The sequence below is a fragment of the Hesperophylax consimilis genome, chromosome 25, assembly GCF_061612785.1.
Source record: "Hesperophylax consimilis isolate HC1 chromosome 25, BYU_Hcon_1.0, whole genome shotgun sequence".
In the NCBI taxonomy this organism is placed as follows: Eukaryota; Metazoa; Arthropoda; class Insecta; order Trichoptera; family Limnephilidae; genus Hesperophylax; species Hesperophylax consimilis.
In genome coordinates, this window is record NC_142860.1 from 12,916,121 (window position 1) to 12,988,209 (window position 72,089).

Here is a 72,089-nt window from a genome sequence, read left to right on the forward strand (position 1 = left end):
CATTTATGGAGGATAGTCTGTGCTGTCGTTGTTTATTTTTTTAATAAATTTCCAGAGATTGTTCGAGTTTAAGGCTGTGTTCTCGATAGAATTTATATATGTTTTATAACAGATTTTAGAGAGATCTTTGCATTTTTTCCTACTTTCACTGAAATTTGTATAGTCGATTTTCTTCAGGGTTTTTTTGAATTTTTTATGAAGTATTTTTTTTTTCTTGTAGTGAGGCTATTAGTTCTGATGAGAAGTAAGTTGGATATGTATGTTTTTAAGGAGTAAATAGTGGTACATATGATTTGATAGTGGTGGAGAATATTGAATATAGATTTTCTAAGGAATCGTCGGTATTAACGTCAGTGATGAAGGACTTAGTCTAGGAATTTAACACACGACGCCTGACTGGGACCCAAAAACTTGAATATTTTACTGGAACCCTTTAAATGTTTATACAGGTTGTCCGGAAACTCGTAGTACAAGCGGGAAACTGGTGAATCTACATCACATTTGGAGTCGATTTTGTAGTATATATTTTTTTTATTTGAGCTTTCGTTATCGAGTAAATCGAGTTTCAAGTTGATTTTTTTTTTTTTTTTTTATCAAATTCTTATAAATTATTACTGAAGATCAAAGTACCCAACTAATTAAAACTATTTGAAAGTAAAACTAATGAAGAAACTCGGATTTGAAGCATTATTTTGAAATCACCCTTCATTTAACCCGGTGTAATCATAAAATATTTCTGCTCTGCAGGGTTAAAACATCTGTTATTGAACCCTAAACACCAGAAAAAACTTTAACCCTAAAATAGCCGAAAAATATTTTTTTTTGTTTTTTTTTTTTTTTGAAAATGCTCAAATCAAAAAACTTTATGTTTTTTTGGGTTCCCCAAATGTGGTGTAGATTCTCCAGTTTCCCGCTTGTACTACGAGTTTCCGGACACCGTGTATATGTTGTTTTTGAGAATAATATCCATATATTTGAGCCGAAACGGTAATTATAGGAAATCACCTCTTAAGCATTAAGCATTTCCATACGATACGGGCGGGCAGCGTTTACTTGATCTAATCATATTTTTAAAAAACCGCTCTCCTCACCGAATAGTTTAATCACAAGGAATCGAAATAAAATATGCAAAGATATAAATTAGCTCTGGTCACTAGGAAATTCAAATGTAACATCATTTTTCTTTTAAATCCTATGAACCATACTTCCAGGGGTTATACGGTCAGTGGATAGTCATCAAAAAAGTTAATAAGGAAATTAGAGTATATCCGTGAAAAATCTTACTGATAGACCGATAGTCTTAATGAAGTCGTCGATGACAGTAGACGAATTCACGATCTTATATCCTTTTAAGTGAACTTAGCTAAAAACTTTGTTACATTTAGATATTCTTTATATGATAAAATTTAACACTTTAACATGATTTATTGATATCTAGGGAATCAAAGGTTCAGGCCATCTCTCAAGGAACCATCAAAATGATAACACTTTATACAGTTATTCTGAAAAACCATTTATTTGGAAACAATGATGCATAATATTACTAAATTAGATTAAAAAAATTGTATGGAAAAATTGTATGCTGGAAGTTACTGGCTCTGTTTCATTACGTTTGTTGGAGATGCCGTTATTTAAAAGCGCTTACTGCTGTAAACCGTTGTGGGACGTTTGGGTTTCTTTTCTCGTATCCATCGCGTCGTTCAACCCTGCAGAGTAAATCTGCATTCAGCCTTACCGCTATGGGTGGGTGATAACCACCTAAACAGAAGACTGCGGCTCGTCTGCTCTTTCACCCGAAGTTCACGGCTCTCCACGCTGAAGTGAGGAGTTTTCCATCTCCACAATTCTCCAGTGCCCGTCTCGCTGTTCCCGTTACAACTCCTGTTTCGACCCTTCAAATCTTCTGTAGTTAATCATTCATTTTATGGGCATGATTTTTGCGTTGGCGCTTGCTCCTGTCCGTCGATCACCATATAAGGTAATCCTTCTGATTGCACGTGACCCAGTTATAAATTACACTACATTACTGCGTGATCAATGTGATGGTGTATCCTCTATGCTTTGTAGTCGTAGGGATGCTTGATTAATGGCGGATATGGGCAACACATAACAACGTATGGTATCTCGTGATGTCATACCAGAGATGATTCATTACAATTTAGTACAAATTAGTACGATTGCAGTACTGCCGCGTTTGAACCGTGATGTCAAAAGCCGTTCGGCAGACTATAAAAAATACCAACATTTTGATGAATTATCAATACATCTTTGATACTATTCGATATTTAAAAAAAAACAAAAAAGTTATGTTCTCAGCGTGCTCTAATCTTAAAAGAAAACATGACATTTCGTTATATGTAAAGACCCCATTCTCAACAATTACAATTTTGAAAATGGCCACTAATTTGATTTTCTGTTAAAAATTTTATGTAATACATATCGATTTATCATTTCATCCGTTCTTATTTTGAAAATGACACAATTCGAGTTCTAAAGTTCATCGAACCAGAGTTAGAGACAGACACACATCCGTTAAATTAGTGTTTATGATGACAAAATAAATATAATATAAAGTTAGGTAACCATTTGACTAGAATTCTTTATAAATTGAAAAATCCTTTACCTGTACCTAGTTCGTCTTGCGCCCAGGTAAGTGCTTTCTTGGGACACGGCGGAAATTCTCACAGACACTGTTTACTGAGGCGTGACTTGGGCGGGCGGGGATGGGCGGGGACGGGCGGGGGCGGACGACGTCGACTTTACTTTAATAGCGGGTAGCAAAAAACTATGCTTCATTTCATAACTGCTGTTATACGATCACTAAACTGTCACGGATTCAACCAAGCTTAATATAATATGCTATATTATATTTGAGCAAGTAAAATTTTCAAAATTAAAAAAATAATACGCAATTAGTTTCAACCAGTTTAAAAGAATTCTTTCCTCAGAGCCTAGTAATATTTAGGGATGCTGCATGAAGAATCCTTTTTAAGGAAAAGGTAGGAGAGGAAGTTCTTTGGATCAAGAGAGCGTGTCTAGGAGTGACGAACATATGAATATATCCCTCTCACTGCGGCGCAAGGCGATGGGTCGAGACTAGTTGGAGAGGTCAATGGGTCTCCCTAAACCAGAATCTGCTGATCTGGCACCCCGAGCAGCTGGTGGACAGTCGCATCTTGACTACAACCATCACCATCACCAAAGGTTGCAAACCACTAGAGATGACCTATGGCAAAGGTATTGGTCATCTAATAAATGGTTCCCGTGGCGGTAGTACCAAAATTCGCCTCCCGAATTGCTCATTTCATTAGGGTTATTTTAAAACTACGCCGACTGATTAATGGGGAATCAATTCTACTAACTCCATTTAGCAGGTCCCATTTAAATAGCTTTAGAACAAACTCAGCATACCTACATTACGACTGTGTATTCGATATGACAATTGGTCTGTTAACAATGGATTTCAGACGAAAATCAGATGGACCACTCTCCTTTGCACAGAATCAAGCAGGTTTGTTCAGACTATTTTCCATTCCATGAGATCTTATTAGAAACTGTTAAACCTATTCTCTTCTACGCGGTTGCTTGCACTGATTTCAAGTTACAGAGAGAGTTCATCTTTAAATTGAACTAAGCTAATTTGGACACTTAACGGGCTGGCATCATCAAAATTTTCAGATTTTACCGCAAGCTCATTTTTCTAACATTTGTTTTTAAACAGCATTTCATAATTAAAAACTTCTGTTCTTTGAGGTTATTTAATTAGGGCACATAATTTATTTAACGGTAATTCAATGGAAAATTCTAGAAAGCCTAACATTTGTACACAGTTGGCAATTGTTTTTATGAGAAGGGATCTTTTTTATGACCATGCAATTTTCCGGCCTCTGTGTTGTCTTCTTCCTAATTCTATGTTCACTTCTTCCTACACACAACATCCTCACAGATGACAAAAGCCTACTGGGCGGAAGTAATGTTGAATAAAACAAAGCACTATAATAATATTAATAATAACTTTTTCTAGTTTATGCCGCCAAAATTCAAGGGATGATTATTCGGATGACATTTGTCATGTTTTTTTTTACAAAAAAATGAGTGACTGAAATTTTTAAAGCAGCTCATTTATTAACTTACCAATGTTACACTCATAACTTGATTGCATAATATTTAAAGGTTACGTAAATCATTTACAAAATATGGGATACATTAGTATGTTTTGTGTGCTGTTTACTGATAAAAAACGATTTAATTTATAAGACATTTACTATAGATTTCTCACATTTTCACAGGCTAAATACGACGCGCTAGTTAAGCCAACATTGTCAACATCTTACAACTGGCGTTGGTACCAACATAACGCATACATACGAAGCACGAAACAAACTCTTCGTTCAACTGTAAATAGGTACATAAAATGTAGAACTTATATCAGGAAAAACTTAACCATAACAAAGAAGGGGAAGGCTTTTGACCAGCAATACTAAAGTCGCAGGTTCATATCCCGGTATGCGCAAGTAAAATTTTTTTGATAAATATGATTCACAATTTATTCATTAAAAATAATATATACCTAGTATACTTGCGACACGTTTCAGAGTGGAAGATACTAACAGTAAAATCACCATTCAGAATTAAAATGTTACCGGAAATGGCATTAACCGCGATTGTTGACCATATCTGAATATCCATGTACTCTCTACCTTCCTCCTTTCCTATTTCATTCTCTTCTCTTCTACCTTTAGCTTCACAAAATACCCCAATTGGAGATGCCTTAGTCTCACTGGCTGCAGACGGTTGGGAGCAGTTGAGACTCCTGTGCGGTGTTCACATAAAAAAATATTTTTCTGTTCAATAAGAAAACGGATTTTGAAAAATATTGTTGAAACTTGAGTGAAACCTGGTTGTAACAGTTGTCGTAAGTAAGGATTAAAACCATTTCAGAATTCACCTACCCGTCGCATCCTTATAGGCTCTTTCATTAAAAAGCCTTTTCCGGTGAAATAGGCTCGGAGGTCCCTGGGCTCTAACGCAGTTACCTTTCCTCTCTCATTCCCGTCCCCATTCTTCCCCAGCTTCCACCCCATAAAAAAACATTACGACATCTCCCGGATTTACGACCCGAATGATCTGAGAGCATAAAATGAAAGATTAATGGCTCAACCCTTCAGTGATGCAATTTAGTTATGAGATTTCATTGAAATTGTAAATAATCTTTACGTTTTCATTGTAATATTTCTCATAGATGTTTCACTGAATTTTTGAACTATGAAACAGAAAATTTATTTGCTAAAGCAGCGGAATCCTTTGAATGGATGCTATGGTGTGACGAAATTTGCAGTTTTTTCAACTAGAGTTTGTAGTTCAACGCCATCCATAGAAAATGGGTGTTGCTGATTTATTGAAATCCTGTTAAATACGGACAGCACGCCGTTTCATAATAAAATGTGAGTACTTTTGAATGTATAGCAATACGTGTTAATGCACGTACGTTTGCTTTATTAATATGTAATGACGAAATGCGAAAATATAATGATTTTTATGAGCAAGTGTTCTGACGTCGTGTTAATACTTTCCTTTTATAATAAGAGTTAAACGTGAAACCAATCGATTCAATCGCTTAGGGCCTGCAATCCCGTTTTTTACAGATTTACTAATAATTTGAAGATATTTTTAGTTGTTAAGCAATATTTTATATCAGTGAGTATTCTCCGTGCACTATTTACAGCTCTATCACTATTGCTCGCAGTTAGTAAAATCAGTTTTGCAAAACGAACAAAAAAAAAATACCTCAAAACGTCTAAGCGATAGATTGTGCCATCGTAGGGACATTTTTTCCAGACATTGATGACTTATATATACAGGGTTTTCCAATAAGAGGTGTTATTTTGATATTCAATCGTAAAAGATCAATGGATTCGTTGCTTGTGTGGCACGTAGCGTCGTCTTGTTAAAAGTAAACGTTGTTCAAATTAATACCATCCAATTCCGGTCATCCGGTCAAATCATTAATCATCTCTCGATAGCGATCCATTCACCGTAACTGTTGCTCCAGCCTCATTTTCGAAAAAGTAAAGTCCAATGACTCTGCCGGACCATAAACCGCACCAAACAGTCACGTTGAGAAAAGAGAGGCTTTTCAACAATAATTATTGGGTTTTCCGAGCCCCAGATGCGACAATTTTGCTTGTTGATGAAGCCACCGAGGTGGAAATGGGCCTCATCACTCTAGATGATTTGCGTTTGATTTACTCAAGTGAATGTTAATAATTTAAATGCGTTGTTGAAGCGTGTATCGTTCCATTTTTATTAATAACGTTGTTTCTACTTGTCATATGTCAAAAAATAATAGCTTCAAAAGTAACACCTACCGTAATAGAGGGGTATTCAAAATGACACCTCTTATTGGAAACCCTTTATTATAAACCCCTGCATACCCATGTTCTACCGATTAATAACAAGTTTTTAAAAACATGTTTTGTTCTGTTATTTAATACGTTATAGGCATGAAAAAATCAGAGTGTATCTTTAAACGCAACTAAAGCATTTGTCGAGAGATTCTTGCTCTATTTCAAACGAATCATGTTTTATTAAATATTTTCACCTTTTTCACTTAATTAGTATCGTTTTTTTTTAATATTAGCGCGCTCCCTCTAACATTCTTATTTACACATTTTCCTTTCAAACCACCTTTGAACGTTTGCTACGGGCCCGTAAGCAGGTATTATTGTAAAAAAAATATTGACAGCCAATTTGTTGCAAAGATTCTGCTTAATTATCGACGTGTTAATTAAGGCGATATAAGACTCTAATAATGGGGATTTGCTCGACGCTCGAACATAATTTTTTACTGATCAACGTATTACTAAAATCTCAAATGTTTCTAGAGGGATCTCTACGGATGCAAGTTATTTATATTTAAGACTAATAAAAAAAGAAACATGAAAATGTTTAATGCAAAACGGTTTTGAAATTTTATAAAACGTTATTTAATTATAGTTTTAGCAGTAATCACCAGATTTTACACGATGAATGAGTACCTTCCCGAGGGATTCCTCGAGAAACATTTGATATTTTTGTAATACGTTCATCAGAAAAAAATAATATAAACCCCAAGGTCGATCACAAAATTTTTGACTTCATCACTTATGTCGTTAAGATTGCCACTTTATTTCAGAGATTTGATAGGGAAATTCAACCATAGGTCTGTCTAATACACCATGGCCTTGCGTTAAATATTTTTGTGAACGGCTGTTTCACTTAAGGCGTTGAGATTTATTTTAGGGTATTTTCTCGCCTTAAAGATTTTTTGATTGGCTAGTGCGGCCGAGTGGGTGGCCTCAGAGAGCGGGGGTGGTTTTTATTTGTCTGTTAGATTGGGAAGTTTGGTTGTCACGATGTCGTAGAACGTCGTACCTTTGATCTCCAGACAAATAATCTTCAAGAGTTACATTAGTCCAAAAAAACAGTATGGTATGCAATTGGGGAGGAGGACAATATTAGCTCGTACTTTTTTTAACGAAAACCATATTTTTGTTGCTGTTAATTCCGAGCGCTACAGTAAGATGCTCCAAATCTTCTTCATCCCAGAACTTCAACGTCACAGATGGGTAATGAGGAGAGTATGGTTTCAACAAGAAGGTGCAACTGCACAGACAGCTCGTAAATTAATGGCTGTCTTACGGGATCAGTTTTTATCTCCGGATATGGCGATATTCACTAGCCTCCTCACTCCCCTGATCTAAGCTTATATGATTTATTTTGAGGGGATATCTCAAGTCCCGAGTTGACAAAAATGAGTGCCTTGAAGATTTCAAGACGTAAATCCACAAAAAAATTATTCGGAGTACACGACAGATGTCTTCTTCTTTCGTATGGTGGGGGGTCAGAGGGGGACATCTAGATCTGCGAGCCATATTAGGGCCTCAGGCGTCGCCATGTGAACCTCATCAATCCCGCCGGGGAATGAATGGAGCGGGCATTCGTTGACCACATGTTCGGTAGTCTGCACCGCACCACATTCACACATCGCCGACTCTTTAAGGCCCCATCTGTGCATCATGTGGGCACAGCGGCTATGGGAGCACCTTAACCTATTGATGGCGGACCAGGTTTTGCGAGGCAGTGAGAACCCAGGCTGTCTCTCGGTGGGGTCCTGTATGAGATGGGCATTTCCCACGTTGGCCGTTTGCCACTCAAGTTTCCACCTATCTTCTGGGGTGAGAGGTAATCGGAGGAGCCTCTCTCCTTCCGCCCAGAAGGGCTTTCGGGACTTCAAGCGGCATGCCGGGTGGGAGACGACATCTTTGTGTACAGGTATTGCGCTTTTTTGCAGCGCCTTCTTGTATTCCCTCAGTGTTGCAATTTCTCGCCTGATGTTTGGCGGGGTTATGTTTGCAAGTACGGGGAGCCAAGGGAGAGGAGTAGATTTTAAAGTCCCGCTGATGGTTCGCATTGTGGCATTAAGCTGAACGTCTACCATGGAAGTGTGGGCGCTTCTAGCCCATACTGGAGCACAGTATTCAGCCGTTGAGAAAACCAGGGCAATGGATGCTGTTCTGAGCGTGTTGGCGTCGCATCCCCAGCTAGTTCCAGCTAGCTTATTAACTAAGTTAAGCCTTGTCCTGGTTTTTTTACCCACTGTTTCCATGTGTTGCCGGTAGTTCAAGCTCCTGTCCAAAGTAACTCCGAGATAGCGGGGGTGGGGGTCATGGTAAATATTTTTTCCATCAAACTGAACACAGAGTTTGGCATCCGCTTGTGAATTGCTAAGATGAAAAGCTGTCGCAACTGTTTTCGACCCATTTGGCTTTAGTCGCCAATTGAGGAAATATTCTTCCAAAGCCTTTAGGTCAGAATTGAGGATATCTTCTGCTGCTTTAAGGGTTTTGGCTTGAGCTGTGACGGCGATGTCATCTGCGTAAGCAAATTTTCTGCCTTCAGTGTGAGGGAGGTCTCGAGTGTAGATGTTAAATAGCGATGGGGCCAGCACTGAGCCCTGGGCAAGGCCATTATTGAGGGGTATTTTTTTGCTTTTTCGCCCTCCTAGAAAAACCCTGAAGGTACGGCCAGTTAGCAGTTGCTCAATGAGTCGTACTGTGTTGCCATCCTCTATGGTGTCGTACAGTTTAACAAGGAGGCCTTTGTGCCACACCGTGTCGTAGGCCGCAGAGAGATCAATGAACGCTGCCGCAGTCTTCAGCCGTTTCTGGAAACCAGATTCAATGTGTGTTGTCAGTGCTAACACCTGATCGCAGCAGTTACGGCCTGGTCTGAAGCCAGCTTGCTCTTGTGGGACCACTTTCTCCAAAATTGGAGTAAGTCTGCGGAGCACAACTCGCTCAAGAAGTTTGTACATGGTACTTAAAAGTGAAATTGGCCGGTAGCTGTTCGGATCCTCTGCTGGCTTGTTGGGTTTGAGGATCGCAATAACTTTAGACTTTCTCCAGGTATTTGGTAATTGACGCTACCCAAAGTTCCAGTACCGGCAATAACCAAGAATAAATGTAAATGGCAAGAGATAAAAAGTAACAGAAACTGCCAACAAAAAATCCCAACTTACACTATTTTATTTTATTTTATTTATATTTATTTAATTAAAGCCCAGAGGGCTTTTACATGTGGGTGGTACAAATTTAATGACAGTTTTGAAACATAAGAAAGAAAAGAAAGAAATAATAAAAATAAAATTACATAAGTATATGCGAGAAACAAAATTAAAAATATCAAGAACATAAATTAAAAAATACAGCGATTTGACTGGTTTACAAAAATATAACTTCCATTTAGGAATAGTATTGAAATAGGTCTTTTACATAATCCACAAAATTCGCAAAGTTAATGTTAAATATATCGACATCACCTAAGTATTGGTTTCCCATAGTGTGAAACCGTTGTATTGGGGAGTTCGCAATGTAATTTCGCTTATGTGTGTTGCAGTGGAATAGTGTATTTTGTCGTGTTGTTATTGTAGGTATTCGTAAGTTTATGAGTTGCAGAAGTTCGCAACAGTCGAATTTAGAGTTTAGAATCTTGAATAAAAAAGTTAAATCGTTTATTTTACGCCTGTCTTCCAATGTGTGTATTTTTAGAGTGTTTAATAAGAAATGATATTGTAAGTCTTCTAGTGGGATATTTAATTTAAAATTTATAAAACGCAGAAATTTTTTTTGTATTCGCTCAATGTTATTAATGTGAATTTTGTAAGAGTGAGACCAAACTACTGAGTTGTATTCAATTATGCTTCTAACTAGAGATATGTATAACAGTTTAATGGCTTGTATGGAGTTAAAGTTTTTAGTTTTTTCTTAATACGAAGCCTAGTGTTTTCATGCCTTTGTTTACAATTTGGTGGACATGATTGGCAAAACTTAGTTTTTCATCCAAAATAATTCCGAGATCTCTCATTTCCGTGACTCTTTCTAAAGCTGTATTGTTAATGGAATATTCAAATAAAACAGGATTTTTATTTCTGCAGAAAGTCAGGGTTTTGCATTTGTCTACATTTAAAAACAGATTATTTTGTACGCACCAATCTTTAAACTTATTAATATTTGATTGTAGTATTTGGCAATGATTTACATCAGTTATTTTTTTTGTATAGCTTGATGTCATCAGCAAAGAGCAATACCTCGACATCGTCGAAGCAATTTGTTATATCGTTAATGAAAATGAGAAACAAAACGGGACCAAGGTGACTACCTTGCGGTAGGCCACTGGTCGCACAGAAAGCTTTCGATAGCAAAGATTTTATTTTAACAAATAGTTTACGATTAGTTAAATAGCTAGTGAACCATTTTAGCATGTTGTCTCTTACTCCTAGGGCAAATAGTTTTCGGGTTAGTAGTTTATGGGATACTTTGTCGAATGCTTTTGAAAAGTCTGTATATATGCAGTCGACTTGTTTATTTTTTGCAAAAGATTCTAATATAAAGTTTTGAAATATTGTTACGTTAGTTGCGGTTGATCTACCTTTGATAAAACCGTGTTGTTTTTGGTCGATTAGTTTTATTAATTTGGGATAGATTTCACCAAGGACCATTGATTCAAAAAGCTTAGAAAGTACTGACTGTATACAAATGGGGCGATAATTGGTTATGTCAGTGTCGTCTCCTTTTTTGAGGATAGGTGTAATGAAGCTCGATTTCCAGCGGCTTGAAAATATCCAAGGAACAAGAGGCGGTTGAATAGTACTGTAAGCGGTTTAGATAATGCATTGGAGCATTTTTAAGGAATATTGGTGGAATGTTGTCTGGGCCAGCAGATTTTTCAGTGTCTAAGGAAAGTAATTTCTGTTCGCAAGATTTTTGTGTGATATGGCAATTTGTTAAGTGTGTAGTATTACTAAATTTGTATTCGGGTATTTTATCATCGGGGGTTTCGTCATCGTATACGTTTTTGAAGAAATCTGAAAAAAGGTTTACAATGTCTTGTGTATTGTTTGCACTGATTCCATTCATTTGCATTATTGGTGGGTAATCCGTGTTTTCATTGTATATTTTTTTTAGAAATTTCCAGAGATTTTTGGATTTAAAAACATTATTCTCGATGATAGTTATGTACATTTTGTAGCAATGTTTAGAAAGATCTTTACATTTTTTCCTAGTTTCCCTAAAGTTTATATAATCAGCTATGGATTTGCTTTGTTTGAATTTTTTGTATTGTCTTTTTTTTGCTGAAGAGAGGCAGTTAGCTCCGATGAGAACCAAACTGGGTAAGTATACTTTTTCGGCGTGTAAAAAGGTACATAGGATTTAATAGTGTTAGAAAATGTAAAATAAAGTATGTCTAAAGATTTATCAATATTTTCATCACACAAAAAAGACCAGTCTATATTTGAGAGATGGCAGTTAATTGAGTCAAAGTCTGCTCGTTTAAAGTTCAGAGTTTTTTGTTCAGGTTTGGCATCGTTATCACGGGGTATGTTTAATTTCGTGTATAGGGGAGGATGGTGATTGTCGGCAGGTAGGAGCGGATCATTAGACAGTTCTACAGATATTTTAGGGATGTTTGATAGTACCAAGTCTAGTAAGCGATCGTTATTATTATAGATGAAATTGTGCTGGTACAGGTTTAAAAAAATTTGCTGTTTCCAAGATTTCTCGTGCCCTGTCATTTTCTCTTTCGTTTGTGATGTAGCCGCTGTCGTTGGATTCCCATTTTAGATTTGAAAGGTTGTAGTCTCCAAGAATAACAAGTTTTGAGTTTGGATATTTTGACAAGAGATGTTCAACGTCTTCACAATGGTTTCTGTATGTTTGAATATCGGAGTGGTGGTAGGTAGGTGGTTCCAATAATAATTTTTTCCATTCCAGTAGAGATTTGCACAAATAAATGTTCAATGTTGTTGTTTTTCGTCGGTAACTTCCTAGATGAGTACTTTCGTTTAATTGCTATTAAAACACCTCCATCTCTTGACTTTGAACTTGATCTGGCATTTCTGTCACAACGAAAAATTTTGTAGTTAGCAAGTCCAAGTTCAGATGATTTTATTGCAGAGTCAAGCCAGGTTTCCGTAAGTGCATATACGTCATGATGATGGGACGGAAGAGCTGCGTGTAGATCGTCTGGTTTTGTTCGTAGTCCACGGATGTTTTGGTAGTATATTTTCAGTTTAGTTATACTCGGTTTTTAGTTATACTATGTTTGGTAATAAATAAATCTTTTTGAAAATCTTCTTCTCCTGGAAGGAGATTATAAATAATTGGTTCTTTGTGGTAAATCAGGGATGTATTAATACTTCGCGTGTTACAATGGTGACTCGATAGTCGACAAAGATAGTCGAGAACAGTAAGTTTGCCTGGGAGCATTCATACTGGCTCTGGCGACTACTGGCCACTAACTGCCATCTTACGGACTTTCACGCAAGCTCTATGCACTGCCCTCTATGAGTGCATCTGTGAAGCTCTTACTTCCCAACAAGAAAAAACTGACTGAGTACATCTTAATTGAAAACCTCATGATTCCCGCGACGGACCCTGTATAAACGAATATTGTTTGAAGGGTTGAAATACATTAAAAGCGATCGTAAAACATACTGTTATATAAAAACCTCATAAACATAAAATTATACTTTGTTGTTTCAAGATAATATTTTGACAAAACATATTTCTCGCACAACGCATAATACTTTATAAGCGTAATTTAATGCCTACAAGATGCTATAAAATTCGCAAATTTACAAGATTATTGAAATGATTTAATATATACTTGGAGTGAACGAGAATATATCGAGTTGAATTTTTACACACATTTTTAACAAATTATTAAGGCTTAAAAATGGAAATTTCTTGTGTAAGGTTTTTTTAAATTTTGACATTGAATAACATTATGCTGTCATAAATCGACGAGAACAATTTATCTATTACTTTACACGCTTTGCACTAATGCCCCGTAGTAAACGTTCAAAGATGGTTTGAAAGGGAAATAAGTAAATACGAATGTTAGAGGGAGCGCGCTAATATAAAAAAAACCGATTATAATTAAACGAAAATTGTTTAATTATTAAAAAAAACACGACTAGTTTGAAATAGAGCGAAAATCTCTCGACAACTACTTTAATTTACATTTAAAAATACATTGATTTTTTACATGCCTATAAAATATTAAATAACCGAACAAAACCTTTTTGTAATAATTTTCGGAGCTTACTTTGCAATTTTTTTCTACTGTGGGAATTTCATAAAATTAATGTTTCGGCATTATAAATGTATAGTTACTATCTTAAATTTTTTTTTTTGGAACTTACAAACTTGAAAAGTTGAAGAGAAACTGCTAATAAATCGGTTGAAATCGGGTATGCGGGGCTTAAGGGATTAAAGTAAAAATATATATGATATTTTCAATAGAGGTAAATAAAATCAACATCAAAATTTAACAAAATTTTGAAAATATTTTAAGTGTGAGATTTTAACTATCCCGCAGCCAAGAGAGGGAGTAGATAGTACCCAAAATTACCATCCTCCTTATATTAGCTTAAATACTTATTATATCATTTTAGTATTTTACATATTTCTGCGCAAATATATAAGTTACCATTAATAATTGACTGAATAATTGCGATTTCTATAGTTTAAAAGCCCGTAAGACAGAAAATGCATTGGGTCGTCGGAAGACCCACATGGTTACAGACATTTTTCTGGCATCATGGCTTGGCCTGTCAAGAGTTAAGGATGCCTACTCTCATTATGATAAAATTATTAAGTCAAATGTAACGAAAATTGCCTTAGGTCCCTAACCAAGTATTAAATAATGAAGCCTGACGATCGACTAGCATTTGTACGGATCGTGTTAGAACTTTTCCACAAATTTGTTAACTAACCATCCGGATGTCGCAGGTTCTAATTCCGGCGTGAGGAAGCAAATTTTATTTCATCATTGTTTTTTCATAATTCATTCCTTTAATGTACATAGTTTAATTGCTGTACATTCTAGGGTGAAAGATACCGGATACTGATAGATAAATATCGCGCTAGTGTAAAACAAAAATTTAAGGCGTTGGATTCATAATTGAAACGTTGTTTTAAATGGCTACCGCTGTCTTTGGTAACTAGATCTAAACATTCATACATATAATTTATTTTCCCTCCCCATTGCCTTCCGATTCACAATATAGGTACTGCATTTAGAGATGGCATAATTTTACTGGCTCCAGACGGTTTGGGAACAGTTTTGAACAGAAACGAAAAACAATGATTACAGTATTGTATTTGTAAACGCCTTTAACTTTGTTGGGGGTTCAGGTACTCACAGGTTGTCTGTGAGTATCAATCTATGTTCATACATAAATGCTTCAAATTAAGTGTACCGAGAAGGCATATAGGTAACTAAATTAGAATAGCAATTTCTTTGAAAATAAAGTAAAAATTAGTAAGTTAAGACGAAATAATAATCGAAGACATACAAATTAATGCCAGCAAATAGACTAATAACCAACTAAGTTTTTGCTGCTAGGCCCTGCGGGCGGCACTTCGTTGGGCTGCGCCCAGTTTAAGTGATACTAACAACAGTTACATTTAATAGATAGATATTAGGTCATTCACAGAGAGAGGGTCAGTATATATTGTTAAAACACGGAACAGGAAGGAGTTAATGAACGTGCTCAATTTAGGCATAATAAGAATGACAGTTGTTTGAATAAATGAAATTTTACGTATTTGTGATGGATTATTTCAAATGAAACACTATTATTGACTACATGTCTACAACTGATATTAACTGTTATGGTAAATAATATAATTTGCTCATAGGAGACTTGCAGTGCTTCAATATGTGTTACAACCGTCAATGTCTATAAGTTGAATCAATATCGTATAGTTTGTCACAACAATTAAAGATAGTTATAACAAAGTTGACTGAAATAATAGATTATTACATATTGATTAATTGTACCCGTGTTTATGGATAAAAGGAGGGTAATTTTGCGATGTGATTAGCAGTCGGTTTAATTAAAAGGTGTGAATTTTACTCCAACTGGTGGTAATTCTTTACCTAAAACTGTTACCGTATCTAATAAAGTTTAAAGTTAGATTATATATACACCTTCGTCAGAAGAGTAAAAATCTATATATAAAGGTAGATTATTACAATATAGCGCCCCTGAGGTGATATCTCACAAAAGCGGTGCTATGCAAATTGTCCAATTATAAATAAATATAATGTTTACATTTTATTATGTACGTTTGCATTGATATACAATGGAAATAGTTAAAATAATGTTATCCAATTAAACTTTATTTTATTAAAAAACAAATAACTTTTTTAACTTCACTTTATTACAACCAATACATGTTTCATGAACGAAGTATACACCGAAGTCAAAAATTAAATATAGATTACAATTGGAAAAAAGAAGTGGAAGGAGGGGGGAAGGGTAAGAGTAGGCTGGGTTTATAAGAATTAGGAATTACAATATGAAAGACCAGTTAAGTGGGAAAATATTTAAAAGAGAGTTTAGAAAAAAAAATTCTTGTTAATTACATCTACTTTAATAAAAATGTTCTCTTATTTCTAAAATTTCTAAATTATTTATTTGTGATGCTTTATATCCTGTGTGAAGTATTTTAAGACCTGAAAAAAAAATTGCATATAACCATAAAACAATAAATTCATAAGACAAATAACATTTTATAACGGTTATTCTAATAAATTGATAGTTGAAATACTAAATAAAAAAAATAAACATATTCTCTTCAAACGGTATTTTTTTCCTATTTCTTAAGATATAAATAAACAAAGGCGTAGAATTCTGTTTGTGGATAACGACACTTCTAAAATGATATATTAAACATTCCTGGTACTATTCAACCGGCGTTTTACACTAATAACAGAATGAATAAATATATTTTTATTAATAAAGATGGCGAAAATCAAACAAAAAATCATGAGTTTATAAACTCAATTGGGCTGAATTGTAATTTATTTTACAAAGGTCTACCTTTGCCAATACCTACCTGCCCTACCAATAGAAACTTTGAAGTCAGAACTAAAAAACATCTCAGGGTTCTAAATCGAAATAGTGAATCTGAGTTTGCAAATAATCTTTTGAATCACACTTTCGATAAAATACTTCACTCAGGATGAGCAATAGACACTCAGGATTAAAGCATCGCAAATAAATAATTTTGAAATTTTAGATATTAGAAAACATGTCAATATAAAATCAAATGTAATTAATAAGCAAAAAAAAAATTATAAATTACAATGAAAAATGCCATTGCAAAGTTGAAATAAACTTCCAGTAGAAATCTTATTATTAAACGCTTGATGTTCAAGTAATTTTGCATATTTAAATATACGCGCCAGTCATTTGGTTCGTTATTACACCGCCAGAGGTGCGCTCTGTCGGCCACCTATTGCCGCGGTGCGTATCGGGTATCAGCCATATTGAATTAACGCGTGCTTTTTTCGTCAATCGTCAAACGTAATCACGTAATTGTGGATAATTTTCACTGTAATGTAATTAATCCAATGGATTATGAACTTTCTAAGACATATTTTCTTCGATATTATCCAAAAATTGTATGAGCAGAAACGATATTTTTGAAGAAATATCGTATTACATGTGGCGATTCTATTTCAGTATGAAATCGTGTCTTACTTTTTAATGTCTTATTTAAACACAATTTGAATTTGACCAATCACAGGGCCTACATCGTCCAGACGTTGGGACATTAATACTATCAGATAGGAAGATGGTCACTCTTAGAATTTATTCGTTTAATCAACGGGCATAAATAAAGTAATTAAACTTTCGTCGAAATGTGATATTATTGTTTTATTTATTGAGTGAGTGTAGCTCCTGTTTTAACTTGACCATTTTGAATTTCGTCTTTCTATAAATTTGTTCTTGTGTTCTGGTTCCGGTCCTGATTGATGAGTCCATAATTCTCTTTGGAAAATAAGTTACTATTTCGTGTTTTAATGCCTAAAAAAAGTAAAACGTGATTTGATGCCTACAAGTTATGGAGTTGCTAAATTAAATTCCTACTTCACATTAATCTAAACATGAAAGGGTTATATTAATTGTTGGGAACGAATTTCATATTTTTAAAATCAAATAAGAAATGTCCACAGAGTGTGAAAAACCAGTGTGTTCATACATTGACTAAAGACGTGAATTGTTTTTAAAATGCGTTAATTTAGGGGTAAGAAAAAACATGGTATGAGTCTAATTGTTTTATAAGAGGCTCGCAGTATTATTAATTATAGTGTAGCGTAAATCTTTGGACAAAATGTACATTGTTACTTAAGCATACCTGCTGCATGTTGTTTTGTTTAGCATGCCTAACTATTATGTATCATTGTACATATTTTGTATCGGATAGCAGATGATGTACCTAAATATAATTTAAATAATTAAGGAAATGGATATTTTTCTGTTATCACACATTTTACGACGACGAATCATTTATGAGGTTTATCACCGGACATGTTTCATATGTCAAATGGGATTTAACCGTAGTAATTAAATTTCAATTTTTTTCTTGGTTCCTTAATGCTAACATGCATCCTGTTTAAAGATAAGAATAATTACTCCACATTAACATGTGTAGAAACTGTTAAATTTTAGCCCATAAATAGGAAAACAACTGGTATAATCAGTCTGTTTTCCGACGACATTCGTGAAGTCTATGTTTCATTAGCAAATCCTTACCTATTGTATCCCCAAGAGGAAGCCAGCATTTACAGTCGATGTCACTGGCGTGATTGTCAAGTAGATGTTTGCTTACGCGTAAATGCGGTTTAATGACGTTGCAATTAAATTGACTTTAAATTGTAATGGAAAATTGTGTCGGGCTCTCGGAGCAGCCTGACGCGTTTTGGTCGGTCTCGTCTTTCTTCGATGATTACAAGGGATATTTCATATATTCCGCCCTTAAAAGTGTCAATAAATGTTCCTTACTGTGTTCAAGTTGCTTAAGTGTACTAAAAACTAATTGTTCTGTGACCAGTGTGGACGTATAACGACTTTAAGAATAGGTGACAAATAATATTGTTAATCCGAAGATGTGTGAATTCCAATGTGTATAATACGAGACCAGTGCTTTGAACATTCACCAGATGTGATCATCCCTTCGGCCCTTGCCCCTTGCCCCTCGTCCACCCGCACCAATACTGCAAACCCCGCTGTCCGACGCATACAGTGCGGTTATAGAATGTGGGCCATATGACATTGCCTAGGCCACAGAATCGTCGTTTCTCGGAATCTACCCTTAACCCGGACAAGAAGAGAGTCATTTGGCGACTCATGCAACCCCTGCCGCAACCTCCGCTCCCCACCGCTCGTGCCCTTCCGCGCGTGAAATAATGACATCGGAAATGAAGGATGAAACCGGACTGAACCCGCGCTCTTTGGTTTGCTGTCTACATGGAGTGTTTTAAAACAATTATACAGTGATAAAATATCTATTTTTAGTGGTAGTTTATTTGTTTAGTCATTCTGGAACAGTTTTTTCTTTGGTTGAGTTTAGGATTAAGTTAAATGTTATATTAAGCGTATAAATATGTATTTTTTTTTTTATGTATGTAACGATATGTTAAGTTGTATAAGTAAGATGTTTATGTAGTACTTGGAAGGGAATGGCCGACAAAGATGTCGATGAGGTTCGCTATCCATCACATCGCCAACCCTTCGGTGGCGCAAAGAGGAGGACGGAACGTGATCAATGCCGAATTGGTACATGGAACATTAGAGGAGGAATGGAAAGAAAGATGAACGAACTATGTGATACAATGGTGAGCAAATGTTTGGACGTACTGTGTATAACAGAGAGTATGAAAAAGGGTAGCGGTACAATGCAGCATAATGATAGGCTCGTCATTTGGTCTGGGAGACCAGATACGGAGAGGGCTTGTCAAGGTGTTGCAGCGCTACTGTCTCCCAGAATGATTGAATGTATGTTGCAGTATGAATGTGTAAGTCCGAGAATAATGTGGATCAGATTTAAAATCGGTTTGACAAGGGTGTTTCTTGTTATTTGCTACGCCCCTGTCAATTCTGAAAGCGATGAAGTGAAAGATGATTTTTGGACTGGTGTGAATGATGTAATGAGACTAAAAAATATGAACGAAAGGATTATAATGGCAGGCGATTTGAATGGGTGGGTGGGAATTAGACGTGACGGATTTGATTCGGTCTTAGGTATGTTTGGGGATAAAAGAACGAATGACAACGGGAACAGAATACTTGAAGTATGTTTAGAGTGGAACCTGTTTGTGTCGAATACTTTCTTCGATCATAAAGGTATCCACCAATATACGTGGGAAAGAGGAAATGAGAGGTCAATTATTGATTTTGTAGTAATTGACTCTAGGTTGAGAGCTGTTACCGAGGACACAAGAGTTTTCAGAGGGGCTGAGGTCGAAACTGACCACTTTCTTGTAGTGTCAAGAGTAAACCTCTTTCGCGGTTGGCGCTCTAAAGTGAAAACGGTACTAACTCCAACAAGAGTCAAAATAGAAAAACTACAAAATGATAATATGAGAAGTAAGTATATGAATTGTGCAGAGATAAGATTGAATGCGAAGGAAATGGATGGTCTAAGCATAGACGAAACATGGAACCACATAAAAGTGTGTCTTTGTGAATCTGCTAGGGAGGTTTGTGGAATAAGTACGCAAGGTAGGAAGAAAGGTGATGCATGGTGGGATGATGAGATTAAAGCACTGGTCTCAGAGAAGAAGAAAGCATGGTTATGTCTGATTGCGGCTGGCAGTGCTTCCAGCGAAGAGAAGTATCGAGCGAAAGAAGTATATAAGGAATGTAAGAAAAAAGTAAGAGTTGGAGTGAAAGAACGAAAGAAACGCCTGGAAGAGGAAGAAGGAATGAAAATGACAAACCATTTCCAAGAAAACATTAAGTTGTTTTGGAAAGAAGTCAAAAGGTCCCGGAGTGGCCCAGAAAACGGAAGCATGAAAGTGATAAAATCAAAAGATGGAAAAATGTTGACGAATGAGGAAAAAATAAAAGAGAGATGGATGGATTATTTCGAGGAAGTCTTCGAAAGCGAAGTGAGTGACAGTGACTCCAGCGGTGAATCAGATATGAATGACGATGGAGTGAATGTTACCGAAATTAGCATGGATGAGATAGAAAGTTCGATTAAATGTATGAAGAATGGTAAGGCTGTCGGGTTTGACAATATTGCTGCTGAATATTTTAAAGGAGGTAGCCGTATAATTCTCACATGGTTGTGCAATCTTTTTAACCAATGTTTAAAGGAAGGTTATACGCCTTTAGACTGGAGAAGGGCTGTGATTATGCCATTATACAAAGGTAAAGGGTCACGTATGGAATGTGGGAATCATAGGGCTATTAGCCTGCTAAGTTCAGTTGGCAAGCTGTATGGTAGAATTTTGATTGAAAGAGTAAGAAAGGAAACAAAAGACAAAATATGGGATGTGCAAGGTGCTTTTATGAGTGGAAGGGGGTGCATGGACCAGATCTTCTCATTGCGTATGCTCACTGAGAAGTTTCTGGCAAAAAACCAGAAACTTTTCTGTGCCTTTGTAGATCTACAAAAAGCATACGACCGAGTCGACAGGAAAAAGCTATGGAAGGTGTTGTCCAAGTATGGAGTGAATACATATCTGACTCAGGCAATCGCGTCTCTGTATGAGGGAAGCGTTGCATGTGTTAGGGTAAACGGTGGTTTTACGGGGTGGTTTGATATCACAAAAGGTGTTAAACAAGGCTGCGTAATGTCACCGTGGTTATTCAATCTATACATGGATAATTGTATGCAAGAATTGAAAGAGGTGGGATTGGGCGCGAATTTGATTAATTTGAAAGTATGTTGCCTGTTGTATGCTGATGATGCGGTGCTGATTGCTAATAGTATAGAAGATCTACAGTCTCTCGTGTCTAGGATGAACGAAGTATGCATGAAGAATGAGTTAATGATGAATGTAAGTAAGTCTAAAGTAATGGTGTTTGAAAGAGAGAGTACGAAAACAGTGTGCAATATAATTGTGAATGAGGAATACTTGGAGCAGGTGGATGAGTTTGTGTATTTAGGAAGTATGTTTACGAGAGATGGGAAGGCTGACAGAGATATTGAAAGAAGGGTAAATGCAGGTAATTCCGTTAATGGAGGACTGAACGCCGTTGGCGCTAACAAAAAACTGTCCAAAGAAGCGAAGTTAGCAGTCCACAACGGAGTGCTGGTACCTACCTTGATGTATGGAAGTGAGGCATGGAACTGGCAAAGAAAGGATGAAAGTAGATTGAATGCTGTTGAAATGAGATCTCTGAGGCGTATGTGTGGTAAAACCATGTTTGATCGTGTGAGGAATGTGGAGATCCGCAAAGAGTGCAAGGCTGATGTAAGCGTAATGAGTAAGATTAAGAAAGGGACGCTTAGATGGTTTGGGCATGTAGAGCGAATGAGCGAAGATAGGAGTGTAAGGAGGATATATGATGCAAATGCGAATGGTAGCAGAAGTCGGGGACGCCCGAGGAAGACATGGCACGATCAAGTGAATCAGATACTAGAGTCGGGCCATGTCAAGAGTCAGAATAATAGAAGAGTATGTATGAGACGATGTATGAATGTGAATGAGGCAAGAAGTGTGTGCCAAGACCGAGTTGTTTGGCGGTCCGTCCTCTCTGCCTACCCCTGCGGGGAAACGGCGTGATGGTTAGTTAGTTAGTTAGTTAGATGAATGAAGCTCATTTGATCTCGATGAAATATGGATCTATGGAGAAACAGAAAAGAATAATGCCCTAGCGTTATTGTTGCTGCTTTCGTTTTGTGAAGATCACTTCACATATATCACCATTTAAGGAAAATACCATACCGTTAATTATTGCTGCATTAATTTTTGAAAATCACTTCACATGCATCACCATTTGAGGATAATTCCTTACCGTTACTTGTTGCTGCTTTCGTTTTGTGAAGATCACTTCACATATATCACCATTTAAGGATAATTCCTTATCGTTACTTTTTGCTGCTTTCGTTTTGTGATGATCACTTCACACGTATCACCATTTAAGGATTTCGAGTGCAATGATAATAACGATCCCCTTTAAGAAACGACAGTATAATGAATGTTGAACACTTGCCATGTCACTGCCAAGAAGGTATTTTGAAGTCTTCTTTCTTGCTAGGTAAGACTTTGAAGGAAAGATAGGAACAAGAGAGATGGCAAAATTCGAGACGAGACCTTGGGATATGGAATATTCCCAAAGCTGTTTCAATATTAAACATTCCGCCGGTCTTGACGAAACGTACGAATTTTATCAATAACTGTACATCGACAACACGAAAGAAGATAAATAGGTGCGGGTTCAATTCCCGTCAGCGGCATTTTTTTTTCTCAGAAGTTTTTTTTCAATTTATATTTGGGTTCAGGCTAATATTATTGCTTTTAATAATTTGTTATCATTTGTGCTTTGCATAAATATATAAAAACATTGTCTTGAAAACACATGTTTACCTTTAGTAAAAAAGAAAGAAAATAAATTCAATGTTATCTTCTTTAGTGAGGTCAAACAAGGAACGAGTGCAAAATAAATGTTTGTTTATTCAGTCGCCTATGTACCTACTCGTAAAAATAAACCATTGGAAAAGAAATATAATAGGTAAATTTATGACCACTGGTAAGTATTTATTACTGATACTTATTGAACACGAATGTAAATGGAAAGAATACTAGTGTTACAAGAATCTACTATCGGAGATTGCATATTATAGATAGAGAACAAAATCTGTTGAAATACTAGAGAAAGACAAATAGCATCATCTACTAGCGAGACTTTCCTGGTGCATATGTGCAACAAGTGCAAAATAAAGATTTCAAAAGAGCTGGGACAAATTTCGCATTGCTGTGTTACAAGTACAATATAATATGTTATTAGTACAATATAAAATGTTACAAGTACAATATTAAATGTTAAAAGTACAATATAAAATGTTACAAGTACAATATTAAATGTTACTAGACCAATGTAAAATATTACAAGTACAATATAAAATGTTACAAGTACAATATAAAATGTTACAAGTACAATATAAAATGTTACAAATACAATACAAAATGTTACAATATTGACCGTTATATTTCACAAAAACGCTGTCAGAAGGTCGGAGAATTTGTGTGTGTTTAATAACAAAATGAAATATTCCAAATAAATAGAGTATTTATGAAATTACTGTCACCTCACTTAAAATAATAATATTGTATAAAGCACCGTTTTTGTGCAAAATCACCTCTTTGTAATGGAATTTCACCACGAATTGTCAGTACCAAAAAATAAATATTGAAAACTATTTATTCATATGCATATTCCGTATGTACTGGCGCAAACAAACAATTCATCTAAATATTTTAAAGCATAACTTGCTAAGTGTTTTATTTTCTGATGTATAAATTAGCACCATCTATGTAAGAACAGTTTATGAATAATTTTAAATTTTCCCTTAAGTAAGTAGTCTACTACCAATACTCCAGTACCTGTTTGCCGCTGAAAGTATTTATAGCCATTTCCTTACCAGCCGCTAGTAGACGGAGGCCTTAGGGGAATAAGGTATAAGGCTCTCAAGCTTCGTACACCGTACCCTACGTCTACGTGATCGATTCACCGCCTGGCCAATGGGATTACCGTGCTTGGTGCTCAGTGCAAGTAGCGCAGGAACGACGCGCGGCGGGAGGTGTTTGGGAGCGGAACGTGTAGACAGTAGAAAGTAGACAGTATACAGTATACAGTAGATACTGGTTAATGGTTGGGGCGGAAATAACAACACAGAAGCGGCACACACACGAGCTTAAGTAAATTTGTGATGTAATTGGTTTAAAGGCTTCACACACAATCTACCAAGTTCTTGTAAAATATTACTGGTATTTCTGTGAACAGTGTAGACCTTGCGTCCACAGAAGTTTATAATTTTCACATAATTAAATAAATCGAAAACCAAAATTTTATATGAAACATAAGATGTGTAAGTAGGTACCTACTTAAGGCGATGCACTACGTCGTGTAATATTTTAAATTGAGCCGCTATCAACAACAACCCTTACGTAGATGGCGATAAGGTTTAAATTCCCGCTTAACACCATTCGCCTGTTTTGATTTATGCAAGAAAAAAACATGGCCAAAAAGTGCCTTTTTTTATATTTTGTGTATGTTTAGGCATAAATATTTTATTTTTTTTGATCCTTTTTTAAATAACTTAATTTTCCACATTTTAAAATAAAATCATAACCGAAAATGGGTTCGTAAGTAGGAAATTTTGAACTTAAAAGCAGTTTTCATAGGCCTTAAACATTATTTTTTTCTGGGCTTATAAAAAGACATATCTAAAAATTACTCGTTATTTTAAAGGCCAAGATGTATTCTACTCGCAGTATTTAATTAAAGCATCTGAAACATTTTTAGGCGACCAAATTTTCAAACCAAAAACACATGATTTTGCATTACTTCGTATGGCATTGCCTTAAGGGATCATGCAATTTATGTAAAGAAATGTCATTATCTTTTTCTTCATACTTTCTTCAGGTAGGTAGGTAGATAGGTACCATAGTATTGAAAAAAATCAAGCAAGAAAGTCTAAATAAATACGATGATTTCACGTTTGAAAAAAAAAATTGAATCTTAAGCCGGAAACGGAACGTCAAATAAATTTACAGAGCGTTAAAATAGGATTTAACTACGCTCAGTTAATAAAGGAAGGGGAACATGTAATATATACTTCTCTGTGTAACTCAATATTTTTTATTAGTTTTTAATATTGTTTGCACTTTTTGGCCATTTAATAACTAGGTCCCAAACACAAGTCTTTTACCTCATTGTAAAACAGTTCTTGCTTTAAAGAATGGGCAAACAATATTAAGCTCAAAACGTCGCCGAGGTTCGAAATTTCTGAAAAAAATTCAGCAAAGAATTATTGGACTTACCTACGTTTGGAAAACCTTTATAATGTAAATTTCAGCTCTGTGCCTAAGGCTGCGTATAAATGATTGTTCCCTGAACCCAGTAAACCGCTTTCTGATTTAAGATTTCATATTGCTCACATTGCGTCTCTGATACCATTCAATTATTATTCAAATTTCACAGAGCATATTTTTCATGTATTATGTTTACCATCAAATACGAACGTCGAAATGATTGAAAATCAAAAAATAAACAGAAAAGATTTCTGTTTTTTGTCAATGCGAGGTTAACCTTTCCGTGACAAGCGGGGGTACCCAAAATATCTGAATCTACGATCGTTTATGAACAATGTAATTTAAAAAGAGAGACTTTATTGTTTTGGTATTTTTCGTATTCCCAAAAAACCATACAAAAATTATTTATATATACATTTTTTTTTTTTTTTACGTTTCTGGCTTTCACCCTTTAAGGGTGCCCAATTCCCACATTTCAAATTCTGGAGATGGAGAAGGTGAATTTATAAACAAATTTTCTTTGAACGAGCACAATTTAAAATTGTATCATGCAAAATTGAAGTCATGTTCAGACTTAGAATATATTGATAACGTAGGGATAGTGGCAAACCCATCGCTCAGGAAGAGGAAACGCGACCTGCAATAGCCATCCCAAGCTAAGGTGTGAGTTACCGTGTTCAGGCTGAATGACCTGGGGAACAGTGTCATGAACGGTGCCTCCGAGAAACAGGGTCGCTTCCATGAGTATTTAGACCTTACCCCAGCTCTGCTGGAGTAGATCTTCTATTTCTCTAGATACTCGTGGGATGAAAATTGGACCATTTAAAAACTCTTTTTTCCCTTGTGGGGCCTTTAGGGAACAAAACAGGAGAAGATTCCTCCGTCGCGGGGCCTACATGGAACCAAGGAGGATTAGAGAGGAGAGACGAAGTCTTCTTTCATATTGGGTCCTTAAAGATCCAAGGAGGAGTGGATAGGAGAGACAAAGTCCTCTTCCATCGTGCGGCCTTTAGGGAACCAAGGAGGAGTGGAGAGGAAAGACGAAGGCCTCTTCCCTCGTTGGATCTTCGGGGAACCAAGGAGGGGTGAAGAGGAGCGATGAGATCCTCTTCCCTCGTGAGGCCTTCAGGGAACTGAAGGGGAGTGGATCCTACTTACCTTCTCCGTCCTTTGCTTATAAAGAACCTCCACACAGTATCCTGAAATATGACACATTTTCTATTTACTCCATACAGAAGGAGAAAGAAATAATATAGAAATACACCGACTTATAGTGGAATCCGAAAGCTTATCAATGCAAGCAATTCTGGACTATCTAATGTATCATTTAGAATTTTATACAGAAATACTAAGGCAGTAAAAATACTTATATCAGATAATTTAAGCATATTTATTCATTTTCAAAGAGTCATGTATTTCAAAATTGCTGGAATACCCATTTCAAAACATTAAAGACATTTAAAAATTAAAAAATTTTTAAAGTAGATTTTTATTTAAACTTAAGACTAAAGACAGTTCATGATAGCTTTTTGTTTGACAAGCCCCCGAAGGGCACACAAACTCCAACGGCTCGGAGGGCATTGAAGCAGAGAATGGACGGTTATCTCGAGAGTATTTCCTCCTGGGGTAAAAATAATCTCGTCAAATTTAATGTTTCAAAGACCCAATCCTGTCTGATTACGTCTAAAAGGGATCTAAATGATAATCTAGTCTCCTTCAACGGAAGCAATCTTCCGAACAGGCCTTCCATTGACATGCTTGGTGTAACTATAAGTGACCAGCTCAGGTATGGGGGTTCCATCGAAGCCAGAGTAAAGCTGGCCTCTCAGAAGCTGGGCGTACTGTACAGGGCCCGCAGATAGTACACAACTGCTGACCCTGTACAAATCACAAGTGCGCCCTAATGTCGAATTTGGCAGCCATCTCTGGTCCGGAGCCCCTAAATACCTGAAAAAAAACCCTTGACTCTGTGCAAAAACGGGCGGTCCGTTTAATAGATTCCCTAATCTTAACAAACGGACTGCAATCTTTAGAGCACAGGCGTCGGGTAGGTATGCTGTCCTTATTCTATCGGTATTACAATGGAAGATGTTCTGAGGAAGTAGCGTCATTGATCCCTTCCGCACCGGTGCGTAGTCGGGATACACGCCAAACGCGCGCCCAACATTTGTACACGGTTGACATTTGTCACATGAGAACGGGTCGCTTCTACGATTCGTTCTTGAGTTCAACAGCTCGGCTGTGGAACGAACTGCCGGCCTCTGTGTTTCCTCCCTCCTACAACATGGGACTCTTCAAGACCCATGTTCACTCCTTCCTCTCCACAAAAGACCCTCCACACAGCATCCCCAAAGATGACATAGGCCCTGAGGGAAATTATTTTCTTCAGGGCCTCCTGTGTGGAGTTAATATAAAAAAATAAGAAATATATTCACTCTTTGCTAAAAGAATCATCGAATGATATCGGTTTAAACCAAGGCTGCCCAACCTTTTTAGCAGTTGGGCGAAATTGACGATTTTGAATCACTGGCGGGCCACTGAATACCTGACGGTTCCTATTTCCATGGGGGGGGGGTTGTTAGAGAATTTCTATAAAACATAATTCCCCACAAAAAAAAAATCTAAATGAGTGCTCCCCACAAAATATTTGAAATCCATGGGGGGTGGGGTTGTTACGGAAATTCGCGGAAAAAAATTTGAGAAAAAATTCCGCACACCCGAACATCATATGTGATACCCCACAGCAATTTTTCGAATTCCATGGGGGGGGGGTGGCTACAGGATTCCATTTCGACGCAAAAAATATTATGTCAAAAGTAAGTTCAACAGGTTAGATTTTTTCGTCGCTGATTCTCGTTCTGAGTAGCCTAAATAGCGATAAATCGCCGTCGTTGGCAACACTGGTGACCGCGCGCAAGCTGCATTGTTTGTTTTACCGCGGGCCCGCGACACTTTTTCAAATTGGCGGATTGGCGGGTTTTTTGAAAATGTTTCACGCGGGCCACTTATAATTCGTTCGCGGGCTACATTGTGGCCCGCAGGCCTGGGGTTGGGCAGCCTTGGTTTAAACTATACCTCAATAAAATTAATGGACGGAGAAAAATGAGTATGGCTGATTTATTAACATACTGTTAAAAATGTGTTTGCAATCCTTTTCATAATAAAATATTAATCCTTTAAAATATATCGGAATATGTGTTCATGCAGCTTTGCTTTTCCTGATAAATTTAATAACAAAATACGACAATATAAGAATTTTTATGTACCTACACGTGTTCCAACGTCCTAATAAAATATATGCGAATTATTTGATCAGATATTTTCATACATTATTATTAATATGTTATCCAGAAAAGTTTTCTCCGTGTGCCACATGTGAAGTCACTAGTACTGGGCGTTGACGATAATTCCATCCAACGCCAACGTCGTTATCGTTGGCGATTTTCAACTATTGAAAATAACTGTTGAAAATAACGCCGACGTTGACGCAACTATAATTGATTATTTCTAGTGATTTATTAACTCAGGTCTGTTTTTAGTGCTTAATTCTCCATACTCGATGAAACCTTATTCATTATATTTGTTATTATATTTTTTTAGATAATTTACTAATATCTACACATATATATATATATTTATTTTTTTATTTTTTATTATTGTACGACAGACAGGTAAGTCCAATTATGGTACAATTTTATTAAATATTCTATATCCATTATATATTCAAATTATCATAAAGCATTAAACGTCATAAATTATTACTGTCCAAGTATTTCGAATTTCGATGCTTATTCAGCTTAGTTATTTGTAAGAATATAATTTCCAGTTTTGAAAAATTAATAAGATTAGACGTTTTTTAAGAAAAATAAAACCATGACTTATTTGATAGGTTTACTCCAAGCTCAGTCTATTTAAGGTCCAACTTTTTTAGCACAGTTCGGAAGTTTTTACACATAACATTATTTGTGTACAATATTTACGGTTATTAAGTCATTTAAAGGTTATTTACAGATTGTTTTTTTGCGCATTTCTATATTTTCGAATCCATATTCAAAAACACCAGTTGTCGCACTTTTCCAGCCTTAAGACTGCACCTGCGGTCGGATGTAATTTGTCCAGTCTTGGAAAAAATTCGTTCACAAGGAACGGATGTTGCTACAATACCGCTTTGTTCTATGAAGATTGTTTCAAATTCGGAAAATATACTTCATGTTCCTTCCACCATTTCAGGGGACAACTCTTTCTATCAAGAAGATCCATTTCGAGATACATGTCCAGTTCTTTGCGGGTTTTGTTATTTGGATTATTCACTGGCTTAATTTTTTCGACTACTGAATTTAATGCATTCCAAAATGATAACGGTTCGTCTGAAGATTCTGTTTTATTGTCAGAAATATCTTGCAAATAGTCTTGTTCTTTCGAGGGAGTAGGTACCCCCCTTAACAAAAGTTCGTGAACTATATTTTTAAACACATTAACAGTGTTGGGATTAGAGTAATAAATCACCATCTGTTCAACTGTTTAATATTTATCATCAGTCCAAAGTTCAATCACACTACGGCACTAACACTAATAATTATTATTCAATTAGAAATTAGTTTAGTCATCAAATTTATATCAAACACTTATGTATTTTTACATCCTAAGTAAAACAATTAACAAAAACAGATTGAATAGACGCGCGACAAGCCAGTACAATCAAACTAAACGTATAGGAGATCGACACGATACCATAAATATGCACGATACTAACAAAAAAACAAACAAAAAATAGATCAACATCGTATTAGGGAATCCCTATTAACGGGTGGTTCCCCGGATCATTGATGTATTATTATTATCTCTATGCGCCACACACGTAATAATAATCCTATAATAAAGTTGAAACTGTTGAGAGACGTTGGTTTCGGCGTTGAAAACATTACCCTGTTGAAATATCAAAGACGTTGAAGATATATTTTGCTTGTCGTTGATAAATGTTATTGTCCCTTGGCGCTGCGTATCGGCCGTATTGGATGGGAAAATCAAAAAACACGTGCAGTAGGTACGTACATTACCAAAAGACCATTTCAAATTAGGCATAATATCGTTCACGAAGTGTAATCTCTTAACCCTTTTGATTTAACAAGCCAAACTGTTGAAAACAATAGGTACAAAACGTAGCTAAGCGGCCAACGTTGGTTATTTTTTGCTAGTCGTTGATAAATTTGATTGTCCATTGGCGCTGTGTATCGGCCGTATTGGATGGGAAAATCAAAAAAAACGTGCAGTAGGTACGTACATTACCAAAAGACCATTTCAAATTAGGCATAATATCGTTCACGAAGTGTAATCTCTTGACCCTTTTGATTTAACAAGCCAAACTGTTGAAAACAATAGGTACAAAACGTAGCTAGGCGGCGGACGTTGGTTATTGTAGTGTTTGGTGTTTGAGCTCGTTTAGCTTCGGGTTCTACCGAAGATAACCGAACGCTACTACAGGCCTTGTATGACATCGTCGGCTGGCGCGAAGTCATTCCCTCGCTAGACGGCCTTTAGGCTACTTGTTACTTGAATTGTCAGTATATTATATTACGATTAAAACAACCTCCGTATATCAGAATCTACGACTTTTAATAGAGATATTACCAGATCCCTATCCTTGATAGAATACTGGAGATTAAGGGCCCAGTATTCTATAACCTGTTAACATCAATACGTTACAGTGGCGCAGCTTAAAAAGGAGTATACGGAAACAGTTTTTCGGATTGCCGGCAAGTCGGATTATTTCACACCAGTGACTTGCGAAAAAAAAATCTCCGGGATTTTATTGTCAAGGTGACAATAAATGGAGATAAACTGGGCATAATAAGGACAATTGGAAGTAAATAACGTGCCTCTGGGTAACAAAGACCAGACGAAGAATCCAGCGAAGAATCAATAATTTCGTGGTTCTGGGTAACAAAGACCAGACGAAGAATCCAGCGAAGAATAAATAACCACGTGGTCCTGGGTAACAAAGACCAGATCGGTGGTCCTGGGTAACAAAGACCAGATCGGTGGCCCTGGGTAACAAAGACCAGACAAGTTTTACAGAAGAAGAAGATTTCGAATTCCGGGAAGCGGCTGGGCGCTGGACTGCATCGGCGTCGGTTCCTGGAGTCAGGTTGTCTTGTTTCTTGTTTGTTTCTGGAAGGTGTTATTGTTGCCGGGTGGGTTTTTTTTTTTGTGTTGTTGTCGTTGCAATCATGGAATCGGGCGGAATTTCCAGGTTCTCCCACGTTAATGGAGATTGGAGTCTATTCCGCTTGAGGTTAGAACAGTTCCTTCTAATTCGTGATGACATTAAAACGACTAAGTTAGATGCTTCACAGAAACGCGCTTATTTGCTGAATCTTCTGGAAGCGGAGACATTAACTCTTTTGATCAACTTATGTTTCCCTGCTAAAGTTACAGACGTGGCATTTGATCAGTTAATAGAATTAATTGAGAAACATTGTTCCAGACCGCGATCGGTATTCAAGGAACGAGAAAAATTTTATCAAGCCAAGCAATCGCATGGGGAATCGGTTAGAGATTTCGCGGTCCGTCTAAGGGGTTTATCTTCTTTTTGCGAATTTGGAACGCGCTTGCCAGAAAGCTTAGCGGATGCCTTTGCAATCGGTATTTTACCAGGCCGGGCTAAGGAGAAAATTTTTCTAGAGGGAACTAAATTAACATTTAACAAGATGGAAGAGTTAGCAATAACGGTTTCAGTTTTAGACAATCTGGTTCCGGAAATTAAATCTGAATTTTCCGCAGGGAATTCGGATGTGAATGCCATTTCGAATCGTTCAAATTCGCCCGGGAGACATTCGTCGCGTTTGGGAGAAACTCAAGGTTATCTCGTTCAAAGAGCCCCGAACCGAGGAATAAAAAAATGTACGATTTGCGGTGAATATCATGTAGAAAAATATTGTAAATTCAAGAACGCAAAATGTTTTAATTGTCACAAGGTAGGGCATTTGAAGAAATTTTGTAGGAATAACAAGGTTAATCCGATTTTTGAACAATCCCAGAATAATAGTATTTCATACATTAATCCGTTTAGGGCTAATGTGGTAATTAACGAAGTGAAATGTGCTGCTATGATTGATTCAGGGGCAAGCATGTCGGTCATGCCGGATTTTATTTTCAATCGTTATTTTAGAAATGTAACATTGTCACCAGATAAGCGTACTTTATCAGGATACGATGGCAAACCACTTAATATTGTAGGTAGTGCCTGTTTTACCGTAGAATACAATAATCTTAAAAATAATTTATTATTTACTGTTGTGGTTAATGGCACGGAATTGATAGTGGGTAGGGATTTTATGGAGATTTTTAATCTGAAGATAGTTCCTGTGATGAATAATTCGGTTTCTTCAATCAAGGACAAAATCTGTTTTATTGAAAATTGTGAGCATGTAAATTTTCAAGCAGTTGTGGTAGCCACCGCAGCGGACAGCGAATTACAGCTGGTATTTAGGTATTTGCGGCAGGGCTGGCCTAAACGAGTAAATCGTGATAGCAGTATATGGAAATATTGGCTAAAAAGGAACGAACTTTCTATCGTAGGAGATTGTTTGTTTTTGCAACACAGAATAGTTATACCTTTTTCTCTCCAAAAGCAAGTGTTAGATTCATTACACAGGTCACATCTTGGTATTGTTAAAATGAAGGGAATAGCTAGAGCATATTTTTGGTGGACAGCTCTGAACAAAGACTTGGAAAAAGTCAAGCAAGCAAACGTTAACATTTCTAAAGCTCAATCTGATCAGGTTAAGTTTTACAAAGGGGTTAAAACCAGGGTTTTTAAAGTTGGACAAAAGTGTTTAACAAAAGATTATCGTCAGGATAATAAAGTAGTTTGGGCTAAGGGAGTAGTCTCTAGGAAGCTAGGTAAAAAATTTTATATTATTAAGATAGGGAACACAGATGTGACATGGAAGAGACATGTTGATCAAATGAGGGAAGTGTCAGAGAGCCGGAAGGAAGATGGCAATAGTGCACAGCATCCCGCGTCTGAAATTTCGAGGAATGAGCCTCATGAGTTAGAGACTTCAACCTTATTGCGTGGATTCACTGGTTTTCCTCCTGATTTCAGGTTGGCGGCAGAGGAGGTGGTGTCGGAGCAGACACAGGCCCGGCAACAGAGACCATGGTCGGGGAGATTGCGGCCAAGACGCGAGACACCCACATCTTCCAGAGGAAACGGGGCAACTTGACCCAGGCACCGCGGTTATTAGTCTTAGGATTATTTGTTAGCAAATGTAATAACTTCAATTGATGATTTAATCGTGTTTGGTGCTTAATATTTTAAATTTCTAAGTTGTCTATCTTTAAGAGTCATTGTTAAAACCAAATGTAATATAAAATGAATATCTATGTTGTGATTTATATATATGTGAAATATTTATGTTGGTTTGTAAGTAGCTTCAGAATTGAAGGAGGGAAGGTGTAGTGTTTGGTGTTTGCGCTCGTTTAGCTTCGGGTTCTACCGAAGATAACCGAACGCTACTACAGGCCTTGTATGACATCGTCGGCTGGCGCGAAGTCATTCCCTCGCTAGACGGCCTTTAGGCTACTTGTTACTTGAATTGTCAGTATATTATATTACGATTAAAACAACCTCCGTATATCAGAATCTACGACTTTTAATAGAGATATTACCAGATCCCTATCCTTGATAGAATACTGGAGATTAAGGGCCCAGTATTCTATAACCTGTTAACATCAATACGTTACAGTTATTTTTTGCTAGTCGTTGATAAATTTGATTGTCCATTGGCGCTGTGTATCGGCCGTATTGGATGGAAAAATAAAAGAAAAACGTCTAGCAGGAGTTACATAACCAAAAGACCATTTGAAATATCGAGTAATGTTTTTCACGAAGTGCAAACACTTAACCCTTTTATTTATTAGGCAGTTGAATCGTTGACTGCGTTGAATAATATTCGCAAGTAGGTATTATATTTCAACTATTGACGCTAATTATTTTCAACAGCGTTGGACGTTGAAACAATATAACTATTGTTTCCAACGGCTAGTTATATTTTGATACAGTACTAGAAGTCACTTGGACCTCTATAAAGTCACCTCTTGTACACCATTGGAGCGTAGCTATAATAAAATGACTCAATTTTAATGAACTTATAGTCCCTTTGTAAACTTTAATCGAATATCCTTAGAGCAAAGAGCATGCTATTGGATAGACGGATTAATGTATACGTATTGTCGATATAAGATAAACTAGATTACAATTTTTAGGCCCACTGAAAATGGGACATTGTCAGCATATAATTAATTTTAAAAAATAGCCGTAATTTGGTTTGCTTTGATTTTTTTACGCTATTTATTGGTAAAATAAAATAAAATATTTAATCGATAAAGATTATCATATTTATTGCATCATAAATATACCTTGATAATTCATTATTTACTATGAAATATATTAGTTAAATAACTGCTAATGGAAAAAATAATTATTAAATGGGAAAATTATATGATTTAAAATAGAATAAAAAATTAATTTGTGAACATTGGTGTCGTAAAATTTCTAGTTAAAATAAGAAAAAAAAGTATCTTAATAATAATACGGTAGCCTATAAAAATTTGTGTTTTAATTGGACTTCTAAGTATTAAATTGACAGTTTCTCACCTCCAGACTGAATATCAGGTCATTCCAAGAATGTAACTACTCTAATTTATACGAGGGGGAAAATTATTCAATATTGTTTTATAGATAACTCACCGTAACTTTACAGGCACCGCCTCCAAAAATGTGTCACATGCGCGAGAATATCACCGCACGAGCGGTTTCACCTGAATAGGCTATACGAAATCTTTAAAAAGTTTTTCAAAATCAGATGTGGACAATTATTTCCTCTTATTTTGAACGTCAAGTGATCAAATCAAAATTTTGCTTTAAGGTTTGGGGAGTGTTGGGAAGGTTTTTTCAAAATCTTATGTAGAGAGTTACCGTTCTCCTGTTTTAAGGTCAAGTGTGCAAAATTTCATCAATCTCGGAATAAAAATGTAGATTTATGTGAAAAAAAAAATCACGCCGTCTTTCCGCCACAGACACTATTCTTTTGTAGATATAGATTTTATAGATGTATTAAATCTCGATTTAATTTCGGTGCTTAACGTATAATGATGTATATTTAAAACGTGGTTTTTTAGCTTACATGACCAATCTCACCATCACTTGCACCTAAACTCGATTGTTCGAAACTTTCGGGATTCGGCGAAGCTTTTGGCATATTCCGGTGGCTGTGCAAAAAAGCGGACATTAAAGGTTAGCCGACCGGGACATCTGAAGAGATTGCCTCTACGCCACTGGGGTGTTCAAATTACTGTAGTGGGATATTGAATGAATTGGTGAAGAGCATGGTCCGATCATCGTCTACCTTTCTCGAACACATTAAAAATATATGTGTATTAATATACCGGTTGTATCAGAAAGCATCAGAAAGATTTTGATCCGCGAATCCTGAACATATTTTGAGAAACAAAAAGTGTGTGGCAAGCCTACGCACGACAGAAGTGAAACTTTTAGTATTCTTCTCTCTCTCTTTTCATTTCATTCTCTCTTTTTTTCTGTCTATTGACATATTTATAAGTAGCATGTAACAAAAAAAAATTGAAAGTTATAAAAATATGGGATTTGAACCCGGGTCCTGCATAACGAGAGTCGAACGCTCTGCCTCTAGACCGCGAGGAGAGGTATCTTGCGCGACGAGAACCGCGTATACAACGTGTACTCCTCAATTGACTTGTCCCGCGCAAATTTTCGTTTTCAAACACAGCAAATGAATAATATTACATAACGTCTCGTTAACGCTTTGTATAGGGTTAAATCGAAGATATATCGGCAGTGTGAAGTCATATCTGTCGTTTTTCAAAATATTCCGTATATTTGTCCGTTTTGGAAAAGATCTATTGTGTTTTAACAGTCTCATACCCGTATAGAGTCTGAATTTGAAAAACATTTCTAAATTTTGAAAAACTCACTTACGGCTGTGTTTTTTTACTAAAAAAACTTGACACGCACGTCTGCGAGGGTAATTAGTCGCGTTATCGGCCTTGATTAGTAATTTTAATGATTCAAAATAAAAATTATTAATCAAAATACTGAGCGACTCTACCGGCTCGATTTGTAAGCTATATTTCGACCAAAATATCATCTAGTCAAAATATCTAAAAGTCGCAGCACGAGAGCATTTTATCACTTTTCTTCGTATTAAAAAAATCACAAAAAGAAAAAAAAAATAGTTAAAGCGGGGATCGAACCTCGGTTCTTCACGACGACAGTCAGGCGCTCTGCCTCTAGACCGCGAAGCTGAGTTTGGAGAGTGACCTAAACTAAGTATATAATATTAGCTAGGCTCCTATAGCGAAATAATCACGGTTTTTCGTGACGGTCATGAGTCGGTTTTACTCCGGTCCTCGAAAATGCACGACGCGCGTAAAGAAGTTTCACTTCAAAAATATAAATGTCATTTTGCTGTTCGATTACAATTTTTTTAAATATCATCGAAAATGATGGTTTTTATTATTTCAAAAGTCGTTACACAATAATTTCATTTATAAATCTCGCCACAGGGTATAACGAGCCGAACTGCCGAACTGAACCTCAACTAATGGGAAAAGAACTCAGAAAACGCAAATGGTGCGAAATCGCCACAGGGTATAACGAGCCGAACTGCCGAACTGAACCTCAACTAATGGGAAAAGAACTCAGAAAACGCAAATGGTGCGAAATCGCCACAGGGTATAACGAGCCGAACTGCCGAACTGAACCTCAACTAATGGGAAAAGAACTCAGAAAACGCAAATGGTGCGAAATCGCCACAGGGTATAACGAGCCGAACTGCCGAACTGAATCTCAACTAATGGGAAAAGAACTCAGAAAACGCAAATGGTGCGAAACGCCGCTTGCACTTACTTTGTTCCTTTCCCATAATTCGAGGTTCGGTTCGCGTCTTGGTTCGCAAATGTAAACGTACCATTATATGCACTTCATCTCGTTGAAGCAGCACCGTTCAGACGAGTAGCAGTCTGGTCAGTGGCGACGTGTGGTAGAAAAAAATAATCTATATATATATATATATATATATATATATATATTAAATTCATATATCATATATATATCGTCGCATTAATTCGTAGAATGCGTAACCACCAAATGTAAAATTTTACAGGAGGCACAAAAAACCTCGTAGTGAAAAAAAATGAAAGACGGCTCATTCTTTTTATTTATGTTTCGAACATATAATATATTTCGAAATTTATTTTCAATCATTAAACTTTTGTAAGTTAAGGCTTTCTATTTCAAATCGGAGTTAGGAAGTTTACATAAAAACCGAGAATGGAGATACGTATTTTACAAAAGATACATACTTTTCTGCGAACAGTTTTATGAACAACCTAGCGGAAAATTTGGGAGATAAAACACAACAATGTATGTGTATGTCGAGGCAGTCTATTTAGATGCATTTAAATGATTTTAATGATGCGGAAGGTTATCGTTAAAGGAGTGGTAATCCTTTTCTAATGTCTGTTTTAAGTCTTGTAAATGCTGGTACTTTTCCTTCCTTAAGGGATTAAATCTGACTCTCAAGTGAAATCTTCAAACTCTGGATTTGTGCTGGGTGAGATCTACACTGACCGGGAGTGGTCGTGTCAGAGATGCTCGTTAAGTGACGCTTGGGGTTGATGAAGGAGATTGTAAAAGAATTTGATCTGACATTGTCGATCACCCTTGTTGTCCTGTAGAAATAAAACTGATGTACTTACTAGGGTTTGCAAGACCCGGGCAAAGAGTAGTCATGACAGGAAACGTTGTAAAAGAGACTCCTCAGAGTGTAAAGATAGGTGGGAGAGACTTGAAAGTGAAACTGGTGAGCAAACATGTGCTTTAAGCGTAGAAACTCTTCATGCTCAGCATCACTTTGGAGTAAAGTGAACGCTTCATCTTGCCCAGCTGGTCGATCCCGAGGCGAGAAGAAAGGACGTCGATAGATGCGTGCGTTCCTGCGTACAATGCAGGACAATTGACCCTCCACCATCATCCCATGAAGCGGGTAATCTTAATGTTGTGACAACCTGGAGTCGCTTGGCAGTTGATGTTACTCATTTCGGTAGGAAATTTTTACTCACATTTATCGATTGCGGTCCAAGTAGATTTGCCGTGTGGTGGGAAATCGAGTCAGATAATGCAGCTTCGATTATCAGACATTTGGAAGAAGTGTTTCGGGAAAGAGGCCCGCCCAAAGTAGTTCTCATAGACAATGGTACTGCATTTTGTTCCTACAGTGTTACAGATAAGTGTAAGAGATGGAATGTTCGTCAAAGATTTTGCGCAGCTTACCGACCAGCTGGAAACGGTATAGTTGAACGACATCATCAAACAATAAAGAGAACTGCAGCCAAAAGTGGAAGCGATCCCCTGCAGGCAGTGTTTCGGTACAATCTTTGGCTGCAAAAAGTCAGGATGATCGAGGTATTGCGCTGTCTAGTATAGTTCACACTTACTCGTGGAGACACCCTTCTGCGCAAGTGAATATAGAAGAGGAAGTATTGACTGAGCTCCAAGTGGGCGATCTTCTTGCGGTTAAGCCAGTAGATGGGAGATGCACATCGTGCATGGAAGGGTGACAGGACTTACTTCAGTCAACAACATCGAAGTAGATGGCATACCAAGACATGTGCTTGACCCGCGGAAGATGCCTGACAGAGAACGGACTGTGTCTGAGGAGAGACGAGATGGAATTGCCGCACGTTCCACCGTAAATATTTTGGGTTTGTTTGAAGAGGACAGTGAAGAACCGGATCCGGATATGCATCAGGAGGAGATCCACTTGCAAAGAGATGGTGACCTTGAAGAAGAGATAATCACAGAACAAGGACCTATTAGGTAGGACGCGAAGGGCTCCGGGTTAGTTAAATCAATTCGTGCAGTGATGATGACATCAGGAGGGCGTGTGGTGATAAGCAAGTACCACTGTAAAAGCGGTGAACGCAACCGCAGAGGCACATTAAACAAGAAAACTACGGCAGAGCGTCACACAGTGCAGAAGACGTCAGTTTAGACTACAGATACAAAACACTATTCGTGACTTCACAATTAAAATTAAGGTTATAAAATGTTTAAAATTGATTAATCAACTTATCTCAGTTAATTTCACGGTAAAACTATTACACTGTAAATAAATTTCCTCAGTCAAAAACACAACAAGCGTGCACGGCTCACCGGCCAATACTGAATTAAGGAGTTACGAAGTATTCGCGAGTAAAAATGGCACCATAATTTTACGCAGTTTCCTAATTTGTGTTTATCTAAAAGGTTATTTTTTTTTTTAATTTTCGAGTTTTACTAGTCGATGCGGGTCTTATTTTAACACCAGATGGCATTAAAAACGTATTTTCGAAAAATTTGGAGTTACGCAGTCTACAAATTAATGCGACTATATATATATATATATATATATATCCTTCCTTGGAGTAGAAAATGCATCGCGTTTTTCAAACAACAAAAAAACTCTCACTTGTCGTCACTGGTAAGGAAATCTTCACCACCACGGTGACAGCAGACTTTCAGTCCAGAACAGTCACTCAGCAAAACTGCCCTTCTACAATTACATCTATTTTTATTGTGCACCATACAAAAAATGTATACATTTGTTTTCATTAGTGCCCATTCTGTAATATTGTGACTATTTCATATCTTAAGGTCCTGTTCAAAATATTGTCATCTCCCTTGTCTCAATATTTTAAAAACATAACTTGCACAGAGAGTATTTTAATAAAATAATAAAAAAAAACGCCATCTTCGAACTCGCAGATTATAACATACGTGTTTAACCTTGTGTTAGTTTTTAAATCGCTAATGAATGGACACGGACGTTTAATCAAGTAATCTGAATATGGTACGCATAACGTACCTGTGTACTTTTGATAGAGTGGAACGAATATAACTATATAATACTATAACTAACCGACGCTACAAAGTACTTAAACTAAGCAGAAAGACAATATATCTAGTACATAAAACTCTGGTTTCAACAAAACAATAGAAATTTTAATGTGATAGATTGATATATCAGTTCTGATATATCAGTTCTGATATATCAATCAGCAGACGGTTGGAATAATACAGACCTCGATATTGAGTTTGCCACCTTCTTTATTATCCCCTCGGTCTCTACAAAACTCGACACCTAACGCTATATATGGGTAACCCAACAGACTAATCTAATCACATCTATTTGTGAGTTCTTACACAAAAATCAAGGATTCTTCAATACCCAAATATTCTATACTGTAACTACTTATATACACTTAATCACCTATTTAATTTACTTAATCAATGTATAATTAAAATCTTCATGAATCAAGCTGAATTAAATAATTTCATCATTATTTTTATAAATCACTTTAATTTAATTAATTAATTTACTGGACAATTTGTATAGCGCCGCTTTTGTGAGATATCACCTCAGGGGCGCTTTACAGTTGATGCAGGTATTACAAAAAATTAAAATATTACAAAAATTATGTGAAGTTAAGCAAAATGAAGAACAGGAACAGGTGACACGAAGATAGAAGATGCATACTCTGCAGCAAGAATCCTAGGTGGTGAAGAAACTGGACCAGCTGCTGCAGCGAGAGAGTCCACCGCGTCTACCAACAGTGCCAGCACGAGGTTTGTCATTCGTCCAGTGTCTTGTAATGATTCTAGTTTTATAGGTATCTGAATGAAAGCCAGATAAAGTTCGACCTTCGCGTTTAGGTTTCTACGCATTTAAGCGTTCTAACCTTAACTCTTATGGCGGTACGTCAACCCTTCAATCTTATCGAATTAATATGTCACATTGTGTCATTTTTTTGTTTCGACAGTAATTTATTCATTGGAGGATCTATTTTATTGTTGTGGTAATTTTGGTTCTTTTAGATGAGGCGTGTTACATTCTGTATGATTTTAAAACAAGACAATGACCGATTACCCTGATTTTAACTACATTTTCCCTACCTTGTTTGCTCGCCAAAACGTTTCTGGTTACTGCAGTCGATGATGTGCTAATACAACGGGACAAATTAAATACAAGTACACGAACTTCTCTATATACAAACTCAATTCACGATGCACAAGATTTTAGGTTAATGATTTGACCATGGATTGTGAATTTTGTGAGTTATTTCTACGAGTAGGTATTTTTAGGAATGGTTAGAGACAAAACTGTGTTGCTTATAGATAAATTCAATTTGTAAACTTTACCCGCCATAATACAAAGACATCCCTAGTATGGCGGGTGAAATAATACAAAAAATGTATTTACCGTTTAATTTTTTTGCCTGAATCAAATTTAAATAAAATGTATTCCAAACCTCATACAACTACGATGAAATAGTAATTATTATTATGTCATATACATAGGCATCTAAAAATACAGGTATTGTTTTTTTTTCTATATATATTCGATTTTCTTGTGGAAACGTTAAAAAAGCAATCAAAAGTCCCACAAAGCAGAAAATTAACACCGGGATTCCGGAATACCGCAAATTTTTATGCATTTTTCAAAATCGGAATTCGACTACCGTAAATGCCGGAATAACTAGCAAATACAGATTATGTTTCAGCATTGTTACAAGTACTTAAATTGCGTAGAACATAGTTATTGTTAAAATAATATCTTTATATTATATTACAGTTTGACACACTTAACTTTGCAGTGGGTGGTTTGGAATATTTTAAATACATACAACTTACAAAATTTTTCAAATTATCGATTATTAAAAAAAAGGATTTTATTAATGTTAAATTATGGTATAAAGTTTTATAAAATAATTTTAAAAATAATTATCATCAACAAATGATATTCAAGAAAAGCTAAGAAACTTGGCATATTTGTGATAAGTTGTAATTAAAAGAAGATACAAGATTATAGATAAATGTAAATACAATGTAATTTTTATATAAATCTTTATGTAATCACCATACAAATATATTTGGGATAATTAAAGTACGTACATATTTATGTAATCATCGTATATTTAAGAAATGTGTATAATAGTATATTATGTACCCCCATTAAACTAATGTGTATCTACAAAAATATGAACATTTATATAAATATTTATATTACATGTAAAATAATATTATATGTACACCAAATATACGTATTTATAAAAATATTAACATTTATATAAAATGTTTAATAATATAATATGTACCCCAATACTCTAATATGTACATGCAAAAATACGTACATTTATGTAATAATTGTACAATAATATTTATATAACATGTATAATGGTATAATATAAGCCCCCAATACACTAATATGTTTCTACAGAAATATTTACATTTGTGTAATCATCATATATGAATATTTATATAAGATGTTTAATAGTATAATATGTATACCCAATACACCAATATGTACATACGAAAATATGAAAATGAATGTAATCATCGTACATGAATATTTATATAACATGGATAATCGTATAATATGAACCCCTGATACACTAATATCTACCTACAAAAATATTTACATTTCTGTAATCGTCGTACATAAATATTTATATAAGATGTATAAAAATATAATTTGGGACCACAATACACTAATATTCAAATAATCATCGTAAATATTAAGATTTATATAATCATCGTACAAGAATATTTATATAAGATTCACAATAGTTTAATAATGTACCTACAATACACTTATATGTCCCTTCACAATATTTATGTAATCCAATAATTTATTCAAAAATAGTCAATATTCAAAAATTTTCTACAAGTAATCGTGTAAATAACTCTAATATTACTTATTGTAAGCAAATCTTAGGTAGTTGCTTCAAAATTAATATTTTTTAAGAATTAATAAGAATTTAATATTATTATTTTTATGTTACACTTATTCTTAAATCAATATTTTCTCTAAATAATATTTTTTTATAATTCGTCTTTGCTATTCATTCATGAGTGGTGGTTACTTTCTCTAGTAAGAAACCACCATTCGTAATAGAAACGTTGCTTGAAATGGCTTTAGACATGTTCATTGAAAAAAATAAGGTAGGTCTTGAATCAATAAATTGTGATTGAAAATCTCCGGCCCTTACCGCACCAGCATGGATGGTAGTTGTCAATTTGAGCTAGAACCGTTCATTCCAGTCTAACTTCCGATTGTTAGGTACTCATCAATCAATGCCTCACTTCCGCTTCCTGACTACTTCGACCGTCCCAATTTTCCGATTACTTCCGGTAATAGTGTTCGATTATTTGATTGCCAAGCCGAAACAAAGATTTTATATCGACATGTTTTTTGTTAGTGGAGTTATTGAGACTAAAGCATCCCCAATGGCGAACACTAGTGAAAAATATTATGGCTAAAAAATTTATTCATATAGATCAACAAACGTCGACTCTGAATTTTTATTGCATATATTTATTTATTTATTATTTATTTTTTATTCATTTATTATTTATTTATTTATTATTTACATATGATTATTATTTTTTTATTATTTAATTATTAATTATTTATTATTTATTATTTATTATTTATTATTTATTATTTATTATTTATTATTTATTATTTATTATTTATTATTTATTATTTATTATTTATTATTTATGATTTATTATTTATTATTTATTATTTATTATTTATTATTTATTATTTATTATTTATTATTTATTATTTATTATTTATTATTTATTATTTATTATTTATTATTTATTATTTATTATTTATTATTTATTATTTATTATTTATTATTTATTATTTATTATTTATTATTTATTATTTATTATTTATTATTTATTAATTATTATTTTTTATTTATTATCTTTATTACTTATTTATTATTTATTTATTACTTATTTATTATTTATTTATTATTTATTTAAAACTTACTTATTATTTATTTACTATTTCTATATTACACGCCATAGTGGGCTTTTCTAAAAAAAATTACAATCTGTTTGTATCGAAGTAAGCACTTATAAACCAAAAAGGTTGCAAACAAAAAACACAGAACAAAATACATTTGAAAAATGAAAAACATAACAGAATAATGACAAAAAATGTTGAAAAAAAAACACAGAACCAAATGCATAGTTAAAAGAATCCTCACGCATATAATTTAATTTAAAAGATTCAACTTAACAAAATAGTAGAAGCGAAGAAGTTATATAGGTACATAGGTTTATTTGTGTCTAGAAGAATAAAAGTGACAGAATATATAACATTTATACAGATTTGTTATATGATGAAATATATCACCCAGGTGAGAATATTTGTTTCAGAGACTTCACAGTCTCTGAATCGGAGAATTTTGGTAAGCTAGTGTCCTGGTGTTATTGAAGTAAAAACGAAAGAAATGTCGGCATGATTTTTTGGGAACATGGATATTGATAAATTGAAGTAATTCAGGACAGTCAATTTTAAAATGTAGTATTCTTTGTAACCCTGCCCTAAACTGACAAAAAAGTGGTTAATAAATGAACAAAACGTTTATCTATCCTAAACATTATATTTGGTATTAATATTTAAACTTAAGCTAATGTGTATTATGTTATAACATTAAATGGTAGAACCTACAGACAAGCTGATTGTCACAGCTTTGTGGGACTACCCATATCTTATATTGTATTAAATGTAATTATATTAAATTTAATATAATAAAAAAAAATAAAAGTATTGAATCTGTGTTCTTGGTGAACAGATCTGAATAACCAAGTACCACCTTCTTCTTCCCCTCCTCACTACCTTCAGCTTCAAAACATATCCCAATTGGGGATCCCATATTCTCACTTGCTCCACACGGCTTAGAAAAATAAATGTATTAGCAAAAAAAATCGCATTTACGAGATACAAGAACAGTGAACGATAAATTAAAAGGAAAAAATTGAGTAAAGGTGATTTATTAAAATCCTGTTAAAAACGAAATAAAAAATATTAGTCTTCTCAGAATAAATTGAAACAGTTGCATGAACTACTATCCTGATAAATATAATGACGACATGCGACAATATCGGAATTTTGATAGATACTTGTTTCGACATCCTCATAACACATTAGTTTTTTACTGATAGTTTGTTAGGAAATCTGTCAATTCACTTTTTAAAACCCTGCAGACCCGTTTTTAACAGGATTACAAATAATCTGACCAGATTTTGAATAAATAAGCAATATTTTATATCGGTAAGTTTTCTCCGTTTTCAATTGTACAATCTCACTACATTGCTAACGGAGATTTGTTGTATCTAGTTCCCTTTAGATTATAAGATGCACAATTGAACAAGCTCACTTTATTGGTAACGGAGATATGTTGTATCTGGTTCCCTTTAGATTATAAGATGTAAAATTGAACAATCTCACTACATAGCTAACGGAGATATGTTGTATCAGTTTCCTTTTAGATTATAATATGACAGATTCGTGTGTGTTCCTCTTTGCATACGCGGAAAATAAAAATATATCTGCCTCTTTTCTCGGTAGATAAACCGTTTCGGGGGCTTCAATGTACATGTACATGACGTTCGAGTAGGTACATTATATTACGAGTATGCCATGTACAATAACTGTAACGTATTTCATTACGTATGTAGCACCCTGAGGGGTTAATTTGTTCGAGAAAGGGTTGATTAGGATGTCGTTATGTTTTTGCTTTTGAAATTTACATGTTTTGAAGAAAATTGTTTGAAGTGCTTGGCACTTTACTCCAATTATTCTACATATTATTATTTTTAACGTAGTGTAAAATGTTAAATTTAAATCTGATAAAACAAGGGATGAAAACCTTTTACCTCCTTTCGAAATCCGCATTTTTTATGTGAGTAAAAATACCACACGAGAGTTTCGATTACCCAGCAGAGAGTATGACTACAGCATACCCAACACGGATTAAAACATTTCAAGTTTCTTTTCTGAATTATGGTTTTTCTACACTATCTACATCACATTCTGAGAGTATTCGCCACCTAAAACGTGTCACAAAGTTAAGATCTTCAAATAACTCAAGAGCTCGCGGGTTTGAGCACCGATCTGGGATACCATGATGCCATGTTGTCTCAGGGTAGTTGGATCTCATCTACGATATTCACATGGCACAGAACCTATAACCTGTGGATACTTAGCCAAGTACCTTTACCTTACTTAACCTTTAGTGGAATTTCTCAAACTGAAAACATAAAAAAACCCATATAATTTCAAGTTGAAAATGTAAACAAAATGGTGTTCAATTATAATTAAAGAGGCTTAAAATAAACAAGTACAATAAATTGTAGAGCTTTCACACAATAGATTTTAAGCGTGAGGTTTTCCGTACGCTGTCTACCGTGAGAGAGCTTTATGCTGTAACCTGGTGACAGACATAATAATAACACCACCTTTATTTCCCTCAAATTATGAAGTCGGTAAAGATATTAGCCTTTTGATGCCAGAAAAATAGAAGTCTAGTGTTCTTTGTCATAAATAATTAGTAATCAGTGACGGTTGAAGCAAAGTTTTTTTAAACGGATATATAAAACTACTTTAGTGCGATGAAGAAAATATTCCTATTACAACTGCTTTACGTAACTTTTTGATAATCAGACGTAAAAACTGCAAGTTTCTATATGAAATCTTAGTAAAAAATATAAACTTAAATATCAAAATATCTGTCCTTTTGACATCATGTAGACTAATAAATTATAAGAAATAATTAGTCACATGAAATATCAATAGAAATTGAAAATATCTGCCAGTAAAAAAGAAAAATAAATGTCGCCGACGGGAAATGAATTCGCACCTTCTAATGTCCGGTCAGATGCTCTGGATCACTGAGCTTCGTCGGCTTATTTCCAACACGCCAAATAATTCAATATGTACTAGTATTTCAATCAACAATTAGTGCGTATTATATTTTTTCACCTGTAAACAACCAACTTTATTTTTGTACGAAAGGCTTTGTAAGTGCTAAATTTCCCACTAGATGGCGTCGACACAAATTATATCTACATTTGTTGGTGAAATATTTTGACTTACAAATATTATTATTTTTTTAATGATAAACTAATGTTTTTAAGACAATTTTTTTTTTAGTTTATCATTAAAAATATTGTAGGAAGGTATTTAATCTTTTTGTTTTTCATAATGATTTTGTGTATTTTAGAAATATTTTAAATATTGTTGACACTATTGGTATACTTTGCATTTAAGAAGTTCAAATTATTTTGAAACGATGTAGGTTAGATTTTCAGCACAATTAACTTGTACACCACGACTTGCAGTATGTGAGTGTTACGTTATATGTTTTTTTAGGAAACCGCTTTTGAAATGTTAGAAAGAATAATAAAGCTAGTGACAGAAAAAATAAGAAATTTCTAAAGTAGAAAATGAAGGCACAAAAATTGGGTCATCTACGTTAAATAATTCAGTAACCATGTACATCAGACCTTGCGTCAAATCTGATAGTTCTATTTTTTTATTGAGTTCTTTATGACGTTGGCCCAATAAATAATCCAAGTTTAAGACCTTAAGCGCTAAACGCAACGTTGTCAAAAATTAAGAAAATAGTTTGTGGGTGTTTTAAACCAATACAGAAAACTACCAGATCTGATGCAATTTACTCACCCTTTCAGGCGACAAGGAAACTGGAATACAATGCCTTGAGAGGAAATTTTTCCATCAGAAATCGTTCCCTATAAAATATTAAAAGAAAAAAATGAGAATCCAATGTAATAATGTGAGGTTGATTGCATGTACGATAAGTTTTATCAGTTCAATATTCACGCAAAAAATAAATCAAAAGCTATACATTTTAATCTAATCTATTAAAAAATCCACATTTTTAAATGATGTCTCTCTGGTAGCGATGGTGATCAAACATCCAGTAACAAGTCAAAGAGAACTGCAGCAACAGTTATCGGAGAAAAGTTCCATAATAAATCTTCAAAGTCCCGCCAGGAACGGAACCTAATTGTCGGAGGCGAATTATGCAGCAATGTGCAATACTGTTTTCAAGTTGTAATTACGTCTTGTTGAATATTTAACGTGGAACTGCTACGGAACGTTGGAATTATTGTGGAACTTTCTACCTTCAAAAGGAATTGTTTTAATCTTAGATCTGCGCTGGGATTTCAGACGATGAATATTTATTTCGCGACTTTGTAATAAGCGGGTGAAATGAAAATGGGTTAAAACAATCAACAGGGAAGTTGGATATGTATTTTTTAATCGTTTTCTCTTGTAATTATGGTGTAAGACGACATGGAAACCTTAATTTAAAGCGTTTAATGGCAAAGATATCTATCAGTTTTTGACACTTTTGTGTGGTGACAATAACTAAAAAATCAACGATTAAAAACAAAGTTTTTTTACTACTCTAAATTTATTTTATAATGTCTTTCAAAACTTAATTTTTTTTGAGAACATTAAATTAAACATTTCTTTTAAAACATATCGTTTTTTGTGAAAATTAAAAAAAAAAGATATTTGTTTTAATATAGTTGTCTAAAAGCGCAGTACGCACAATTACTCGACATTTACCTCTACCCTGATAATGGACACTGCAAAACTGTTCGAAACGTTGATTGGCTCAGGAATAAAGATGAAGCTCGACACTATCTATAATTTCGAAAGTCAATAAGGTAATGTTTTATGGTTTTGGAGAATCTTGTCATTATTTATGATACCCACTTAAAATATTAATCTTAAAAAAAGATAACAAAGTCCTTCCAACTACGGAAATTAATTTCGCTTACAAGAAGCCTTAATCTTTCACTCGACTGCCTTTCGATTTCCATCAATATAGTAAACAAACATTATTATATTTTGTAAACACCCCACAGAAATATACAAAAACCAAAACCCCAAACAATCCTTTTTCTTTCTAAACTCGAAATCTTTTTGGGATAAAGAGGGGGTTTCGTATGCAAACAAAAACCAGAGCAGAAATAATAATTTTCTTTTGTTTTCTCTTTTTCCGATCGGTGATTTAGTTTCAAAATTAATAGGAAACTATTTGCTCTGCCTATTTACACAATGGAATATTTCACAAAAGTTGAGAAAGGAAATTTTATCGATATTTTATCAGTGGATTTTAAAAAAAGTGCCTAGTTTTATATAATTTTCTTGCACCTAATTTGGTTTTATCCGCCTAGATTTTTGTAAAGGGGCATAATATAAGCTATTCAGTGTATTATTGGAAATAAAATAGTATTGTTTTCAAAATCTTTTGCGTATATGCAGACAACCAATAGAAAGTTATGCGTTTTTTCGCTTTAAACTGGTAGCTTCCGATAAATAATAGTATTCAGATCAAAACCAAACAACTAACATACTTCAGAGAGCTATGTAATTATCTATATGTTATCATACGCAAATGTAGTTTTTTTAATGTTTTGGCTTTTTATATTGATCCATTTTATTTAGATGAGACATGAAGTGAATAAATAGGTTCCGCTTTTTTACCTACAACTGAACTCCAATTCTACCAACACTCTGACTAAAACTTATTGAGTTCTATTAATGGAATTTATATATTAACATATTAGTACGCAGTAGCGCCTAATTGTTGCTCTTTAGCTTATTACCATAGAATAAAGAGGTACACAATATATACCTTGTGGGCGTGTTTCGTGATCAGAATATTTGCCTAATCGAGCCTCAAATTTCTAATATAAAACTTAGTTTTGAAATTCAAATAGGATGAATATCTACCATGTCAAGCAAGTGTAAGCGAGATAGAGTGCTGGGCTATTGGGCTAAAGGAAAAAATTGTTTCCATTCAAATTATATAGAAAGAACTTCATAAACGGTCAATTCATAAAAACCAGTTTACGTGAGTATTATATATATGGTCTACAATATCTACATCAAGGTTGTTAATTCGAGGAGAATTCTCCAAATTGCAGGGTATTACTAAGATTTTTTAAGATTTTGGTTTTGAGCGCGAATAATCTTTTTGTGCGGAAAATGTCGAGATTCTGGGCATTTCTTGAGTATCCAAGCATATTGAAATATAATATTTACAGTAATTGTTACGGTTAAAAAGTCTATTTTTAAAGCCTGAACGAAAGAGACAATCCGTTAATGGCCATATATATTTAAAAAATATTGCTAATTTTAGTAGAATTTTGTTTAATTTTGGAGGTAAAAGAACTTTTGGGGATTTTGTGAGAATTTAAAAATCTCTTCTACTTTTGTGTGTATTTTAGAACATTATTCAGTGGCAACTCTGGTCCACATTCACATTTTGTTTGAAAATGTTTTAATGGTGGTTTTTAAATTTCAGTAGATTATTTATACTGTGCGATCATGAATGTATATTTACATTTTACTTCAATTCAATAACATTAGTGACGAGATGCTAAAATTTTACCTAGTGTTTTTCTTTATTAACATCGTGTTATCTTAACAATAAACAAACATCTCAATTTCCATACAAAATACAGCGCGCCGCGCCGGTTGAAAAAAAGCGTAGGATTATTGAGTCGATTCGGAAGACCCGAGAAATTAAAACTTTGGAAATTATTTTAAATATTTAAACTAACAGTAACAATACAAATATACTGTTATTTAAGTTAGAAAGAAAAAAATAAATAAAAAGGCACTGTAGTTCTCTGTTATTCAGTATTAAAATAATAATAATAATAATAATATCGGACAATTTGTATAGCGCCGCTTTTGTGAGATATTATATCAGGGGCGCTTTACAGTTGATGTAGTTATTACAAAAAATATAAATATTAGAAAAATAAAGTGAAGATAAGTTAAGTAAAATAAAGAACAGGAATAGGTGAGACTCTGCAGCAAGAATCCTAGATGGTGAAGAAACTGGACCAGCTGCTGCAGCGAGAGAGTGCACTGCGTCCACCAACAGTGCCAGCACGAGGTTCGTCATCCGTTCAGGTATATGTCTGCTGCTAATAAAGCGCTGACACAATATCCTTACAGAGACACCAGACCTTGGCAGCACCGCTCTGACGTTTGACGAAGATAGAAAATGGAGACTCTTCACCAAGAATCCTAGGTGGTGAAGAAACTGGACCAGCTGCTGTAGCGAGAGTCTACCGCGTCCACCAACAGTGCCAGCATGAGGTTCGTCATCCGTCCAGATAATGTAATATTCACATAAAAGTCGGAAAAAATTTCACGTAAGGATATTTTATAGCAAAATTGTCTACTTTAATTCAATGTCTCGAATGTAAATATTGTATGATGCCGTACAATGTGACGATATAGCCATCTTTAAAAACAGCCTTGTATGTTTAAAAAAATGTGAATTTTAATAGCTATAAGCTAATCTGACGTCATGGTAAATAGAAGTATTTGAACTAAAACATTCGAAATTGTTTTATAATGCATAATTATTTATTTTATTTCGTTTCTCTCTCTCACTAATATACTCACTTTGTTTGTTAAAATTTTATTTTGCTGATTATTATTTCTGTAATTATTATTTTGCTGATTATTAGTTCAGTAGCAGCTAAACCTTGATTTAAGCTGTGAATATTTTAATTTTAAGTGTTGATTTCTATCCAAATTGCAATAAAAATTTCATTAATTTAATAATTGTTAACGCTCTGTAAATGTTTCGAATAATAAATAAATATTTATTTGCTGTCAAGAAAACAGTAAAATAATGAAAGTAAGTTAAAAAAGTCAGTAGAATTCTTTTTTAAATGTCGTTATGATATCGTATCAATCGTTATTCTTTTAGCGAGGATCTGATGATATTCACAAATGAGCTTTAAGTTAAAAAAAAGATTGATTGGAAGGATAAATTTTATTGATTATGTTCGAGAAAATTTAGGCAGCCTAGAAAAAGTAAAATGAAAGGAATGTAAAAGAAAAGACAATATCTGATATTATAAGTAAATTTGTTTCTGAAAAAATACAATTGATATACACAAAGGGTTAGTAATTACTTCTTCTTCTTGCGCTTTTTCTTATCAGAGGTTAGCTAATATTACATCAATTTTAAAACTCAACAGATAGACTTGTTGTCGATGATAATGCCTTATATTTACTTTTGGTGGCATGCATATGTACGTATACGCATTTTTGTGAAACTGGATAACATTACAATAAAAAATGTACAGCAGATAACATTCGAAATAAATGTCGATACTATCCAATTAGGATTTGGCTTAGGTGTTAGTGGTGTTGACTCCAGTTTCCGGGGAGGAAGGTTCTGTCCTCAGTCAAATAGATCAATTTAATTATGTTTCAAAAGTCATTTTTAAAGTTCTACAGCATTTTAGGAACCCGTACCTGGGAGGAAGATTTAATCCTTAGCCAAATATATATTTTTTTAATCGGTTACTAGCCGGCACAAGAAATGGCGCAACTAAAATTGAAAATAGAAGCATTAGCTATAGTAAAATACTTTTTTACTAGACCACTTACTCATAGTGTTATTTAGTTTGTTGTGTGGGATAAAAAGAGACAAAATATATCATAGCCGGACTTTTGATAAATTAACCCAGCCAATAATAATACGGTTGTGGGAAAGGGTGCTGCCATTTGAGACGTACGATGTCACCACTTACTGCTGCCATTAGCAAAATTAGAATAATACCAGTTGTTTTGATTCGTGTAATATTGCATAATATTACAATTTATTGTCATATAATTAATTATAATTTAACTATTGTAAGTTATAATTTTGGAGGGTTATTGACTTTTTGGCCCAAGGGACAGGCCGCCGCTGTGTTTGAGATACCTAGCGTTTAGATATATCATGGCGTTAGATAGTCTGCTTGGATAAAGATTATCATTGGCTTTAGTTGCGTTTGGTGACCAGATCTTATCTTCCAGGTACTTTTATATATTTATTTTTTTATTTTTGGTACGATATTTTATTTTAATTTTACATTTCATAGCGCAATACAGTAATTTTGGCCTCACTGGGTGGCTTACCCGTGCTGAGGCCTAAACTTCCAATCCTACCCTTCTCCGTCTCCTTCAGTTCAGTCTCACAACATTTCCCGATTAAGGATGCCATAGTTCCACTGGATTCAGACAGCAGATGCAGTTGGGACTCTTCTATATTATTCATATAAAAAGGAAAATTAAGTTAGCGCTCAGTTCAGTAACCAGATTTAATATGTAATTCTTAGTAAGAATAACTTGTCTTAATATCGAAATCTGGTACCTAGGAAGTACTAGTAGAAAAAAGTAGATAATAATTACGAACGTTTATTAATATAAGAGTAAAAATAACACTCTCCTAAATTGTTAATTTCGCGGATGACAAACCGGTAGAAATTCTTTGTAACGTGGCCAAAATTTTTTTTGAATATTCCAAGTTTAATTTGTTCTCTAAGACAAACAGATTAAAAATCGGCCTTTGACATTGATGGATGATCGCAATATCTCCGCGATTTCAAACTTTCAGTAAGACCAAATATCTCGTCAATGCGCAATTTATAAGTTATTCTGGTGGTGGTAATTTCTCATAATAGCACCCCTGATGGATCCGGATAACCTATTGCGACTAGCACTGAAATTAATTATTATAATGTAATTGGATGAATATTTTTATATACGTATAGCATTGTATTTATGGTCGCCCAAGAAGATTCATCGAAACAAAAAGCTATAACCCCGCTGACTATTTCTCTCTTACTTACTCTTTCCTTCTTTCCTTCATTCCTTCTTTCCTTCTTTCCTTCTTTCCTTCTTTCCTTCTTTCCTTCTTTCCTTCTTTCCTTCTTTCCTTCTTTCCTTCTTTCCTTCTTTCCTTCTTTCCTTCTTTCCTTCTTTCCTTCTTTCCTTCTTTCCTTCTTTCCTTCTTTCCTTCTTTCCTTCTTTCCTTCTTTCCTTCTTTCCTTCTTTCCTTCTTTCCTTCTTTCCTTTTTTCCTTCTATCCTTATTTCCTTCTTTCCTTCTTTCATTCTTTCCTTCTTTCCTTCTTTCCTTCTTTCCTTCTTTCCTTCTTTCCTTCTTTCCTTCTTTCCTTCTTTCCTTCTTTCCTTCTTTCCTTCTTTCTCTATCTCCTTTTTTTGCCTTTGCTCACGTTTTGCTGTTTATATATTTTTTGTTAATACATAGTGTATAATGACACTTAATCTGTGCATGATGTGAACATTTTTAAGTGGACTGTTGACATATACGTTTTTTTTTTGCAGCGCTTATCTAATGATTTTTTTTCATGTTAATAGTCTGTAAATGTTCCTAAACAATAAATAAATAAAATAAATAAATTTCCTTCTTTCCTTCTTTCCTTATTTCCTTCTTTCCTTCTTTCCTTCTTTCCTTCTTTCCTTCTTTCCTTCTTTCCTTCTTTCCTTCTTTCCTTCTTTCCTTCTTTCCTTCTTTCCTTCTTTCCTTCTTTCCTTCTTTCCTTCTTTCCTTCTTTCCTTCTTTCCTTCTTTCCTTCTTTCCTTCTTTCCTTCTTTCCTTCTTTCCTTCTTTCCTTCTTTCCTTCTTTCCTTCTTTCCTTCTTTCCTTCTTTCCTTCTTTCCTTCTTTCCTTCTTTCCTTCTTTCCTTCTTTCCTTCTTTCCTTCTTTCCTTCTTTCCTTCTTTCCTTCTTTCCTACTTTCTTTCATTCCTTCTTACCCTCTTCCCATGCTTCTTTGTTTCCTTCATTCCTTTATTACTTCATTCCTTCCTTCCTTCGTTCCTTCTTCCTATTCTTATTTCCCACAATCTTTATTTCCTCCAAACCATCTGCCTTCTTTCTTTTCCCCAGTTTTTCTTTCCTCCAATCCGTATTGTAAAAACCATTCTTCTTTCCTCGTGTTCCTAATATCTTTGTATTATTTTCTCTTCACTTGTTTCTTTCCTTCTATACATATTTCATATTATGAATATTTTCTCATTTATGTTTGAAATATCAGGGAAGTTAAAAAAAAAACACAAATCATCACAGGAAAAGTCATTCTTCCAGAGGAATCACAATTTTTTATTATCTAATTCAAAATACACAACCGCTCCGACACTTACCCCTACCATAAAATGTGATATTTCTAAATGTTTTTATTCAGTTTCACTGGATTAATCTGCAATCCAAGAGAGCGGAGAACTTTCCGGGCGATTTACTCCAGGGAAATTAGCGGAGAATCTCGCCTACCGCCATGCTAGCTTAACGCGCTGGTTCGTTCGGGTAAACTCCCTGTTTAACTGGTAATGTTTGCTCGAACAGCGCAGTTTACCCGTGCATTTTGAATAATCCCTGATTATTTTACGGTTTAGCGATGAAACTGTTGTACACGGTAGAAAGTAATACGTGTGCGGAAAAACGGTATTCAATATTCCGATATGTGTTGTACATCTCCGATTATTTTAGTGACGATGAAAAAAATTTCAACTATCGGCAACTATTCCTATGTGAACATTAGTTTCAAACATAATTAGCATAGGTTTTATCATTATTGAAGAGGCTGGTATTATATTGTTCATTTGATATACCTTCAAAAAGGCTAAATGAAACGTAAAAAGCAGTTTTTTTGTTGATTCAAACTACAACAAAAGAGTTCTAACTTTCCAGTTACTTGTGGCATCCCCAAAAATTTTGAAGAGTTCGGAAGGGAAAAATATGGAAAGAGGAGAGTTGACAAGAGAGAGATGTTTGTAACAAATAACACATCTGCCCTGATGATGGACACTGCAATGCTGTCCGAAACGTTGGCTAAAGAAGGAGTTAGCGCAACACGGCATAATACCCCAAAAACAAATAACAAAAATACTTTTGGCCGTGAAAATCTCAAATCATATTAGTTTCGATATATATATATATATATATATATAGCATCTGTCTTCAGTTTAAGAAACTTCATGCTTAGGAAACAATATCAACATTTTTTGTAACATTTTATTTTATTACAAATAAATCTGTGTACAAAATAAAACAACACTAAAATAATAATAATAAAAACTAAACATAATCACAACGCATCACTAAAAGATTAACTATGCGTTTCTCGAGCGCATCAATCAGTTGGTTATAACAGAGCAAACCGGTGTACCTACAGCATAAACACAATTGTACCGCGAGAGTACTGACCGACACGCGGTGGACGAAAAGAAAAGCTATATTTTATTTTCGGGGGCGCTTCTGCGGCGTAGGTAATCTTTCAAGGGTTAAGTAAGAGAAAATTAGAAACATATTTTTGAATGCTCTACTGTTCTCAGAACTAATAGTAATATCTATCACCATAATAATACTGATACGAGCACCATTTTCTTAAAATAAACATATAACCTGTCCACTATTTGTGGAGTTATCATTTTTTTCATAAAAGTAAGTACCTTTATTAAATTGCCTTCTCCTTGCCAACAATATACTTCTTTCACAATACAACCAAAAGAAAATACGCCTTCGAAACAAGATTTTGGTTGAAAGTGAATTGTTAAGAAGGGGTTAACCGATTTTCATACAAAGGAGGATAATTTCTATGAAAAATAATCTCAGAACCGCCCAAAGGGTGAAAGGCGAAATCTATTAAAAGTCTGAGGGATCTGCGGTCTGAAGAAAATCCGGCATTATACAATATTATTTAATATTTACTCAAGTTTTTGTTCTTGTAATCAGAAAATAAATCATATTCTACTTATATAAGGATATACGTGTAAAATTTATACATTTAATTGCCTTTGTGAAGATGTAGTAAAGGAATTCAGAAGTAGTTATGGACTGCGGAATATTTTTCTGCTTAGACATAAAATTCATCTGTGACAGGGCCTTCATACTCGTGGCGTTTGTATGAATGTGTGTAAGTGCAAGAGAGATAGCATGCTTGCGAGATGCTATAAAAGGCGATGCATACTAGGATTGTCCCTCTTTTGTTAATAGCAGCTCCCCAATAAATATCACTACAAGGTCACGTATCATTATTGTGTACGACCTTCACCGGCTACAATAATAATCCAGTAGCCTCTACAGTACATTGGCATACATTACAATACTTCAAGGATTCATCGGAAGAGTGACCGAACCATTTAGATCACCACAGTAAATAATAAATATAGCAGTTGGGATCTTGTACGGTTTTCACATGAAAAAAACTAAAGTTTCGTTTTTTGTACATATTGTATAATTTTCATATTTTATTGTAAAAAAATTCTATTATTATTAGAAACTTTAGTGTATAATGTAAATATTCAACCCGTCAAAATGTATATGCACCTGTATTTTAAAATAAAATGTATTTCAACGTGAGTTCCAATTGGTTCCAAATGTCCGGAGCCATGAGACTATGTCATCCCCAATCAGGTGTATTGTGAAGCTAAGGAAATAGGAAAGGAAAGAAGATGAATACGATTTTTTAAATTCCTGGATTTTCAGATTTGGTCACCAAATACGGCTAAAGTCGTTTCAAGCGAACCAATGGTGGTATTTCTCCAAGCGATACTGATAGTAAGTAGCGATAATTTTGATGTAATAAGAAGAAATGTAATAAAACAATATAATATGATGGAACTACTCTGAGCAAGTGTTCCTGAACTCAACTGGTTCTTAGAAATAAATTCTCCTTTAACAACCTCTTCAAATATATAAAACACGTAATAATACTTTCAAGTTACCGTACATGCTTCCACTGTCATCACCAATTTATTTTTTATTTTACTTTAAGTGATTTTCTGCGAATAGACTTTTAATTTAGAGTTCAAATTTAACGGATATGTCAGAAAATAATTTCCGGTAACAAAATATGCATTTAAATAACACCCTTTTAATGTTTTTGAAATAGAATTATTTTAGTAGTTGCCTAATTTTACGTAAACATAATTGATACTTCATGGAATTTTTTGGACAAACTTTTGCTTTCCTTCCTTGATTAGTAAGTATGTTTTTCTAAGAAGAAATTAACTCAATTTCATTGCCTTTTCCACTCACAACACACCTACTCCAATTGGAGTTACTATAGTGTTTTAAATAATAAAAATTGTCATATATAAATAAAACAATGAAAATTTTCGGTTTCATAATAAGCCTTTTGTCACATTTATATGTATCAACTATTAAATGTCTGTATACTTCATAAATCCAGGGCCAAACTGAGTAGGTACAACTCATCTATTTGTTCACCACATTCAAGGGTTCAATCAGATTATATTTTTAAAAAACACACATTTTTAAGACAAATAAAAAAATATCAACTTATTATTCCTCCTCCGGCTATCTTGTCGAGGGGTAAAGCTCTTGTCTAGCAAACTTAAGGTCGCGGGTTCGAATCCCGGCGTGCAAAAGTAAATTTCATTTTTTTTAATTGTATTATTTCACAATTTATAAATTTAAAAAAATATATAGTATTCTTAGAACATAATCTAAGCCCTAGTGTAAGAACACCATTCAGAATTAAAAGGTTGCTTGAAATAGTTTGGTGACCAGATTTGAACAGCCAGGTTAACCAACCACCATTGAGTTTTACAACATACTCTAATCGGGTATGTTATAGTTTCACTGGCTTAGACGATTGGGAGCATTATTGTGGTATTTACATTAAAAAAATCGTATTAAATTAAAATTTTAACTAGATATATTGTTTAACGAAAAATATAAAATTTATATAGCTCTCCGGCAGAAGATATAATTTATCTATTTAAAATCATTATTTTACATGATTTCAATTGATGTTCGAATATAGTCACGAGAAATAAAAAAAAAAATATCTTTCGCTGCAACAATAATGTAAGTTTAAATTAATTTATAAACTCACTTATATCACGCATAAACACCTAATGTAAACAATATTACGATATACAGAAATATCAGATATTTATATTAGCACCGAAGTAATTGACCTATTTTTTTAGTTAATTTTTTGTTTTCTATAGTCTCGTTGAATAAGGGTTGCAGGAATGAGGGAAAGGGTCAATAACTCCATAAATGACCTCATGTCCCGTGAGAGTTCAGGTTCGAGTATTGAAACAATTTGGTAAAAGAAATTGGCCCCAATAAACATAAATCCTATGGACCAATAGCCACAAAGAAAAGCTAAAACGGTGATTTTTACCTTTTACATGATTTTATCTCTCTTTATCAATTTATTTTTTAATTCTATTTCATTTATGTTATAACTTTTTTTTTATTTATTTAAGGAGAAAACACAGATACAGACAGTAATTAAAAGATAATTTTTTAAAACAATAACTTGAGAATTCGCCTGCATCCTAACTATTTCTCACTGATTGACTGGTAGATAACAATTTTAAATATTTTTTACATGTAAATAAGGTAAAATTATTTTGTATATAGATAATGCTCAGTATCAAATAAAAGTGTACAAATATTTTTTATGCAAGTTTAGAGATAAATCATAAAAAAGTACTTAAAGAGTATAGTGAATGAAGCAAGTACACATTTTCTTCTTTTTTTTATAGTAAAACAGACTTCAATTTCCTACCAAAAGTACTATATGTATCAAAGAATATGTCGGAATCCTTCAGGTTTTGGTTTTTATTATACAATTCGCACATTCTTCTGATTGGATCTCTGACACCAGCATTTGTGCGCGTCCGGCTAATATGGAATAAGTCGTTAAGTCTCGTCGTTCTGAGTGGTATTGTAAAGTTTATTAGATTGAGTAAGCCAGGACAGTCGATAAAGTTGTTACAGATTTTGTACAAGGTCATTAGGTCAAGGTAAGTTCGCCGGTTAGTAAGAATGGAGACGTTATATTTCGAGAGCATATTTGTGTATCCCCGTTTAGGTGCGCTCATTCTGTGGTTGAGGTAACGCAGAAATTTCTTCTGGATACTTTCAATATTTTCTTTATAGATATCGTAAAGTGGAGTCCATATTGAGGTGCAGTATTCAAGTTGAGAACGGACCAGCGTATAGTAAAGCAGAAGATAGGTTTCAGGCTTTCGAAATGCGCGGCTGTTTCTGATAACAAAGCCTAGCATGCAGTAAGCTTTATTCACAATGTTTTTAATGTGCGCATCGAAATGAAGTTTGGAATCAAAAAGTACGCCAAGATCCCTTATACAGTATACACGATCTAGTGAATAGTTGCCTATATAATAATTGTGTAAAATAGCGTTATGATTTTTAGTGAAGCTTATTTGCTTACATTTATTGTAACTTAGGTAAATTTTGTTTTCATTGCAAAACGCTTCGAACCTTACTAAGTCTCGTTGGATGAGCAGACAATCATTTAAATTCCCAACAATAGCAAATATTTTTATGTCATCGGCATACAAGAGAAATAAACAATGCATGAAACATTCAGAAACTGTATTAATAAAAAGTATAAATAAAAGCGGTCCTAGCCAGGTGGTACGCCAGAAGTAACTGGTTCCCATACGGAAGTATGTCCTCGTAACGATACAGCTTGCTGTCTTTTTGTTAAATATGAGATGAACCAACGTAATAAGTTTCCCCTAATTCCGTTATACATAATTTTTTGAATAAGGATAAGGTGATCAACCTTGTCAAAAGCCTTTTTGAAATCGCAGTAAATTGCATCTACCTGATGGCTTCGATCCATGCTAGTAAACAAAAAATTAGAGTAAATAAGTAAATTACTCACGGTAGATTTGCCTTTGACAAACCCGTGTTGTTGTTCTGTAATTTTGGCAGCAAGCTGGGGATATATATTAGTACGGACAAGTCTTTCCAACAGTTTAGGGATTGCCGAGAGAATAGATATTGGCCTGTAGTTTTCCACTCGTTGACGCGAATCACCCTTGTGGACCGGTATGATGTAGGCCATCTTCCACCTGCCAGGGAAAACCCCATCACTCAGACATTTATTGAATATTATGGTAAGCGGCACACACAGTGACGACGCAGCAGATCTAAGAAAAAACGCCGGAATTCCATCGTGACCCGCACCTTTGTTTATGTCTAGCGACTTTAAACTTGATTTCACTTCTTGTTTCGTTAGTTTAATCGTGTGAATATGCGCAAGTCCTGAGTCGTGAACTGATTCAAGTTGATCAATGTCTATTGTGTCATTGATGGAGGAGGGTTCAAATGTTGACTTGAAGAATTCAACTTGTGTATAATACTATGTATATACACTCTCTATTAAATTAAATTATTATTATTTTTTTAATTTTGTTTGGTTTTACGCCCAGCCGGGGTTTTATATATAAAGATATTATTAAAAATATGATTGCATGACCATTTCCTAATTAAACATTAGTCCTTCAAAATATATCTGAAAACATCTTCACGCAGGTGGTATTGTCCGAATAAATATAATGGACGAGATTCGACTATATTATTATTTTTCCTAAGAACACGTCTTTCGACTTCTTCATAACATATTCGTGTTTTACTGAAAGTTTGTTATGAAATTTGCCAAATCTTTCATTTTAGGCCTCCAGTCCCGTTTTTAACATGAAAATGAATAATTTGCCCAGATTTTTAATAAATTAATAATATTCCATGTCAGTAAGATTTCTCGGTGTGGTATATGTGGGAATGCACTAACCTCCCCACATTCCGCAATGAAAAATATTTTTACTGTCAAATACAAATGTAAATTTTAAGAGATCTTAATGATTTGTAGTCATTTAAAAAAAAAATAATTCCGGTGTTTTTAAAGGTAGGTACTAATAACTTAAATAAATATCTTAATCTTCCAAAAGGCTGTTTTATACTTAAGAGAGATAATGATCTATAGTCAGTTTTTATTTCAAGTTTAAAAATGGTTATTTTTGTTTCTAATAATTGGTCTTCATTGTTTTTATTATTTAAATTTAAATTTGCGAATCTTTTGCGCGGTTTTATTTCAATTACTGTATAATAATGAGTAGCCATTTAATAAATAAAGATTCGAAATTTTAAAATTGGAAATTCATGTGTCATACGGCATATATTCTGTTCTAGTAATGTGTAATGTCTATCACCTAAGAAATTCTAAAAACATAGTACTTTAGGATTCATATGTCTTATACTCATTTATAAATGTGGAAATTCTAACTGTACAGTTGTAAATGTTCTCCAAAATGCCCTGGAAAGAATCTCAGACTTGTGATGTCCCGAAAGAAACCATTTATCTGTTCTGAATGCAATTACTAACGTTATCCAAAGTGACCCTGGTAATAAATTACATCTTTGCGATTCTTTCAATATTAAATCCATCATTAAAACCATCCTGTCACTTCGAATGCAATCAACAATGTGCTCAAAATTTGTTTTGACAGCATTGCCATTCCATTGTTAGAATATAATGTACTAAATACACATTTTGACTGTCCTGAAACGGGAATCCTTCCCAGTTGGACAGACAAGAGTTCATTTTGTTTTGTATTGTTTGTAATTTATATATAAATTAAAATACATAAAATAAAAAATATACGGTACAGCTAAAAGAATGTCAATTTAACTACGGACATACCGTTAACTTCCAAATTCTAAAATTCAATATTGCTGAAACCATTAAAACGACATTAGGCATTTAGTCGTTCCCGAATGAGAGCTATAAATAATGTCCGGCAATGAACGTTGAATGTTAAATTGGTGACAATAATCTAAACATCATTTATATCAATAATTAATGTTTTTGACATTGATATCAGCACGACGAGAAATAGAGCACCAAATCACCGTACAATTTAGACATTACTGTGCAAAAATCACCCAATCCACTACTAAAAAAATATTTTTAATATTTTTTTAATAAAAATACATAAATCGTAGAATATTTTAATTGCAATTTTGATAATGACAATTCAGTAAAAAATAAATACTTTACAAAATTACAATATAGACTGACTGAATTCTTCACACAATCAGTTCCAAAAAAAATTTGTGAAAATTGTAATTTTGATATCAAAATACAATTTTAAAAATGCACCTACTTACTCACACCTATGAATTGTAAGTTCCTCCCATCCTACAATGAGTTTTGCAACTCATCGGGATTGTTCTAGCAAGAAATAAAAATATATATTTTTTAATAAAATTGCTTCAATTTAAAATAAATTCGAGTTCATGGAACCAGAAAACTGAGTCAAACACAGAAAGAGTTTAAAATTTTTGATTTATTGAAATGATCGAGCATAAACTGGTGAATTACCTAAACGCCTTCTCACTGACAGTTATTGAAGTATGTATGGTGCTAAAACTTGCTGTATTTGTATTGTGTTTATGCTAATAAAAATGTAAACTAAAATAATGTATTGCTGTATATGAACCTATATTAAACATTTATAAGTAAACCATAGACAAAATGCGAGAAATAATTAACTAAAAAATCTGCCTCAACACAGGTTCGTCTAGTGAGGCAGGTTATGCACAACTTAAAATATAGTATATTACGCCATATCTATATAACACTTTTATATACATATTTACTTTTTCTTCTAATAGAAACTGCTCTATTATTGTAATATTAGTTTTTCAACAATGTCATTGTTACTAACTTACATATAGGTATTTTAGTTACTAATGATTTATTATGTATTCTGTAATTTTTTGATAAAATAAATAAATTAAAAAAAAAAAAAATTCAGAGTTACTTGGACAGACTAGCGCAAATCCGAGTAGAATATGTGGTTAGTCTGAATGCTTGACACATCACTTCCGATTTTGAAAATAACTATTAAAATAATTTGTGTTGAAATATTATATTAATTGGTTGGTACTTTATTGCTTGTCTGAATTTTTCACACAATCAGTTCCAATTTTAAAAATGACGAAAATTCAAAACATATACTAGTTCATTGAAGCAGAGTTACAGTCACTCATAAAGTGACCGAAATAAGCATGTTAGATGATAAAGCGGGTGGCTTTCCTTGAAGACATTTGCTTTTGCAAAAGTTAAGATCAAAGCTTCTCATGGAAAAATAAGTTGAAACAGTGAAATTGTAAATATTAACGAATTCAAAAAATAATTTTCTTGATAAAAACCACCATATGAAAGAGGTTTCGTGGTGAAATTAGTTATGGCACTAGTTGCGCTATCGGGAGATCACGTGATTCATTTAAAAAAATTGCCTGTTTAAAAATCACATTGTTTCTACATTTATAGATATAATATATCTTATATTATGAAATGGATCCTTACACACGGAATACATTATAACTACAATACCCATTCATTCTACACTATATCAATTAAATCACCTTTCAGACAAAACATAATATATCTTTATTCTCTAACTTAGCGATATAGTATGTACATAATTAATTAGTGTCATCTATTTACTAATAATTTTTCAAATTTTTCATCTTCTTATAATCTTCTCCATTCTCTTCTTGCAACCCAAACTAGCTATACATCATTTTTCTTTTTTATGTTGTAGTAATGTATAGATTCTATGTCCGCAAACTGTAAAATTCACCCCCATAACACAGGGTCATCCCTAGCATGGAGGGTGAAATATAAAAAAAAAACCACATGTACTCTCTAAATCATGTATCAATAAAATAAAAATAAAAATTTATAATTACATTTTTAACTTAAAACTTTTATGTGTGGATTATACGATTATTGCATAACACTGACCATTTTGTCATGCTTTGTTATAACGTATACGGTTGCTGGTTCTAATGAGTAATTGAAACACTTATTTTGAAAAGGTTAAGTGTCGTCCAAAAACGTTAAGTTTTTTTAAAAATAAAAAATATTGATTAACTTAAATCGATTAGATTTTTTGGCGATTTATACCTTAAGTCTTCAAGGATATTTAGTTTAATAATTTAGGGCCGTAAAACAAGAAACGAATGACAGAAAATTTCGTAATTCAAAAGTCTGATTATTCAAGCCTTTCAAATTCAGAAATTAGTTCCTCAGCACAAATAATTGAAAAACAAAACGAATGGAATATACAATGTCAGATAACATAGAAGAGAAGGGTTAGAACCAACTTCTACTAAGTCAGTGGATATGTTTGTTTCCATTCAATTAATTTCTATTGAAGGTGTGTGTGTGTGTTTTATCTATTCGGCCATTGTTGCGTACCTACAATTGGTACTTATGATTGGACTGTAATTTTAACGAGATAGAAAAAATCAAGCAATCGTGTTTATCATAAGGAATATTAGAAGTAGGAAAAATAGGATGTTCTGGTGTTTTCTGGAAGGTTCCGTGGGCACTATAATAGTTTATAGATGAACATCTAAGCACCGTTCCACAACACGATCTTTATTGTTATCACACACGACCATATTTAATGTATATTCACTTGGAGATGATATTTTGCACTCTTTTACAATCTTTTTGACTAGATTAATTGTTTTAATTATTACAAGGGGCGAAAATATGCAAATATATGCGAAAACGATAATTTGAACGTAAAAAAACAAATAGCACTTGCTTTGGTCTTCTATTTTTCCAATCTTCATTTTTGCTTTCTTCAAAGGTTACCTTTATAGATGGAATAAAACAAGGGAAACGGCAATATAAGTATGAACTGAAATTTCGGGATAATCATACAAGTTGTTCAATATTAAACAGCCGTAAACGATATTGAGTGATGTTTTAAAAAGCAGCTTTTTATTTATCTATCTATTGTTACATTGTAAGTATTTTTTTTATATTTATAAAACCTTAGAAAATGGTTTCAAATAATTAAAAAAATTATTTTAATTTCTCCAATTTTTTTAAGAAAACGGTGCAATTGAAAAGAACGTTCCCTTGCCTTAAATTTTAATTAGTGGTTTGTGTACTTGTACAGCCTTATATTGCGGGATAATATAGGTAATTTTGAAATACTCCTTAACAATATTATAAAGTTTAAATTTACAGTTACCCACCTAATCAATGTTGACAGACGGGCATTGATAGCTGTCAAAAATGTTAGCCACTTTCACAGTTATTGTCATCATAGTGGTAAACATAATAAAAAAGGATGTAAAGTTTATCTGAGAATGATTTTTTACTGTGACAGGCAACGATGGAAGTTTCTTTGCATAAAAGTGTCGATTCGAAATAACACAGATGTGAATTCACGTACACTGCCAGAATTACACAGACGGAAATATATATACATTCTATCTACTACTTTTATTACAATAATTAAATAGCAAAAAAGTTTAACAATAGAGTAATAATATTACCACGTAGTAACTTCCTCTTATGGTGATATTTGAAGTTTGTAATTCCAGTAGGTGTAATTTAAGTAGGTATGTGTAACTCTCTCCATGTGTTATTTCATTCATGCGTAATTTAGTCCGTGTATTATTCTGGCAGTGTAATAATATTGGTACGAGAAATTCACGTCTTTGTAATTTCGTCATATAACAATATAGAAAGGGTAGATAAGGATAGTTTTGTCAAGGAAATTCATTGATTTCATGTTTCCAACTTTAAATCGTTTGACGATGCTGGCACTCTTTTCAAACGCATTTTCGAACGTATAGCGTTTATTCCACGTTGTTTGAATCCCGGCGTGAGCAAGGTAATTTTATTTTAAATATTGAAGACAATATTAGTGATTTCTAAACGAAAATCTGAAACAGAAAAATCAGAAAAGGATACGGTCACATCTAGGACTCGAACCCAGGACCCTTGTCTTTCCGGGACACTGCTCTACCAACTGAGCTAATGGGACCCTATCCCCCTCGGTCATTCATTCATCTAAAAAAAATCACATTGTCTTCATTCATTCATCTAAAAAGACTCTGTCTAGATTGCATTTAGTTCGGGTTGAATCTTGCGATCATACATAAAGATAGTTGCCATTAAAAATGTGCGGTGAAAAAATGAAGACAATGTTGGTAGTTCTTATTCGAAGTATGATACAGTTAAAAGTGACCGAGGGGGATAGGGTCCCATTAGCTCAGTTGGTAGAGCAGCGTCCCGGAAAGATAAGGGTCCTGGGTTCGAGTCTTAGATGTGACCGTATCCTTTTCTGATTTTTCTGTTTCAGATTTTCGTTTAGAAATCAGTAATATTGTCTTCAATATTAAAATATAACAATTTGAGGTTTTACTCAATAAAGTTATTCCGAAAAATAAATATAAATTTTATTTTATAAATTTGTGTAATTTTAAGATATACTCATTTAATTTCATAATAAATAAACGGCGTAGTATTTTTTATTGTTTTTAGTGATGTCTTTTAAAATATATATAAGGTACGTAGTTTATTCACAGTTCTCCTCACTAGGGATTTCTGTATTCCTTATCTTCATATTTATCAATCTCATCTATGTGTTTGTCGATTTCTTCTTCTTCATGTTTGTTTATTTCCTCAAATTCATTTTTGTTGGCTTTATGATGTGTTAAGGTTACTTACTTATTTTTTTATGATTTCCTTATCTGAATGGGTAAAAAAATATAAGTTTTATGTGTTTTATCAACTAGTAAAAGCACCCTTGCATTTATTACACAATCTAACGAGTTTTATAAATTTTTCAATTTTACATCGCTGCATGCGAATTTTGTTCATGACACTTCTGCATGCAAATTATGTTCATGACAGCGCTACATGCGAAATTTGTTCATGACAGCGCTGCAATGTGAATTATTGCTATAGACTTACTTTTTTATAGCCTATTATAGCGTAGTTATAAACAATTTTAATTTTAACCATATAGATTAATTTTCAAAACTAATCCTTAGAGGGGTATCCGTATAATTTTGCCATCAATAATATCGAATTGAATATTGAATTTGATTTGAGTTGACACAATACTAAATTGTTTCATGGAAATATCATGAATGCAAAATTAATGATATCTTGCTGAAAATCTAAGGGTTGATGATTTAATTGATTTTCAGACCGGAATCCGAACACAATTATTTAACCCTCTAATTGAAATGCCTACCATAACGAATCATCTAGTATAGAATCAATAGGATCGGAGCCATTGTAATATGGAGATGTTTGTTGAAAATATTTTAATATTTCTCGCATTTATACATATAACACCATTTTCGTGGAAAATCACCTTAAGGGCGCTGTACATATATAAAACTACAATTTGTAACTTACATCAAAGGCTTACATATAGTGACTTGTGACAAAATCTTACAACTACTGACAAAAGTATTGGCTTACATCAACATGAGACTTATATCTAGTGACTTACGACTAAGGCCTATAACTACAGACTTTAAACAAGTGGCTTATATCTCAAACTTATATCAAGTGACTTTCGACTAAGATATAACTACTACTGATATACAACTAGTGACTTAGTGACAAACATATTTACAACTGTGGATTAAAGTTAGAGTCTTACCAGTGTTGTAAGTGATAAGACTGATAAGTCAATACTAACAAGAAACTCTGTAAGTATATGTACAAACAGGTAACATATAAGTAAGTTATTGCTGTGAGTCGAATAAGTTTAAGGATTATATACATACAAATCAAATTCTTCATATTTTACTTTCTCTTTTTAAATAACATTTAATCAGTACCATTTATCAGTGGTACCTTCAACGAAGTTCTTGAATGTGTTGATATTATTTAGCTGTTTTTGTTATCAATTTTAGAACCCGGGTGCAAAAATGAGCTTAATGGGTTAGCTGGTTTTATAGAAAAGCATAGATATATTAAATTAATGAAAATAATCGTTGATTTTTACCGTATTAAAATGAATCATCGTTCAACAATTACACATATTCAGGTGATATATTCCAACTGACATTGTCCATTTATAGGTAACTCTTTTTCTTTATTATGAGTCGGTAGTAGTAGGGAATTGCAAGAGAATTTATTTGCAGGCAACAACAAAAACAGTATAAGGACCCAGGAAAAGATACTAATGTTTGAACAGAGTGACAAATTTGTGGAAATGAGTGTATGAAAAATTGAGTTTTCTAGTTGGATTTTAAAATTATTAGTCTGTCTATACATCTCAATTCCACAGGAAGTTTATTTGGAGCCGGATACTCCGAATACACGATCACCAAACTTAGTGTTCGGATTTCGTTTAGGTTCTTTCAAACTTCCAATTGGAGATGATGTAGCTGATCGAAGAGTTAGACCAGTATTTTCCGGAATCCATAGCATTGAGGTTTTGGGGGGGCCATTGATAGAATTAAACACCATCCAGAATACCTTATACTTAATTCTTTATCAAGGACTTCAGCTTTATCAGCCAGCAATTACACTTCAGCCAGTGAGAATTTGAAGATTGTTCCGAAATGTGCGAAAATTTGGGTCCCCAGTGATTAGTCTTGCTCTGGCGTTGAACACTGATTGTAGTTTATCAGTTTGGCATTTCAGAAGACTGGCATATATGCTATTGCAATAATCTAAACTTGATACTACATATATGAGTTCACAATTTGTATAGTTGTTGCTGTTGAAAGATTCCTACGAACCGGCTTAATAACGAACTGCATGTAGTCAAAGAAAACATTATTAATTGTAAATTTATCAGTGGTACCTTCAATTTGATAATGCTTGTTTCAGTTCATCACTTAACCATCGTTCTACATTAATATTGAAACAAAAAATCAATTCTGTGTTTAATTTTGCAAATATCGTTCCTAAACTTTAAGGTATTTTTAGTTTTTCAGTTGTTTTTGGTTTTATGTCTAATAAATCTTCTATATAAAACACACAAACAAACATTTAAATGCATTATGAGATCAAATGACAGTAGTTATTATATCATCGATGCATTGTTGAAATGCGAATATATGTATTCCCTAAAAAGCGCCGTATTTGTAAAATAAATCCTAAAAGATGATTAAGCATATTTTCGTTCATCGGTAAGCAAGTAATAAACCAGATATAATCTATGAACGTATAACCTTTCGGAAAATAATGAACTTTCATGAATAATGGATTTTTCTCCAGAGATATTCTAGACTCCAGCCTGCAGGCTAATATTCTCCTGATGATTTCAAATTTCCAATAAGTAGTAATTATCATAAGAAGAAAACATGACACTTACAAAATATTATATCTGAAGTTCCCGGAGTTGCCCGGGATTTGTGCAGAGTTTTACGAAAACAGATGTGAACAGTAATTATTTTCCTCTTATTTTGAATGTCAAGTTTGCAAACTTTCATCAAAAAGTATTGTAATTCGGCTTTAAGGTGTGTGAAAAGGGGATGGGGTGGTTTTTTTAAATTTCATGTTTACGCCAATGATGGCTAATTATTGATTCATAGAGAATTATTTTACTAACAATGAATTTTGTTCCCGAATCCCGTTTTCCTCTCCTTCATACCTCTTTCCTGTGTCCGGGATTCAGTCAAAAACCAACAACCGCGACGCGAAGTGAACATTATTGCCTATAATGCATCGCATAGCAATAAAATTCATCACAAACGCGTCGCAATAAAAAGTTTTAAAACTAATTGCCAAAGTAATATAAAACAAAGAATAATTGATTAGTTTGTTAAAAGGTCCACATCTTGAACATTTGTAGGCAGTGATCTTTCTTCTTGTTTTGATGGTCAAGTGTGCAAAATTTCATCAATCTCGTAAATGTGTTTTTTTATAAAAAAACAAATCCAACAGATATTATTCTTTATTATATATATATATATATATATATATATATATATATATATATATATATATATATATATATACAAGATCAGTGGCTGAGTCGGCATCGCGTGTAGGTCCAATTGGTGAGTTCAATTCCTCAGCTGTTCCATCACGATTCAAGCAACAATTTTTTGCTAATGAGTTTTTTTTTTAAATATTGTCATGTTATTCGTAACTCGGGAAGGTTTTAAAAAAAAAGATCCTCTCAATTTATGTTACATTTTTTTATTAAAATCACAATCTATTGTTAATGTCTTGTAAATATACAATAAACGCCATGTATTTAAAAATAAATTAATGTGTAGATTTTGGCAAGCATTCATTTCTAATTCGTGCTATATATCTACTATCCATCACGACATTCCCAATTACGGGAATTCGAATAATGCCTATTGGTCTATTGTGGAGGTTCATTTGAATAACGGAAAAATACTTTAAAACCTGGCGGTCGCTTTTCAAATGTCTATTTCAATCTGGAATAAAGAAAGACGGAGATAATATCAAGTGATTAACGTTCTTTCAATAATTGATTAAATAAATTTAGATTTTTTGAAATAATTGATTGGGAATGATTTGGGACAGAATTGAGAATGAATAGGGATAATAAGCAACGTAATTAAGTTTAAATTTCAGAGATTTAGATACACTGAAGAAATAAACAGAAGTAAGTTAATCTCCTTACAGCACTGCAAAGAATCGGGGAGGGCACCTGGAATGAGACAATCCAAAGTACTCATAAAAGGACCAGACCCTAGACGAACCAAGAAACTACTCGATATGGACAGAAACTCGCTGAGGGAACTGGTAGGACTACTAACGGGACACTGCCATCTCAGGAGACACATGCAGATATTGGGAGTGGAAAACACCAATAGATGCAAGAAATATGAAGAGGATGAAAAGACTCCACTCACCTATGGTACCAATGTCCTGCCCTGGTGGGAACTAGGCTCAGATACCTGGGGAGATATACATACAGTAGAACCAGAAGACATAGCCACATACTCAATAACAACCCTATTATAACCCTATTAGCATATATTAAATATTTTAGGTTTTTGTACGATAAGTCAGTCGGAAATGTTCTCTTTCAATTATATAACTTGAATAATGTACTTTTGAGTTATCTATTTATAGCAGAACCCTATTCTGCACAAGAGAAAAATAGAATATTTTCAATTTCTTTAAGTCTACAAAATAGGTGCGTAATATATTTTGATTTGTAGATGGTGTTATTTATTAGCGATTATCAGTTTAGATTTATATCAATATTTAATATCTTCAACTTTATCGAGTTTTTTTTTTGCTTGATCATGTTACTTGATGAGAATTTGT

General features: G+C 34.0%; 1 protein-coding gene across 1 annotated transcript; it reads right to left on the reverse strand.

Moving 5' to 3' along the window:
• Nucleotides 1-3,109: 3,109 nt before the first annotated feature.
• Nucleotides 3,110-60,558, reverse strand: LOC149411554 (uncharacterized). The gene is made up of 4 exons (XM_089646678.1): nucleotides 59,751-60,558; nucleotides 54,023-54,414; nucleotides 9,095-9,205; nucleotides 3,110-3,226 (listed from the first exon to the last, which is right to left on the reverse strand). The coding sequence occupies exons 1-4, from the start codon at nucleotides 60,556-60,558 to the stop codon at nucleotides 3,110-3,112; spliced, it is 1,428 nt and encodes a 475-aa protein (XP_089502804.1).
• Nucleotides 60,559-72,089: the final 11,531 nt, after the last annotated feature.

Bases quoted from the DNA above. Each gene is read 5' to 3' on its own strand.
- LOC149411554 (XM_089646678.1), bottom strand. From the start codon at position 60,558: ATGCATTGTTTATTTCTCTTGTATGCCGATGACATAAAAATATTTGCT. The intron at 9,206-54,022 runs GTAAGTAAGAGA...TCTGGTTTCCAG, and splicing joins ATGAAGGAAAGAAGGAAAGA to AAACGGCTGAAGACTGCGGC. The intron at 3,227-9,094 runs GTACGACTCATT...CCTTTGCCATAG, and splicing joins CCATAGAGGATGGCAACACA to GTCATCTCTAGTGGTTTGCA.